Genomic DNA, 72,089 nt, shown 5'->3' on the forward strand with positions numbered 1-72,089 from the left:
AAATAATATACAGAAATTCTTTTATTGATTGTACCAGTTTTTTGCTAGCTTGAGTTAAACTTTGTGCACTATTTGAGAGATTTTGCCATATCAAATCAATGCACGGGTAACACGTTATATGTAAAAATGCTAAATTCTGGTGATTACCTCCCAACCCCAACCCCCAATCCCCCAACCCCCCAAATACTTGAAATTGGTTTGTAAAAAATGTACAACATGCTCATTATTTTCAACACAACAATAAAATTTTTTTTTATTATATTTAACTAAGCAAATAAACTAGAATGAAACTTATTCTTGAATAAATGGAAATTCCAGCATGATTGTAGTGTATTTCGTTGCCATGGCAACTGAAATGATATTTTTATGATCATTTTCAGAAATTACACAATACCTGCTTTCGTAATTGCAAAAATTACAAAAAATACTAAAAAAAAAATGCATCGAAATCTTAATATCAATTTGTCTAGAAATGCTTAAAATCTTTGTCAAGATTAAATACAATAAATTTCCATCCGTAGTTTAATAACAATACATGTATTTAGGTGATTATTCATAAATTATGGAAACCTAATTGGTTTTTGTATATAAGTTGCTTTGAATATTTCTGTGTTTCATTCTTTGGAAATTTTTTTTTAATTGACTTGTTTGTTAATACTGAAATGCTTTCTTGACATAAAGCACATACAACAATAAAAACAACACAATCAACGAAACTTACGACACAGCAAAGGACCTCCAAGTTAACCATTCCAAGTAGGTATATAGAGGATATTCTCTTGTAATTACAACGTAGCATCTGAAAAAAAATTTAAGTTCATTTTATTAATATTAAATCTTTCCTGTTATTCTAGTGTGGTTATATAAAAATAATTTATGATTCATTGTTTGTTATCGTTTGCATCTTTGCTTTTGGGGTTTCTACTTTTTTTTTTATAAAAGAAAGTTTTTGTTCTTAAAACATGTATGCAATCCACAAGTGTAATATCTTCTTTCTTAACTTACAGTTTATGCACGCACCATAGGTAAGTAGTTATGTTATCTTTGATTGAAGTTATGTTTGAATAGTTATATAGTTATCGTATATATATATATATATATATATATATATATATATATATATATATATATATATATATATATATATATATATATATATATATATATATATATATATATATATATATATGGCTGAGTCACAATATAATGATATGGATTTGCGGGGCTGATATCCGTATCAGCCCTGCAAATCCATATCAGCCCTGCAGGGCTATATATTTATCACACTCTTAGTAAATTAAACCACAATAACAGTACTTGTGATCATACACAATTTTTGGTGGGTTCATATAATTTTAACTTTTTGAAAATAAGGTTAATCATAATTTACAAATACATGTAATACTATAGAATATTTTCAAATTACGGATAGTGCGTTGAAATAGAAGTAGAAACAAACCCAAATCGTATGAGACATAAGACTATGTACATGTATGTAAGAATATATTATATACTTATTTTCTTCTCAACTGAATGTGTTCTGTATTTTATTACTAAGTATGTAATAAATATAATAAAACATACCCTTTTCCACATCACATCCTGTATATACCAATATCAGCCCTCGGGCCTTCGGCCCTCTGGCTGATATTATATATATCGGGCTGATACAGGATGTGATATGGAAAAGGGTATGTATTATTCTCTCTCTCTCTCTCTCTCTCTCTCTCTCTCTCTCTCTCTCTCTCTCTCTCTCTCTCTCTCTCTCTATATATATATATATATATATATATATATATATATATATATATATATATATATATATATATATATATATATATATATATATATATATATATATATATATATATATATATATATATATATATATATATATATATATATATATATATATATATATATATTATGCAGTATAATGTGCGTTATTTCTTTGTTAATATATTACTCATTGCTCTCTTAATAAAAAATGTTCTTTAAAGAAACGTATTTTTCCCCTGCAAAATGAGAAATATAATGTTGAGCCAGGTTATAAGTTTATTTTTCATTAACGGGCTACTTTAATAATTTCTTGCAGACATTTTCAATGATATATCTTATGATACCCACTACCCCTTTCAATAACTTTATTATTATAATATGAAATATAACCAAGCAGACTAAAGTTTATATAAATGTTGAATTGAATTAACAATATCTCCTGATGACATTTTCAACAACTTGAAGGCGTATCTGATGTTCAGTTTCCTTATCGACACCGAGGGCATGTAAAGCTCAATGGCCGGGAAATTTGTTACAGTTCCTTTACTAAAACGGCAGGAGAGGCCATGTGTAATTCCAAAGGTTTAAAGTTCAGCTCTTATTCAAGGTATGTAAATCGAATCAAGGTGCTTGAGGACAGGACCCCCCACCCCCATCGATATAGACCCTGGGTCTTTTCAACTTTTTTCTCATAAATTATCTTTCAATGACATATTTGTGATAAAATCTTTACCAACAATTCGAAAAATTACCTAAAACAAACGTATTATAAAATCTACTCTACTTTCTTATATATAAAAGTTAATTTATATATATATATGTGGGATAGAAATTTTTATAAAATGTTTGTTTAAGGAAATTATCTGATTTTATAGAATAGATTAGATTACAAATGTGTCATCCATATATAATTTGTGTGAAAAAAAGTCTACAAGGCCCGCGGGTCTATATCGGGGGTCCTATCCTCAAGCACCTGTGAATCGAATAAGGTTCTACTACGTGTATTTGTATTATAGTGTAGCCTTTGTTATAATTGTATTTTTGCTATATGCTATGTTGTTGCGAGGAATTGCTTATAGTCTAGTGAGGAGATTGCTTGCCCCTGCTTTCGGCCTCTGCAAATTGGCTTAAAAGAAAACAAGTTATACAGTTAGATGCTTTTACTTAGGAAGAAACCGCAACTGAGGTTGTCAGGGCATGTTCGGCCATTATATACCCCAGGACCAGTTTCTAATGACATTTTCACAACTTGTTAACTTTTTCAGTACCCAGGTGACTTGTAAATTTGTAATATCTGTTTCATAAATTTGGTTTACACATTGTCTTAAAGATAATAAACTTGACCAATTTCAACATCTTTATCTTTACTCAAACACTGATCACGTTATAAAATATTTGATGAATTGATGAGTAACATCTAACTTTGCACTGGATATATTTTGTTTGATAATTTAATGTTTGCACGAATAAAATAAGCAAATGTTAAAGGTTAACCTTACTGGATATATGAATAACAGTGAAAATCAATAGATATTAAAACCCTGTTGAAATTTAATCTAAAAGTTTTGACCTGTAAGTGAGTTATGAGTCGACATCACATAATTCAAAATTTAAAGACAAAAATTTTGTGGAAAATGTGTTTCGAAGGTTTTTGCCTACCTCTTTAACTGCTCTCTAGAAACTTTTTTGTTTTAAATACTGTGAAGTCACTTATTTTCGTGGGGGTTTATTGTTCGTCAGGAATGGAGAGACCCATGAATTTATGACCACCACAAAATGTAAAAAAAAAATTATATTTATTATTATTATTATACGAAATCAAATCCCCACAAATCAATAGTTCTTTCTCGAACCTCGAAAATTTGCCCCACGAAAATATGTGATTTTGAATTTTGAAAAAAATTGTCTTCAATAAACAAGCTTTTCTTTCACCAACTAATTCTTTCCGTGTTTCAGAACCTTTGCTTACGATCGCTATCGGTCACAACTAATGTATTGTTCATCTCCCGTGCTATCCTCCTGTTATATTTTCCAACGATTCTGCGATGACGTTGTCAATCTTCATTGCACAGGTTTGTGTTTTCTGCTGTGAAATATGAAAATAACGAACAGAAATCAAACTTAAATGGTCATTGAAACCATACGTATTGGTAGTAGAGCAAACAGGGACTTGTTAAAACACCACACTCAAATGATGAATGAGTTGAGGTTACAGGGCGTTAACATAACTTTTGTGAATGAACACAATTTCTTACATTTACTTAACGACACACAAGTTTACTCTTGGGTTGATCTTTCAGGCAATTTAGTTTATGATTTATTAAACTAAATTTGACTTTTAAAAAAGTTCATTTACCTGATAAACACCCAGTTCATTTACCTGATAAACACCCAGTTCATTTAACTTATAAACACCCTCTAGTCACCTGATTTCGCTTGAAGTGCTTTTGTCTCTTTTACTTTCCTATTTTGTTTATAAGATCAAAAGCACCTGTGGTGATATAAGTTGTTTGGGATGAACATATTTTAATACAATTAAAGCAATATTACTGAGAATTGTAAATTACACGTTACTTACGACATGAAAAATAACCCCAACTAGGATGAGAAGAAGCTATAGTGTTGGTGGAAATCCAGTTACTAATAGTTTGAATTCTTAAGAAGGAATTTCATGAATATATTAGGTTTGTGTATATTTCTTCCTCAGCAAATAAAGAGTGTGATAAAATTAACTTTATTTTGAAATAGGTTATTCAACTGAGCCGATAGGTAAGTGATGCAGAATATAATTGTATGATTATATATATTTCCTTACCACACTCGACAAAGTATTTTCAAACTTGCATTACTGTATAATTTTTTTTGAAAAATAATTGTTTTTTCATTCGTTTTGTACATGTATATTGAATTGCTTTCTTTGACAGTTACAACAACCAGTGCTCCCACACGTAAGAGTTTTATATTACATCTTTAAATAAAATTAAAGAAACAATTCAAATAAATAATAGTTTTATTATTTAAAAAACCCAATAGATTATGCCGTGTAAACCAAAAAAATGCAACAAGAACCACCTGTAAAGAAGCTTAAATCTTTATGAAACTGGGGTCAGTCGCCATAATCTATATAAAGATGAGTAAATTTCATTCACATTTATTTTTGAACTACATGTGTAATTTTCTGTTTTGAAGTTGTGCGACTTGTAAATGGAAGATTTGAAACTGAAGGCAGAGTAGAACTGCTGCATGATGGGAAATGGGGAACGGTCTGTGATGACGATTTTGACATTCCCGACGGCGACGTCATCTGTAAAATGCTGGGATATAAAGGGGCCAAGTACAAATTCTTTCTCTCTTTTTTTCAAGTAAAGTCGTTTTTTCTCGAACCTTCACCTTTTCCTGTTGGTTTTATAGTTATGAAATATTACTGTTCTCTGTGTTCTGTGCCCGGCAAAACATTCTTTTCACCATCAGAATCAGAATTGCTGCAAACCCAATATGCTGTTATGTCTGTCACTAGTGTATATATTTTTATATGGAGTAATTTCTCTTGCAGTCGTGTATTTAGGACCGCTTATTTCTCCAATGGGTATGGTCCTATCTGGCAGGATAATTTACACTGTCTAGGCAATGAGACAGATATAGGAGACTGCGCCTCCAATGGTTGGGGGAACACAGACTGTGGACATGGGGAGGACGCTGGAGTTTCTTGTGGTGAGTAGTTTTGTCACTGTTGTGAGTAGTTTTGTTACTGTGTAGGGAATTGTAGATGACTGCCTGTGGTATTGGATTCCAAAGGCATCGTAGTTTTGCTAATGGATGCAGTAATGAATGAGTGTCTTGTGATGAGTAGTTTTGTCAGAGTTGTAAGTAGTTATGTCACTGTGTAGAGAATTGTATTGGTGACTGCTCCAATGCTCGGGCTAATGGATGCTGGAGTGTCTTGTGGTGAGTAGTTTTGTCACTGTTGTGAGTAGTTTTGTCCCTGTGTACAGAATTGTATCAGTGACAGCTCCAGTGCTCGGGGTAATGGATGCCGGAGTTTCTTGTGGTGAGTACTTTTGTCTCTGTGTAAGGAATTAAATAGGTGACTGTGATTCCAAAGGCTCGAGGTATCACGGACATTAGAAACTGAATTGCTATATTGTGAGTAGTTTTTTCACTATCCCTGTATAGGTAAATTTTATATGAATGTGTCTCGAATGCTCTGGGTAACATGGACAGTGGACGCTGAATTAAAATTAAGTGAAAAGAGCGTTATCGAACTATGATACAGACATAATGTTTCTTGAGTGATGAGAGTTATTTCTAAAATTTAACATTATAAGAGATTTAAAGTCAAAACGAAGTTGCTAATTTGTGCAAAATTAATGTATCCATACCTTTATTTTTTTTTTTACAAATGTAACTTACATATTGTATTTTTCCATTTTCTCCTATGAACACCTTTTCTATATTCATATGGTGCTACATTAGTTTAAAATATATTTTATTCATTAAGAAATGGTGCTACATTAGCCTTTTATCTATTACATAGAACACTATTTAACTATTTCAATACTTTTTGCGATAATATCCACATCAGAGTGTTTTTTATTATAGATCCCATTGACTTTGGACAAGTTCCTTCCTTTCAAAGAACAACTAGGGGTAATCCTTGTGTTTTAACTTCTACTCCTTGCCTGAATGGCGGAACCTGCATTGTCAGCGCTAACTACGGATATACCTGTCAGTGTGCTCAGGGATTTGGGGGACCGTACTGTCGAAATGGTAAATTTTGTCCAATTCAAAAACAGTTCTTACATTATATTTGCTCTGTTCTATATGAACAGGGCTGTCTCCTTCTCATGGGTGATAAGGATTTTACATCTTATTTCAGTTTCCTGTGGAATTTTCGTTGAACATTAGATCAAGTTTTGTTTACAATGAAAGCATAATATATTCAGTTAGTGGTAAAATGTATAGACTAAACAAAATTTAAAAATGGTTAACTATATATAAAGTTTAGTCATTTTTCATTTCAGTACCTTTGAAACTTCATAATAGAGACATAATAATATATCCAACGAATGAATTATTTTAGAAAACTGTTGCAAACATGTTGTGGTCCTTCAAGATTCGCAAGGCATATATATTCATTATATTTTTTTTATCAAATATAATCTTAGGGGCCATACTGTTTTAGTCTTTCACTTTTTTGCAATATAGATTTTTTATTGAAAAAAAAATCTTTATATTAAATTCGTATTAAATTCTATTTTAAGGACTTGCACGAACAACACCAAAGGACGCTTGTCGTAGCAATCCTTGTCAAAATAACGGCACTTGTTATCAATCTAATCACCACAATGGGTATCATTGCTCGTGTTCGAGTGGCTTTACTGGGAACTCTTGTGAAACTATAGGTATGCAATGCAATACAAAAATAATCATCTATTTTTTTAAACTCTTATTGTAAACTTTTTGACTAACTCTATTTTATTTTTTTCTTAAAAGCATAATTGTGTTCCTCAGAAAATCTAAAATAAGTTGTAAAAATGTTGTTTCCAAAGACATATAGGTTTGTAATTACTTTTAGATTCTTAATCTCAGATTTGGGATTCGTATCAAAAACGCCAGACTGTTTTGATCAAATTAAGAGTTAATGGAATCATGCAGGCATCTGTTTTTGTTAAAAAAACAATAAATTATATAGTTTTGTTGCCAAAGATTGACTTGTTTCCATTAAAGAGCGAATTACTAGTAGTTGTTTTCATTTGTACATATTCAACAGAATTTAAGTTTATCTCAATATTATTATAGATATTGATGTAAACTCAATCGTATCAGTTGGATGTCTTGACAACGCATGGAACATTTCCGTATATCTTCCCTCTTTACAATCGAAATACCCGGATTTTAAGCCTAATGAATGTTATATAGGCATCGACAATATAAACTGCACAGGATATTTGAATGGAAGTTACTTATACTTCAGGCATGATTACTCGGAATGCAACACCAAAGAAAAGGTATTTTTGGTCTCAATTGTTTTAAAATATAAATGATATACAGATACTTTTAAATTTGTTATAATTAAATTCCTTTAAAATGCAAGTATCTGGTTTGATTTTAGTGCATCAAGTAATAATTCCTTACGATTTATTATTTCCGAAGACACATACAGAGAAAGTATTGAATCACACGAAATAAGTAAAATTTAAAATTTTGGTCGATCTAGTCATAAAATGATTTGTTTTCAAATTATAACCATCACTTTAGAATGGCCATTTCAATGATAGTTAAAATAATTAAATTTTGTCAATTAATACAAGTCTTCTTTTATTCCTTCTCTTCAGAATTTAACAGAAGGTTTGGAATACAGCAGTGAGCTGATGTGTCCCCGCCATGATCGACTTTACCACTTCATAATCCGAGAAGTGCGCCTCCGGAGAACTCTTCTCTGCAAATTCTTCTCTCTAAACAGTGCTTCCTCTACTTTAAGGGACCGACTTGTGCACCTTCAGTATTTTTCTGATCCTTCGCTTTCGCGCTCAAAGTCTTTTGATAATTCTCAAGTTGGAGATAAAGTATATGTAAGGGCATTTAGTGACGTCACAGATAGCCATCTCAAAATGAGGCTGTCCTATTGTTATACAACACCAGCAATCGTCACCGAATCAAAGATGCAATATTTCATAATTCGAAATGGGTAAAATATTTGATTCTTGCTTCTTCAGTCCAAGATTTCTATTGTCTATCATAAGATTGTAAGAAAAGTGCAAAACAGTATATCAGAAAATACAAATTTTAAGCTCTTGCTCATTACCTGCAACCTAATCGATCTTTTGGATTATGAATATACAACTTTCACAGAATAAAAAACGTTTTTCATGGTTCTGGCACACGTTTTGTACGAGAACTTACTGTATGAGTGGATGTATCATTTTGTAGGTGTGTAGTTGATCCAAATGCAGTGATCTTTTACCAGTCTACTCACGAAACAAGATTCTCTTTTGAGTATATTCAGTTCACCAACAGCCACGATTCTATCAGTCTATACTGTAACGCTACATTCTGTCATACAAACGATCATTCTCCCGCCTGTCAAACCACGTGTCATAGTCACGTGGTCAGAAGATTAAGGGGACATAAGAATGACATTGATTTATCAGATGAGGATGATACATTTAAAATGGATGTAGGCAAGTAAATACAATTGTTAATTTTGAAGGCAGTAACGAACCATAATAAAAATGACTTTGTACGTTTCCAATAAAGCATTTCTTAATGTAAAGGAGGAAAAAGTAGTCCCTCCATTGATAAGTTCAAACAGTAAGATGCATTTAATGTATGCTCAATCTTTATTACTTACAGATGACAAACAGGTGACAAATGTCAAGTCGAAGAAGGACTCAGCCTTGACGCCAGTGACTGTGATATCTGTGATTATTGGAGTCTGTGTTTTAGCGGTGTTAGCCATTGCAGTGATTGTGAAGACAAAACGAAACAGGACTACTCTGAAGTTGTGAAATTCTTATTTTTGTACCTCATTTAACTAAGAAAAGACACTTCCTTACGTGTCTCAATCTTCAAAGGGATGTCAGGAGATTTGATTTCTGTTTATATGTATTATGAGATATGACATTATTATCAACATCTTTTGCTGGTCGGGAATCGATAGAAATGTCTGTTTATTTATGTCAAAAAAGGTGTCAATCTTGACATTTCTCCTAATTGGAATATTTTACAGTGTATATGACATATTTGGTAATATTTGATTTTATTCTTTAAGTATTGTTTTGATAAATATAAAAATATTTTCCTCTTGTTTATAAAATATTTAAATTTACAGTTTCTGTACTAAACATAAAGTTACTAACCATTAAAAAACCGAGGTCACCGTATCGCAGAAGGTCAAAATTTTCGAGAGGAACGTTAAACAGCAATCAAACAATCCTCTTTCCTTCAAACTTATTTTAAATTATTTCATTATTCTTCGTTACTGGGTTGAAGCTTATTTTTCAAAACCCTCCATCTCTGCAAACAAGGTTTGGGGGTCTAAAAATATTCCTGCATGAATGTCTTCTTGTCAGAGCTTTCAATAATTCCAGGTTCTTGGCGATAAATTCCACACACGATAAATTAAAGTCCAGGCTTTTTTTATTATCATTGACAGCTTTTTTTCAATGAAAATGGAACCCGTAAATTTACTTACCTTGCCATTGGTCATTTGCAAAATTATTTTGTGAAAAAAACATTCTGATTTAAAACACAAGTATTCTGAAGTTGACATCAAAAAGATGCTAGAGTTTCTGATTAACAATATCTATGTTGTTTGGGGAGACCAGGTCTTCCAATCGTCCCGTTGTAAGAAGACCTATTTTTGTATTCATATGAAGCAGAATCTGTGGAAAATATGTGTGAAAAAAAGAAGAAAACACTTGCTGTGGCCTTCAACTTGACATTTAGATATATCGACGACGTATTGTCAATTAACAATGGTAATTTCCATTCTTATGTCGATACGATACATCCTGGTCAGGGGCGTAGCAACCGGGGGGGCAGGGGGGGGGGCGAAATAGGATTTTCGACTTTGGGCAACTTTTCCTTTTTTTTTTTATTTGCTAGTCAACTTTTTCAGGTAAGTAAAAAATTTTTTTTCTCTGGCTGCCCCCACCCACTTTCAAAAACGATGCTACGCCACTGCTGGTGAGCTTGAGATAAAAGATACCACAGAGTCTGACACATTTGTTTCCTATTTGGATATATTACTTGAATAAGACATTAATGGTAATCTAACAACCAAGGTCCTTTATAAACGGGATGACTTTAACTCTTCAATCGTCAACTTCCCTTAATTATGCAGCAATATGCCTTCATCACCTGCATACGGAGTTCATATATGTATATCTCAGTTGATTGGATACGCAAGAGTATGCTCTACGTATGAACATTTTTATAAAACGAGGTAAATTATTGACAAACAAGTTGATGTATCAAGAATGTAAGCAGACGCGTTTAAAGTCATCATTTCGTAAGTTCTATGGTCGATACAATGACCTTGTAAGCAAATAAAATTTATCATTGAGTCAAATGCTGACTGACGTTTTTCATACTAATTGTTAGTCCATTATTTATACACTGAATTGACGACGTATTTTCCCGTTATTTCCCGATCATGACAAGGAGCACACGGTGAGCGGTTGTGACCGGTCGGCAGAGGTTGCTCACTCCTCCATGGCACCTGATCCCACCTCTGATGTTTTGGAGGTCCTTGTTTGCTCTGCTCCTGTTTTGTATTGTTTTATCGACATTCAGTCTTGAATACTGTTCGTTATCTCCATATGTTTCATTGGCAAAAGTATTGATAATAACATTGGTATGTCATGAACTGAGATCAGGGTTACCACCAATTTGGTATAAATTTCTCAAAAATTTTCACAATCTTGTCACGTGACTCTAACACACATGAAGACATGAAAATACACATTACACACAAAATCTTGATGTAAGGATTGTTAACGTTATAATAAGTATATTTTTGATTGAATTCCTTAAATAGATTTTTCGTAAGTTTTCTGACAATTTGAAAAATAAAAAAGTCAGTTTAGCATGAGAGAATGTATTTGTAAACTTGTGGTCTTCTTGTTTAAATGAGATTAATATCGAGTTCGTTTCATCAACTTTTTTGTCAATAGTCGATAACTTGCCTTATTCCTCTACGTAAAGCATACTCTTGCGTAACGAAACAGCTGGGAGATGAGGGAAGTATTGACAAGGGAAAAGTTATCTTGTTTATCAAATATTTTTTTTTTTGTAATTTTACAATTACATGTAATGTATATTTCTAGTAAGATATTCAAATATAAAACAGATGTGTAAGACTCCTTGGAATCTTTTATTTTGAGTACATGGAGACATACATGTTTGGTATCAGTGTAGCAATTAAAAAAGGATATTGTTATTTGATAAAACGACTTCGATAATTCCTAAAGGTTGAATTGAAGGTCACAACAAGAAACATCTTTTTATATTAAGTTTCTTAATATATATCCTGCTTCATATGAATTCAGAAAGATTACTGGAAGATTTCTTCTCCAAAATCAAAAGATACTGCCAATTAGAAACTCAAGCATCTACAAACAATAAAATGCCTTTCTATGTCAATCTGATAAAATTCAGAATCATATAGCACATTTATTTGCTTCTTTCATAACAAACTTCTTATTACAAGAGACCCATATATGTCTATGGTTTTATGTACATATATTTTTCTGCCATGTTTAATACTGTAAGTAGAAATATATGGTGAGGATGTAAAGAATTGAAGAAATATTGTGTGTATCTAATTAATTATTTAATTTTGCACGAAGACCAGTTTTAACAATTCATGACTGACCAGTCCTATTGCAAAATAAAATTTTGAAAGGCCAAGTTCAACAGGTAGGTCAATTTGACCTTCTTTTTCGGTAATCGACACATTTTGGGATCCTAAATACTTTGTTTTTCTAATCCACTCTGTTACTAAAATATTTAAATTTAAACCAAAAAAATATATGTTTCTAATTTAACACCTCTGCTTCCCCAAAAAATAATAAATAAAACGTTCTGAAAATGATTCAGAGAGTAGCTCACGATGACTTATTCTTTGGTTGAGGCACTCCCGGGAACTCTAATGCATCAATTTTAAATTCTGATAATCGTAGGCTTCCAAATGTGCAAAATATGCATCAATATTATATGTTTCAGTGCATGATAAAAATACCTTTGAACGATGTCTTTGTAACTGAGCTCAAGTGTGGTGGAAGGATACAAAACGGACATAACAAATGCCACCTATATATAAGCAGAAATTTTAGTGAGGATTCAATTTTGGCATTTTAGTGAGGGCTAAATTTACTAGTAAATATCACTGAAAATTCCACATTTCTGGGTTATCATTATCTTTGTATAACGCTAAAATTACTTCCCTTTAAAACTAAATATCAATTTTATATCATGAGAACAGGAAATGAATCTTGCTAAAAATTTCACTTGTATGGGATATGCTTTATTCATGATCTTCCTTAAAATAACTTTGAAGAAATAAATTTCCCAAACTTGTTGTACTTGTCTCACTGGATTCTGATATAAACTGTTTGTCAACTTTTATTTGCGAAGACTTTATTTCGCCATTTACCAGGAGTAAACTAGTTCGCAAAAATTGATTTTCGCGTCCAAGGCTTTATTTTGCGATCTACCAGGGGTAACCTAGTTCGCAACGATTAATTTTCGCGACCAAGGCTTTTTGGATCTGTTGTTAATAGAAAGAGACGTGAAGGACTGGTTCACGGCAATAAATATGCGCAATGCTATCGCAAAAATTTCTCGCACGCAAATAAAAGTTGGTTTACAGTATACCAAGTTAGCATTTCTTTGAATTTCAATGCATTCAGATTGGCTAATTAAACAGGATTTTTTCACTTTCTGAAGTAATTTTATCCATTTTCTTAACATAGTGTACACTACAGTAATTACATTGTACTTGTATGCAATTTTATTTTGAAGGGAGAGTCTTGAATTGTCTACTATCCTGGAACCGAGAAAAAAATGTTTACTCTACATTGCATATCTGTAGTGCTGTTGCTCCTGAAAATTACATTCATGAAGAATGCTTTACTTAGCAATCTAAATACTCTGAAAGCAGCAAAATAGCATATTAATTAAAGACTATATATTTATGTTCTTAAAGTTGAAGAAACATTTAATTTTTTTTACTTTTATTTGAAAGAAAATGCTCCATTACAAAGAATTAATTTACATGAACTGAAAATTTACTTTGATTCTGAATAATGTATTTGAATTCAGCTATATATTTTTTTTTGAACTTCTTACACTCCCAAAATTTCATACCATATTAAAGTACATCTAGACGATGGTGATATAAGAATGAATTACAAATACAGTGGACCCTCATTTATCCGGACGCTTTGGTTCCCAGTTAATTTGTCCGGATATGTGAAGCATCCGGATATCTGAATCAACAGTTAAACAAGACAAAATAACATTTAAAAATTTCGTTCCGATGAAAAATCGTCCGGATACTGAAGCATCCGGATATCTGGCGTCCGGATATCTGAAGGTCCACTGTATGTGAAAACATGTCTCTTCAGAAATCCATGACGTGGAAAATTCAACATATTACTACAGTATCTTACACAATACCTAGTAAAAATTCACACAAAATTTAACATTTTACAATTACACAACTCACAGCCTTATCAGGCTTATTTTGAACAGATTCTTACAGTATAATAATTGTGATTTTTATTCATAGTAGCTTTAAAACATAATTATGACCTAAACAGATACAATGAATCACTTTTACAATGAAGCAAAACAATGCATTCCAGGCAATTCAATTTAAGCATATTTTATTGTGATGTAAAATATAATTTATATGAATAATAAAACCTCAGACAAATGATCCTGATTACCATGATTGTGAAACCGAAAATAATGAAACACAGCATACTGCATAAAAGCATCTATACCATTTCAAAAAATGTTCAAATTTTTATGCACATTCTTTTTTTTAATGTTTTAGCTATATAAATAACAGAGAAGACTCATTAATTTATAAAACTATAAAATTCATAGAATTCCTTCTGATTTTTTTTTTAATTTATATGTTCAATTCAGTGTAAATATGATGAAGTTGTTCTGTTGTTTATATTCAGTATCCATTGTTTATATCCAGTCCCTGTTGTTTATATCCACTTTTCATTGTTTATATCCCTCTCATTTCTATCCAGTCTCTATTTATATTCCTCCAGTGTTTACTTCTTTCTCCCTCCTCTCTCCTTTAGCTGTAGGGAGATGGTACCTCCTTGGACTACATTGTAGTAAGCCAGAGAGTTGGAATCTTTCACAAAGATACCCTAAAAAACAGCAGAACAAATGTCAAGCAACAGAAACAATGGTGCCTGACATGATACAGGACAGAAACAGCATACCCCCGTACATCTATGCTGCTGACCCTTGTTTGGTGTTTACAAGGAAGTCTATTGCTGTATACAGGGTTATTTTGGCCACACATTATTTTCGCCCTTTCACACTTGCAGACAATTTTGTCCCATTAAATTCGCACATCCATAGTTTTATTTAAGAAATTATACTGTATTCTTTTAATTCACCCGTTTTGAATTCGTTCAAATAAGGGAAGGGCGAAAGAAGCGAAAATAAAATGGGCGAAAATTTCCCTGTTGCCTTCTAGAAAATTTTAAAAAATTTCCCACTTGAAATAAGGATATGTATGAGTTAGGTATTAATCAAGAACAACTTTTTATACAAAACACTGTTTTTCATTAAATCTAAACTGATTATTCTGGAATGGATCTATCTCTAGTGAAAATGGTTTGCATTTCTTTGTACGAAATTAATATTTTTAAGTTTCCAAAGACCATGGTGTCACACCCATTCAACCACCATTAACAATGCTCATCAACCTGGATGGAACATTTGTAATATTACAAGTTTATACACATATATAAAGCTCAAGTCTCACCTCATATTGAAGTTTCTGTTTACCAGCTGGGATGCCAAGGCTTTCATTCAGTTTGGCTTTCATTACAGAAATCTGCAACAGAAAGAATTTCTGTGAAAAATGATAATTTAAGACTTGTTGAAATACTTTAATCACTGTCAGACATTTGGTCCGACAAAGTCAAATGTTCTGTCGGACCAGTCAAAGTTTTGTCAGACCAGATACATGTACCTTATCATCAGGGCTCGAGCTGTGATTCGCCATTGTCGCCAATTGCGAATTTTTTTCAAAAGTGGCGAAAAGAAATTCATAAGTGGCGAAAATGTAGTGATTTTTTAGATGTACCATGTACAAAATTTGTGTAGTCCTGGTTAGCTTCTTTGTTTATTCAATGTACACAGATAAGTCCCTTTGTTTACTTAATGCAGCAGAGGTGTGAAAACTGAAACCTACATACAGGAAATCACGTCTCGCTTGAACGAACAATGCTAATAATAATAATAATAATAATATCCTTTATTTATACAGGATTGCACAATTAGTTTACAACTAGTTTACATTGTGGTCCTGAAAACATATATACAGACAGATGATTATGTACAGAAACATAATACTCAGTAAATGTAAAGCAAGTAGCTACTAAAATCAATATATACACATGGTTTGTGTTACGTTACCACCAAAAACAATCATATTTACCATCTAAGTAATTATATTTTAATTTGACGACTGGTAATAATTTCTTATGTATGATGTTTTAAAACTTTGCAAAGATGGACAATTCTTTAAAAAATTCTGGTAAATTATTCCATAGCTGGGAACCATAAATTGTGAAAGATCTTCTATAATATTCTGTTTTAGCCCTCGGAATGTACAATGAATTACTTTGACTCAATCTTGTAGCTCTGTTGTTTATTTCATGTACAAACTTAAAAACATCTAAATAATCTGGAGTTAATCCGTGAAGAACTTTAAAAACAAGGATGACAGTTCTATACATAAAATAATCATTAATTGGCATCCATCTCAGTTGTAAAAACATTTCCGATGTAGGTGTATAAAAAGTTGTATTCAAAATCACTCTAGCAGCTCGCTTTTGGAGTTTACATAGTTTGCTAAGACTCTCTTTGTTTTGTTTGCTGACTAGGTAACTAGCCTGGAGCAATAAAGGTTTACAAAATTGCTTGAAATAATATGATTTGGATTAAACAAGGGGGGATAAAGTGTTATTCGGAGATGAAGTTTGTAAATAAAAGATTTTTATTAACAAAATCTGGATCTATGTAGATCGTTTTTTTTAAAACCGAAAGTAGGGAAACATGACGAAAATTGTCAAGAATGGCTTCAAATTTTGCCTAATGTAAATTTAAAAAAGTGTACATTAATACACCATTAACTGACAAAGAGTGAAAAAGAAATTGGTTTGGAAACAGAATTATCTTTAGTTAGTAAATTACAATAACATGAGCTTGCATATTAAACCCTAGAGTCTCCAAGCTGTTAAGTTTCAAACCTAATTTTCATTACTTTTTAATTTACTTCTTTTCACAATTAATTAATGAAATTATGAAAATTTCCATTTTTAAAAAAATGTCATATTTTAACTAGGTCTTTAGCCCCCCCCCCCCCCTCCTTCCCAGGCTAAAAAAAATATAAACAAGAGGACTTTTCTGTCAAGAGTTGGCTGATATCAATACAATATCAAATTAATTGTGTAATTCCAACATTATTATTCTTTTTTTAAATGGATACTACCACAAGCTTTAAACATTACAAATTTAAAACAATATCTGTGTCAGATAAACATAATAAAAAAATTGAATAACAAAAAGTGCATTGCATTGTCGATAAATCAGATGTAAGTATGCCTTTTCTTAAAGCTTGTGTCGCGAAAAGTGGCGAAAAATATTTTCGGTCCAGTGGGAGCCCTGCTTATCATGGTTATTTTCCTTTCTTGGGATAGAGAATCTTTAACAATAGACATAAATGACACCTTTTATGACTTTGCTATAACAAATATAATTGGCTATTGTCAATATACTGTGTATGTTGCCATTTTTTCTGTGTTTGTGACCTTTAACTACACATCCTGATCCCGACCTTTCTCAAATTTGCAATACGCTCAATTTTTTTTTCAAATGGTCACCCAGACCATTGTTCTCTTAAATGTTATCGGTTTAAACAAATTTTTACCGGCCATGCTGACAGGATCGATGGATTTCAACAAGTCTGAATTTCAATATTCTATTTTCATAGGACTATGTATAGGACCACACATCATTATTTAGATACTTCATCTTTTTTGTTCTAGTTTCAATTAAATTTTCAAACAGAAGAGAGATAAGAAAGATGGAATAGAAGATCACAACATGACCTGGAACTTACCGTGTCTGTAAGCGGCAAGGTGAAGGACACAGTCTGTCCTTTAAGATTCCATTCTGGTTTGTCATCCACCTTTGGGACTGATACTTTGAATGTGACAGGAGCCTTCAAAAGAAACAGAAACATCAATGCTTTAAAATAGTGTTCAAAATATTACCAAAAAGTATACGTTTCCAATCTTTATATATTTTGTATGTAAACAACTGTGAACATTTTGTGCAAGTCATTTCATTACTACAGAGATTAACGACTTATTAATATATCCTAACTCAATGTAAATATGACTTTTTAATATACAGTATGTGGTATACAATAAAAGATGTTTACAGTGTGCACACCAATATCACAATAATATCTAAACACTTTAATACAAAGAAGTGATTTTTCTTCCCCATGGCTATAAAATAATTATGAACTTAAACAGATAAAACAAATTAAATTTAAGTCAAAGCAAAAATGTCTGTCCCTTTTACTTCACTGTAGGTGTGTTACTGCATATGTACAGGTATACACTATAGCAATGGCCAACAGTCACTGATATTGTTGTTGCATTAACACTTTCATTGTTTCTGTACACTAAAACCCACTGACCTTGTTTCTGGACAAGAAGATTTCCTCTGGAATCAGCTGGTCCTCTGTCTTCTGTTTCTTTGTTGGGGGCTCGTCGTCCTGAGGGGGCGGGGGGATTCCTGGGGGTGGGGCTGCCCCTGCTGGCATCATGTGACGAGGAAAGCCCGGGGGTTGTGGGGGGCCAGGCATGAACTGATGTGAGGCCACCGGCATTGGAGGCTGCATACCTTTATAAAACAAAAAAATATTGGATTATCAGAATATTGAAACCACTTTTTGAATTGCAAGAACATTATTTTTGTGTAATTACACCAGACTGTGTGTTTGCAAATTTTGTACTCAGGAATAATTCTGTTGGTATAGCTTATACATACAGAAACTAGACTTTGTGAAATTCCTTCCGCTTATAAGTGTCAAGCATTCTATCTCATGAAAGCAAGGTCTCGGAAAAATTTACAGTTAATAAAAGACTATAAAGCAGCAGCAATTATTTGAGAACATTTATAAGACTTTATATACTGTATATCACTAAATTTTGGCGACACCTTATTTTCGCGAGATAGTCATTGACTCTTGATAAGCGAGACAAAATTTTCGCAAATTGTGGTTATTGCTCTATATATTCTTAAGGAATACTATTATACGCGAGAATTAAATTTTCGCGAGCACACTGTCTCGCGTAATTATGCAAAAATAAAGTTCTCACAAATAAAAAGTGATTTACAGTACATTTTACCTGAACAAAACAAAATAAGGCTCATTACTATTTTACTTACGCACTATTGGCATTGGGGGTCTGGGAGGCAGTACCATCAGTCCTGGTCTCTGGGGGACGGCCTGAGACATCAGGGGGGCTGGGTTGAGCTGTGCTGTAGCAGACTGGGGAGGGGGTGGGGGCGGCTTGGCCTGCTTAGATATCGGGGGTGGTGGTGGAGCCGCTTTAGGGGGTGGAGGGGGGTTCTTAGGAATATTAGGGCCAATCTTCTCTTTCTCTGCATCTTGCCTTTAAAATCAAGCCAAGAATTACATGTAGATGAATGACTTCATTGAACATCCATAAAAATTTTGTCATGATTACTTTTTTTTTTAATTTCCAGGTTTAAGTTTCACTTATTTATTTACCTATTTATTTATTTATTCTTTTGGTTGCTTTTCATTTCAAAAATCTCTATTATTAACAAGGTAATTTTTGCCATTCACAGCAAAAAATTATTTTCGACTCAGAAAAATATAGAACAATTTGGCAAGAAAAATATTTGCCTAACCACTTCAAACATTCTGGTAATGTGAGCCAATACTTACATGAATCCTTTGACTTTGTGGATAGTCTTGATCTGTTCCTCAATGGAGATGTTTTCTCTGGCTTTTTGAGTGACCTTTTCCATGGATGCTGTGTGTCCATCCCAGACCACTTTCTTCGGCTCTTTAGTTTCCTCCTCTCCAATCTATGAATAAATAAACCATAAAATTCTGCTTATTTTCTCAAAGCACACTGTGTTCAAACATAACTAGAACTGTCCAATCGGGACAAAATACCCCCCGCTGGGTTTTTCAGAAGTAAGTTTTTGTATAATAAAGATATGTATCAAACACGAATTATAAAATTTTTCTTCCAGTGACCTTGAACTTCCCCAAATGACCTTGGGTCAAGGTCATGACACACCCTTGGGTCATGGGCAATCTTTATGTGAAATGAAAACCTACCAAGTTTATCCATAAGAAAGATATAGACCGGACACGAATTATGAAATTTTTCTTCCAGTGACCTTGAACTTCCCCACATGACCTTGGGTCAAGGTCATGACACACCCTTGGGTCATGGGTAATCTTTGTATGAAATGAAAACCTACCAAGTTTATCCTTAAGAAAGATATGGACCGGACACGAATTATTAAATTTTTCTACCAGTGACCTTGAACTTCCACAAATGACCTTGGGTCAAGGTCATGACACACCCTTGGGTCATGGGCAATCTTTATGTGAAATGAAAACCTACCAAGTTTATCCATAAGAAAGATATAGACCGGACACGAATTATGAAATTTTTCTTCCAGTGACCTTGAACTTCCCCAAATGACCTTGGGTCAAGGTCATGACACACCCTTGGGTCATGGGCAATCTTTGTGTGAAATGAGAACCTACCAAGCTTATCCATAAAAGATATGTGTCAAACATGAATTTTGAAATTTTTCTCCCAGTGACCTTGAACTTCCCCAAATGACCTTGGGTCAAGGTCATGACACACCCTTGGGTCATGGGCAATCTTTGTGTGAAATGAGAACCTACCAAGCTTATCCATAAGAAAGATATGGACCGGACACGAATTATGAAATTTTTCTTCCAGTGACCTTGAACTTCCCCAAATGACCTTGGGTCAAGGTCATGACACACCCTTAGGTTATGAGCAATCTTAATGTGGAGTAGTAGATTCTAATGTCCCTCTGTAAGAAAGATATGGACCGGACACGATTGCACAGACAGACGGACAGACGGACAGACAGACAGACTGACAGACGGACGGACAGACAGACGGACAGACGGACAGACAGACAGACGGACAAGGTGATTCCTATATACCCGCCCAAACTTCGTTTGCGGGGGGTATAAAAATACAGTATGTCATGAAATATTATTGAAGGGTGCAGCTTGCAGTTCACACAATCTTGGGAGACTGCTCTATGCAAACAGATGTGGTCATACAAGCTACCCATCTAATCAATGTGCTTTTACACATGGTAAATTATTTTGAAATTATTTTACCAAAAGATAATTTTTAAAATATACAAATTAAAATCCTATAACTTGATTATACATTCTTCCAGAACGAAACCCTCAGGCAGGGATTGACATTAACGGTTGTCCGATTGCCCGGGACAAGTAAATTCTCAGTTCGGGCAAGTGAAACTATCAATGTACTTGTCCGATCGGGCAAGTGGATATTTCTGATAGAAACATTTTTTTAATCTCACATAAGTTTCTAAACAACACAATAAATTAAACACTTGATTTCCGCCAAAAACGGGACATTGTTATTGCATTCGGAATCCCTCGGTAGCGTTTCTGGATCTTACCTTTATTCAGAAATCGGGTTCGTTTTTCTGTTTTCTTTCGTAGTTTAAAAAATATGATTATATATATCTGTCTGACAACTTACGTTACAGTCTTATTATGAAATAGAGATTACAGAATACTTTCTCTACCCAGTTAAAGAATTATATGAAGAACGCCAATTATTCACGAGTGCACGATGTATCTTGATTCAAAACATAACACTCTTTTCCTTCTGGCTTCACCTCAGCTTTTTTAGAGGAAAAATTACAATTTCAAACAAAAATCGTAAGAAAATAATATTCCTGCAGTACTCTGTGTGTTTTCAGGATAGTTAAATGACAAGAAAGTGTTTTACATACATGTACATTTACAAATATAGCATCACCATCATATCAACATTTTTTTCCAACAGTTAACTTCAAAATAGAGATTAATTGGTCAACTTTTATATTTACAACTAATTAAGGTACAATAACTGGTTTTTTTCTTAAAAAATTTTGGGCAACCAAATTTTGCATTCGGGCAAGTCAAAATTGTAGTTCACTTGCCCGAAGGACAAGTGGAAATAAAAGTTAATGTCTACCCCTGTCAGGTCATGTCATAAATAATTCAGTCGCTCAATATCATATCAACAAGGCAATTTTTCTCCTATAAAAGCCATTGTTTTCTAAGAAATGACATAAGTACAAAATAGAAAATCTCCTATGTCAGTTACCAGCCATCTTAAATTCCATTATATCCAGTGTTTGAAATAACCATGCGGTGACAGCCACTACTAAGTCAAAAACGTACTGACATTCCCATTTTTTACTGACAAACTTAGAAAATTACTGACAATGTGCTGTCGTTACTGTAAAACTTAGACAATTACTGACCTTTTTACTGCCGGTGCTGATAAACTTAGAAAAGTGCTGACAATCTTAGTCGGTGCTGAAAAACTTAGACAATTACTGACCTGTTTACTGTCCCTGCTGAAAAACTTAGACAAGTGCTGACATTTACTGATAATTACTGTCCCTATTGTTCTCGCTCTCGGGGAGGCTGCAGTGGTGTGAAAATGACTGTGTGTTATACTTTGCGTTTAAAAACAGTCTTATTTTAATTTTTGATGAAAAAAAAAAAATATTTTATTATTTTTTTTAAATCTTATCTAAAATATTATCGATATCTGTAAAATAATTCAGAATACGAATTTAAATTAACTATGTGTAAATCAAGTTTAAATTTATATGTAGAATATATCTATCCCAGTTCAATTAAAGAATTAAAATTAATTATTCATCAAGTTAGTTTTCATCTATTAATTTCTTTGCACACAGATATCTGACTTTAGAGACCCCCCCCCCCTTTTCACGATTGGAAAGTTGTATTAATTTTCTTTTCACAAACAGGACAGATGTCTCTTGTTAAAATAGGGAATCTTCTAAATATTGAATAATTAATTACTCATAGGTAATTCAGTTTCCTAATGTTCTCGGACATCTGTACAAGTCAAATAATTTTTTACCCCTGTTAACGGATTTCCGGTTTCATTTGCTCATATGGGAGTTCCCCTATTGAACAGTACAGTATTCCACTTATAAACTTGTACTATGCCTTGTTAATTTTGTCACTTAAAACATTTTACCGGTATCTAACTGAATGGTTGGTTGGTCGCTTACACAGGGTTCATATGTACCCAATGTCGGAGACTAATAAATATTTATCAGACTAGCAATAAAAATCCATGTACTAGTAGCAATTATAGTAATCTTACAGAAAATATTCATATTTACTAGGTCAGCGGTAAGACTAATATTAGCAGTAGCACCATTTTCTCCAATATTTTTCTTCTCTCTCTCTCTCTCAAAGATACAAACAGTACTGACGCTTTAATTTACTTGAAGAGTACTCTGTTTATTCACATTGCCGGGGGGGGGGGATGTAGATCACGATTTAGTTTTTTAAGTATTAAGTATGTTTTAATCATGATTCAATTTGAACAAAAATTTTTCATTTTTCATACTTACCATTTCCCTCTGTAGCTATCGGTGAATTGGAATTAATTTAATTTTATGTGCCGAAGTTAAATTTCATCTCATAAAGTAAGTAGGCGTAGGGGATGTTATGCTGTTAACATACTAATAAGGCAGAATGCGGACTTGTCTAGTAAAATATTTTACGAAGTAGTGAAAATTGAAAGTCATAAGCCCGTCGAACCAGTGCTAACAAATATTTATTTCGAACCCTCTAGTATACATGTATAACCCCCCCCCCCCCTACACACATTACCTGAAAAAAATATCTAGTATACTTGAAAAGGATTTATAAAAATGTGTAATTTTTTTTTAATGATGCAAATTTCTTTGTCCATTTGATCAATTTATATCCGTCATGATATATTTTATTCAGGTTTTATGAACATCTTTCTTTTTCATAAGATTAAGATTATTCGCTAACCGTAGGTGCCCACAATCTTCGTGTCTAGTTGCCGTTCATCTCTCTCTCTCTCTCTCTCTCTCTCTCTCTCTCTCTCTCTCTCTCTCTCTCTCCAATAAATCAATTTCGACCCAGGCAAAGTTTAAAATATAGTTAAACTCCGGCTGATGTTTTTACTGTCATGATATTGCCGCATATAAATTGTTCTTTATTTTTAATTATTCTAAATTACTGATAAAAAGTTAAGAAAATATACTATGAACTATTTTTTTATTTGATTTGATAATCAAACAAATTCCTCACTTCACTGTCCCACACCCACACTAACACGACTTAACAAAAATATTAGGAACCAGTAATTTCTTTTTACAAAACTAGATGTAATGTACCCCTTCTTATATATATTTATCCTTGCTTAAATCTTTAAAAAGTGTGTGCCTTTCCCCGGTTGGTTTTCACATCATTCTTCTTTTTCATTAATCGTAAGTTTTACAGTAACGACAGCACATTGTCAGTAATTTTCTAAGTTTGTCAGTAAAAAATGGGAATGTCAGTACGTTTTTGACTTAGTAGTGAGCCTGAGACCCCCAAATTTTGTAACAGGCGTACAGATTTGCCCAGCTGGATGTGTAAAATCTCAAATCAACTAATATTGCTAGTAGCAAGCAAACGGGTAAAATTCATCAGCCTATAGGTCTGGGATCGAATATATATAGTGAGCTGTCCCCATTCATATTACTGAGTATTGCTTAAACAAACTCATAAATGACAATAATTTTGGGGGGGCTATTTATGCATTTTTGGCAGGACAAACAACTTTCAGTAGCAATCAGCCCTGCATGTCTAACTGATTTTACAGTGAGTTTCAACCACTGATTATATCAAATCTTTTTGTCAGTTTTACAATAAGAGCAGGCACTTACCTTTTTACCGATCTGAGTTTCCTCGATGCCGACACCAAAGATATCGGTACGTCTCTCGGCCAGGCCCTTCAGACTCATCTCGATGGAGGTCCCCGGGGCGTAGACCTCCTCCTGCTCCTGCTTCTCTTTGACCACCTTCTGTCTCTCCTTGATCCAGGCTGGATCCAACAGACCTACAATAGACTCACTGATTAGACTTCTACATGTCATGGGCAAGAGCCTCACTGATTACTCTAATGTTAAGCACAAGATTTGAAATTGGTGCTGTATACGCATATACTAAGTATCTTGATCTTATTCAAACTTTGCAGTGGTGTTAATAAATTACATTGACTTTGCTGGTTTCGAAACAGGGCTTGAGCTGTGATTCGCCATTGTCGCCAATTGCGAATTTTTTTCAAAAGTGGCGAAAAGAAATTCATAAGTGGCGAAAATGAATTTTTTAGATGTACCATGTACAAAATTTGTGTAGCCCTGGTTAGCTCTTTTGTTTATTCAATGTATACAGATAAGTCCCTTTGTTTATTTAATGCAGCAGAGGTGTGAAAACTGAAACCTACATGTAGGAAATCACGTCTCGCTTGAACGAACAGAGCTGACTAGGTAACTAGCCTGGAGCAATAAAGGGTTACAAAATTGCTTGAAATAATATAATTTGGATTAAACAAGGGGGATACAGTGTTATTAGGAGATGAAGTTAGTATATAAAAGATTTTTATCAACAAAATCTGGATCTATGTAGATCGTTTTTTAAAACCGAAAGTAGGGAAACATGACGAAAATTGTAAAGAATGGCTTCAAATTTTACCTACTTAAAATTAAAAAATGTGTACATTAATATATCATTAACTGACCAAGAGTGAAAAAGAAATTGGTTTGGAAACGGAATTATCTTTAGTTAGTAAATTACACTGAATTACTTACAATAACATGAGCTTGCATATTATACGCTGGAGTCTCCAAGTTGTTAAAATAAAGTCAAGTTTCAAACCTAATTTTCATTACTTTTTAATTTACTTCTTTTCACAATTAATTAATGAAATGATGAAAATTTCCACTTTTAAAAAATGTCATATTTTTACTAGGTCTGTCCCCCCCCCCTTACCAGGCGAACAAAAAATATAAACAAGAGAACATTTTCTGTCAAGAGTTGGCTGATATCAATACAATATCAAATTAATTGTGTAATTCCAACATTATTATTTTTTTCTTTTTTAAATGGATACTACCATAAGTTTTAAACATTACAATTTTAAAACAATGTCTCTGTCAGATAAACATAATAAAAAAAAATGAATAACAAAAAGTGCTTGCATTGTCGAGAAATCAGATGTAAGTATGCCTTTCCTTAAAGCTTGTGTCGCGAAAAGTGGCGAAAAATATTTTCGGTCCAGTGGGAGCCCTGTTTCGAAATCGAACATGCTAAATTTAAACTTCAGAAAAAGTTTTAACTCTTTCCAACTCTTTATTACTGTGTACATGCATTGCATCAGCAACTACCATTAATTTTTTCCACAAAATTTACATGTTTGAATTCTAATAAATATATGCATGTAAAAATAATACACGGGTGGCGACCTATGTTCGTGCTTGGTTATCTTGCATTGCCTTTGTTTACATTTTATTGCAGTTAGCTGTATCTGTGTTTGTTTGTATACTGCATTGACCTGTACAACTATAATTATAAGTCTCTTTGTATCTTACTTTCCTGCATTAAACGAAGTATTACATATTATTGCCACTACAGAATGCTGTATAACATACGTCCGTCTACATCGGTGTCGACTGATTACAATGAACAGTGTTTTGAAAGAGCAGCTTTAAAAGAGTACTGACCGATCCTCATGTGCTCCTGGACCTTGCTGGCGGGGATTTTCTCTCCTGTGATTGGTGACACCATATACTGCTCCACACCAGTCTCTGGCTGTATGGCACGCGCTGAAAAAGTCAAAACGTTTACATGACAATACTATGTGAAGCCTAAAATTTAAGAATAATGACTATTCACAGGATAGTCCTAAAGTAAAATACAATGTATATGCTAAAAGTCAAATTAAAAATCTTTTAAAAGACTGAAGGATTTGAAAATTTCTAGAAGAGAAGAAAAAGAGTGGGTTATGGAAATATTTCTCCCCAGTATTTTTCTGATTCTGAGTAAGCCTTGCCTTTTGGGTCGTAGTTTTTCCTGATGATGACTTGGTCTGGGGTGGGGGGTAGGGGTGGGAGATTATCCGTGGGAGGGGGAGGTCCTGGTGGGGGTGGGGGTTGCTGTGGGGGGTGGGGTGCCTTCCTGTGTACGGGCATTTCCTCCTCTTCCTCAGAAGCTTCCTCCATATCCTAAACAAATGTGGAAGATGTGATAAAATACTTCAATAAATTTATGATTATAATGGAAAGGCAACCAAGAACTTTCATTTGACACAGCTTTTTTTTTTATTTTTTTGAATATTTCTTCTTTAATTCATGAATGAAAATTCAGTACTTGTTTAAGAAAATGTTTCATTATTATCAATTTCAGTATTTTGGATTTACCTTACTCTGTAGCCTTCATTTCAGGATTCAAGCTGTTCCCCACTTAATGTTTCATATTTGCTTATTTGCCTCTTTCTATTTCATTTTACCTGTATCTGTGTATTGGCCTGCTCCATGGCTTTCACTGTCACTCTCTCTTCTTCGTCAGACTCGTCTTCTTCATCAGATTCCACTTCCATTTCATCAGCATCCAACTATAAATATAACAAAAACATTCAAAAATTCTTATTGCATCACACAGTCAGAGCCATAAATAACATATACAGGACTTTTTTGCTTCATTATAAAGATTATTCATTACCCCCCGTTCACACATAGACGCCACTTCTACTACGATCAAATCGTGTCCAAAAGCGTGGCCGATCGTGACAAATCGCAGGAGAAACGTCGTGGGGTCGTCATAAGCGTAGTATGATCGCAGTAGGGTCTTCATGCTCGCAGAGCTCTACGCTCTCACCACGCTTATTTTGAACATGTTCAAAACAAGCGTAGCGGGATCGTGGCCAACAAGAATCGGGGTGAAGTCGTAAAAAGAGCGTAGTAGAAGCACCATAATCGTACAAGCAGCGCGGAAGCATCGTAGAGAGATCTTCATGATCGTAGTAAAAGCACCGTAAGAGCGTAGGATCTTACCAAGCACGCTTATACAACGCTCCCTCTACGTTCGTACTACGTTCTCACTACGATCTCTCTACGTTCCTGACGATCCTATGAAGACCTACAATGACCTTACGCCGATCATACCACGACCTTTCAGACAGGAGTTTGTTTTATAGCTCTGATATTTGACCAATCATCATCTGTAAACTACATATACAGGGTGACACTATACTTGATGATCATTTACAATTGAGCATTTTCACATCTTGTTACAGTTATGATTGAAATTGCCCTTAAACCATGTGGTAAAGGCCCAAAACAAACTGCGGTCGCAAGATATCCATCATCGCTAAAATCGTACTACAAAAATCTCCGGTTGCAAGATATATTTACATCATAGCCAAAATCGTACTAGAAGCGTATTGCAAACGTAATATGATCGGCACCACCGTAGCGACATCGCAGTACAGTCATCTAAGTCTGTGTAGCGTCGTAGTATGGTCTTCAATGTCATAGTGGCAGCGTAGCGTAAACGCAGTAAACACGGCCGCTTGTCGGCAACGGTCTGCGTAACATCGTAGTAGAAGCGTGTTAGCAGCGCGTTTGACGTAGGGACATCGTAGTATGGTCCTAACGAAGACCATAATTTGCCAAATTGCTCTATTTAGACGCCGATCGGCTGCAATCTGCCCCGATCCAAAAAAATTTCAGATCGTGGCTTGATCGGGATGATCGCCGTAGAGTCGCAGCTCTGTGTGAACGGGGGGTTATATCCATTAAGATCACTAAATACTGTAAAGCACTGGAACATGAAAATCACTTCACTGTAAGCATCAATTTATTATAAGCGTGTTCGATATACACAATTTATGGACATTATGGTAATTAAATGACTCTTTTTTATGCCTACCTCTCCTCTGTGGATTCTTTCTTGTACCAACATCCTTGCTCCGACCTCAGCCGGTGTGGTGGGAGGGGGGAGGTTTCCTACAAAGTCACAATCAAATTTAAACTTCATATCTTATATTGTCTGGACTATAACAATTTCTGAAACATTTCTTTAATTTTTGTTCATTTTGTATGTATTTATGTTCAAAGCACATAATTCATTATCGTTAATCAATGCAAGTGTTTATGTGCAAATCAAAGGGTTCATTCTGTATGTGCTCATATTCAAAGCACTGGGTTCATTTTTGTATACGTTGATGTTCACAACACTGGCTTCATTTTGCATGTGTTTCATGTTCAAAACACATTCAAAAGAAATGATTATTAATCATTTTTATATAATAACTGAAATACTAGTACATGTATCTGTTTTTTGGGGTCGTTGTTAAAAATACTTAATACCCACCGCTCTCATTTGGCTGGAAGTCTACTGTCTCCACGACCACAAAATCATGCCAGTCAATCTGGGCATAGGCAACTGTAAACAAATAAAATCTTAAGTTCAGTTAACATACACACACAAAAATATAAATTCTGAAGTATCTTTTTACAAAAGAATTTAAAAGCAGTTTTTTGTAAAGCTATATCTGATTTCACTTTTCAAATATACTTCGTTCATATGCTTTTACAAGACAAAATTTTCTTCAATGAATGACAGAAATGTATTAGCCCTGCTTGATGCCATTACTATATGTATAATGAACAGGACAAACCTCTCTCCCTTTCTATGGCCTCCTCTTCCTTCCTCTTCTCCCTGTCTTGGTGCCTCTGCCATTCCACTCGGTACTTAGACTGATTCAGCACCTGTAAACAACATAAATATGTTTACAGTAACTGTCAACAACGTTCTTACTTTGACAGATTAAATGCAACAAAAAATCTATTATTTTACAATTCTGGTGCACAAGAATTTGATTAGGCTATCTAAATTTAATTCCCTGGTTCTCAGGCCTATTTTCTCCAAAACAGAAGCGGGAGGGCGGCATTTTATTTTTCATTTTATTGGCAATAAAGTAGATGAGGGAGGTATTTTTTTAAATTTTAATTTCCGAATTTTCTTTAACATAAAGATATTTTTTTAATCACAGATATACTTTCCATTTCTGGTCAAAATTTCTGCTTTATCCACTGCTTAACAGCGTGTAAACATCGTAGGTAATGTCCTCGAATGTATTTTCAAACGAAGTAGCCAAAATCTCATTGTAAATGGGCTACCGGAAGTGATATTTGAATACTAAACTACGAAACAAATGAGGTCGGAATTTTTTTCCCAGATTGGTCTCTGCAATACCAACTATTTATTTTAGCAAAAATTCAATAAAATCTGCAATGCAGCTACCTCAAAACGGATGCGCGCGGGCCTGAGAACCAAGATTTCAATTTTATATGGCCTTAATAAGCTAAACCTTTTCAGAATACTTAAAAGGTTTTTCACTTTATGTTTTTTTAAATTGAATCATTAACAATTTTCCATGAAAATTAATTTGATGTAAATGGTTAGAGTCTCATTTCAGTTTGATTGTTTTTCCCCCAACTGATTTTCAAAATACAAAATTCATTTCAGCATATAATTTCAACCAAACTATGCAAAAGTTTATGACTGCATTATACCAATAAATGTTTATCTCACAAAGTACATAAAGAATGAAGTAACAACTTACATCTTTGTAATCAAATGACTCCTTCTGTAATTTATCCAGCAAGTCTTTGGGTGGAATAAGAATCTGAAATTTACAATGTTTATCTTTATACAGCCTTTTGACAATCATTACACTTGTACACATAAACCTGAAAATTATAGAAATGCAAAACTTTACATGAGAATTCAAGAAAATGCAATTTTGACAATTATTACACTTGTACACATAAACCTGACAATGACAGAAATGCAAAACTTTAAATGAGAATTCAACAAAATGCAGTCGGTTTTCACTAACCTTTGTATATTGCTCCACCAGTTTAGTGAAATAGTTGAACAAGCTGTGTTGAGGCCGCAAGAAATCAAACTGATAATTACGCTGCTCTCGATTCATCAAGTTGGTCAGAAATTGACGTCCATTCCTGGCCACAAACTGAGCTGTCAATTTCACCACATCCCTACAATGTGTCCAGAAAATCAAAATTTATGAAACAAGAGAAATAAATTGGTTCTTTTTTTGTGGTCAAAGTTTTTCAATCATTCCTCTTACTCATATTCTCAAGTTTTTATCATTTTGATTCAATGGAAGAAACTAGAAAATAATGATGTCCATAGGAAATGAATGCTAAAAAAAAGCTTTTACAAAAGCCTGATTTAAAATGCTCCAGCGCAATTTGTTAAACGTACACACGATGGGGCTTTAATACATTGAACACATCCTCAAATATAGAGATAATGAATAGTTCTCAAGCGCATAAGTGCACAGCAACAGTGTGCTCTTTTTCATGATCAAGTGAATGGAAAAATCCAGAGACAATTCAGTGTTTAAACACTGGTCTAACATTTGTATGGAACCAAATGATTCCATTATGCATTACAGAGGAGGAGAACTTACAAATCAAATGCAGAAATGGATGGAGGGTCGGCAATAAACTCAAACTCTGGCGGGGGCTCCTTGGGGACAATTATTTCCTGCATAATCTTGGCCTGCTCCGCTGGCTTCTGTGAGAATGGGGCTCCCTGGGTCGGCTAAAACAATCAAGTGAATAGCTGTTAACTTAAAATCCACATTTTTAAGATTTTTGTAACATATTTTTTGATTTTTTAATATTGGAGAGAAACGCAGCATGGGCAGCAATGTTTTTGATGCAGTGTTAGAATAATTGTACAAGATGAGAATCAAAAGAGTACAAATATTATGTGTAAAACAAATAATTTATTAACATTCATAAAAAAATTATTTAAATTTCATACCTTTGGTGCCACTGGTTCTTGTCCTGAAATAAAAAAGAAAAATTTCATTTTATCATGCTATTTTATGTTAAATTTTTTTTTTGCACTGAGTACTTCAACAATTTGAAATCTGACTGCAATATAGAATATATTTACCCCTTCCCTCTTTGAACTCTCGCACTTTATGTTGATAGTAGGCATGATAAGGGTCCGAGGGGTTCAAAAAGTTGAACTTGGCATTGTTCATCTCATTTTTACGAATACGGCTCTCAAACTCGGGTCCATTCCTGGCCACGAAACTAGCAGTCTTGTCTACAATGTCTATTTGTATGCTAAAGAAAAATCATGTTGCTCTTAAAAAACTATAAAAATAATGTTCTCTAAATGAAATGGCTGATTTTTCACTGGGAAGGTTTTCTGAACTCGTTTTGCACATGGACAAACTTGCAGCATTACATTTTTACCTCTCAAGTTCTGCAGGTCCAGTTAAAAGACTATTTCTACCTACATAGCTATTAATAGGTATTTAAACCTACCTAAAGTAGCTATTTTTACCTACTTCCTGCTTAACTTGCATTTTGTGGCCAAAAAGAAAACGTTGCATTTTGGTGATTACCAAATTTCTTAATACAGTCACAATGATGATGGATATGACAAAATTTGGCCAAAAAATGATTACTTTGTAGATAATCATTTCGCATAGAAACCAATGTAAGATCTCAGACTCAGGAAATAATAATTTTTTGGCCAAAGTTTAGTCATATTCATCATTAGTGTGACTGTATCAAAAATATGGTGTTCATCATGTTGCGCTGTTTGGTCTTTTGGCTACAAAATGCGGTTAATATAAAAAGCTGGTAAAAATGGCTACTTCCGGTAAAATACCTATGCAGGTATTAATAGCTATGTAGGTAGAAATAGTCTTGGACTGGACCTGTCTTGTCCTAAAATAAGGGTGTTTCAGACATAAGGTGTAAACCTGACCTGTTTTTAATCATATTTGGGAACAGGTATTTTTTTTTGAGCTAGTATGAGTATTTTTATAGACTTAGAAGAGAGAGAAAAAAAAACCTAAAAATTATATTACATGTGGATCTTATGGAATCAGGATAGGGCATTGCAGTTCACTATCGCACCATCGACTAATTGGTCGATGGCGCTATAACGATTGAGTGATGGAGCTATGGTGCGATAGTACTTTCATGGAGCTATGGTGCGATAGTAGCAACGCATGTGACAACGGGTAACACAACGGTAATGCCACATGCGTGGATATTAGACGGTTCACCGACAGAAATGTAAATGTGAATATCGAAAACCTTTAATGTGACACGTTGGTTGACAATGGTTTTCCTTGGGGTGTCAATTTCGACTGTTACCCTCGAAAACAGGCACCATTTATATAATGGCAATGATACCATTGCTCGCATCGTCCGTCATCACACCATCGTGTCATCGTCATCACACCATCGTCATCGCATTATCATGCAATCACTTCATTTTTATTGCATCATTGCTTCATCATCATCACATTATCGTGTCATCGCATTATCAACACACACCTGGACGGCGTGATGATGCGATAGTGAACTGCATGGCCCTATCCGGATTCCATAGGATTTGGCTTTTTTTCTTACGTGTTTAATGTTGTTTACACAAATATTAGTGATATTACATATGTTCTTTAAGTCTTATATCATTTGAAACCATAAGCACAAAAGACCGAAAAGGTGTTGTTTTTTTTTCAATAAAGACACTAGTGCAAAGAAATAGGGCTGTATCAATATATCGATATATCGATACGTATCGATATTCAAGAATCATATCGTATAAAAAAATAACTTCCAATACGTATCGGGCAGACATTTTTTCTTCAAATTCTGTTTAAAAGATGGGAATTTCAATCACCAAAGATTATATTTTACTTTTTTTAATTTAAACCTTCAATAATTATATAATTTCTAAGGAAATAACACAGTTTTAATAATTATTACAAAATACAAAAAGACATTTTTTCGAACATGTTGATTTTAATGTCATCAAAAGTTTTAACTGAAGTGTTATCTTTAAAGACAATGAGACAAGAACTGTAAAATGGGTAATAAAACACCTATTTGTTATGAAATGTATGCATTAAAATGATTTAGAAGCCTTTTCTGATGGAATTGTTTCAGAATCCAATATATTGCATATCGCTTTAAAAAATATTGTATCGTATCGTATCGAAATTTTTGGCTCAATACACAGCCCTACAAAGAAATAACTTTCTGAGACCGCAGACAACGTTTGGACTGCGCAACAGACACAGCTAGAGGATACTCCTGACTTCCGGAGGGGGGTAGATGATCCCAATCACAGGTTTTGCCACAGCAAGCTCCTCCTCCGTCTTGCCTTGATTCTCCGCGGGTAAATTCATCGTTACTGGAGGCATTTTTGCAGGATTCGTTTGGCTTTCGCCGCTTTGAATCGCATAAAATGGCTGCCAAGGGCACACAACTCCGGACCAAAAATTATTTGCTAACTCGTATACACTGAATGATTCGTATTCACGAGTAATATTGAAACTACGTTTATTTTCCTTATATAAATAATAAAATAAACAAATTTAATTTATTTTTCTCCTTTTAAATTTTCACCAGTCCCAATTGATTCCTACATACCATGTTTCTGACTTTTGCTGTTTAGAATACAGTTGACAAATCCCAATATTGTTTTCTTACTATTCAAAACTATTCTGCAGAAATGATGATGCATACAGCAAAATTTATTTGATTGATGTGTAGGACATCCCTTTTAAACTATGTAGTGGGAGAGGACACATAGTCACATATGTAGAGGACTACAATGTAGACCAGGTTTTGATCCGAGCCCCCTGAATCACGTCCAGATGTGCTCTACCGACTGAACTACTGTATCCGGCCACCAGCGAGCGAATCCCACTGGCCATTACATGTGATTTCATCATTAATTACAAATATAAGCTCTTAATTTAAAATGGAATTGCATGTACAGAAATACACAATCATGGGAAATATTAGCCATTGTAAATTAAAGAGTCTTTCTGACCTGGAAGACTGTGCAGTGTGATAATGATTTATTGGGGTAAATATGAAAAAAAAAAATCAGTTTAATACAGTAAAACTCAATTGTCCTGGACACTTCCTCATAAATCCTTAGTTTTACTTTTTCTAATCCATTGGTTGTGTAATGACTGCTTCCTCAGCTAAAGTCAAAAGTATCGCACTGTGAGCCTCTAGCATGCTGGAGAAGTGTAGTAATGACATAAATAGAAACTGAATTTTTGTCTAGGCCATCATTAAAAAATTGTTTGTTTGGAAAAGGGTTTCTAGAAATTAATTTTTTTTTTTTAAATTGAAGATAAATTTTAAATTTTTGATTAAAATCTTAGTAAACAGTAAATAAACTTTTTAAAAAAGTATCTACCATTAACAGAAAAACCTTAAATTTTACATAGAGTTGTATTTCAACATATATAACTGGAAACAATTTATTAAATAAAAAAAAAACAATAAAATTTTTTGAATTTCTGAGGCGGGAGGCAATTCCAAACAAACAATGACCAGTTTAAACATATATTGGCATTTTTTAAATTTTAATTCTAGTTCTCCCTATACATGTTAAAAAAAAATTATACAAAAAATGGCTGTCAAATACAGGAAAATATGTGTATCAAATGATGAAAAATAAAATCCTCAACAAAATTATCATGCAAGTCTGATCCATCACTTTGCACTGGATCATAGTGAAAAATATTGCTTTGTCCAAATGGACATGAACTCAAAACACAATTATTTGCAACATAAGTACAAGTATAATTTACAATCTTCATCATCGGGGTCATTGCAATACTTTCTCCATTGACATTTGGTAACTTTCTTGAGTCTGAAAACAACTGTCAGTGAATACTTTTTCGGTCTAAACAGCTAAAACAATAATTGTCCATAGTCAAACTATCTTCATTAATTGTCAAAGTCACCCAGATCAACACTGGAATTTTTTGTAACCAAAAAATATGACACTATTGTTCAACGCAACACTTTGTCCATGTACATTCTGTGTCATTCCAGAGTCTGCTATTAACACCAGTGTTAAATTATTTTTCAATCTAACACAATAACCTTGCTGGTTGTCAAATCTTCATGATCGTCTAAATCACACAGATCAATCACAATGTCTGTTCCCAAAAATGTGGCCTCTTTCTTCACTTTCACATTCTCAACTGAAGAACCACTGCTCTGAGACATCACTTCCACATCTTCCTTAACCCTATCTGAAATTCCCGGATCATTATTCCCATCCAGTGTCACAATGTTTGAATCCACAATTATTTTTTCTTCACCGGTCTCTTTTCCGTTACTTCCTTGTGAGTCGTAAGCTGTTCCGGCAAGTCCTTGAGATAAATCAACACTCTGTCCTCCCAGATCCCTCCCTTGACTGTGGCGGAGATGTGAGGGGTAGGGAATAGGGACCACCGCTATACCCATGTCCCTCAGGTCCTGAGCAGTGACGTATTTGATGGAGAGTTTACTTCGGAGGGAATGAAGATCCCAGTAGTCTGTGGAACGATATGCGTTCTTGAGCTGCAAGACACGGCCTGCCTTTGTAGTGGTCATCAGGTACTTGCCTAAAAGAAGAACAAGGAATTGGATAAAACAACCTTAAAAATATTTCTTTTCTAATATCCAAGTTAATGGTTTAAACTTTGCTTTCTTAAATTAGAACATATATCTTTAATCACATGTAATAATGGTAATACATGTAACTAGGAATCCCATCTCTGTAAATTACAATTGATTATCTGAATCAGCAGATCAAATGTAATCATGGTAATAGAAAAATTTCTATTTCAGTTGCAATATCTATCTAGACACAACTGATATCCTCTCAATAATGTTACATGTAATACATGTAAAACACATACAAATGGGATCAACTGTTAGTTTACCAGCCATCATAAATGTGTGATCTGTGTGTTCTTTTGCATCTTTGCAGTGAGTATTCTATAAAACAAATTTTTTTCTCTAACCTTGTGTGATTCTCATGCTGTCCTTTTTGGAGCCGGAGGTAAAGTCCAGTTTGCGATTTCTGACTGATGTCTTTGTTGTCTTTAAGGTGGCATCCCAACACTCCACATCGATCCACCCCACACGATCTGGTGATGGAGCCTCAGACTAATTAAGGCAAAAGTATTAATTAAAAGTAATGAATTAAGATATTATAAATCATATAAATATATAACCAATTACCTGTAAATAAACACTTAAATCATATTAAAATATTTAGAAAATATTAAAAACTTTTCTTAAATAAATCAATCATTGTCATTGGGCCATTTTAAACAAGTTGTTAATTTTCCCTCGCCCAACCAAGTGCCTAAAAAATTGCTTTTTCGACCTCCTAGAAACGATTTTTTTTCTTTTTATTCCTGGATTTTCTCATCCAGTCAATAAGTTTGTTTCAATTTTTTTTAGAAAAAAAATTCCCCCACCTACAAAGCAACCCTATCTTTTTTTTAGCCTTAGTTAGGAGAGGGCACACAAACTTTATTTTACAGATGGCCTTACCAGTAATTGCCTATCTAACAAACCTGTGATTGCTTTAGACTGGGCATTGAGAATAAAAATTCTTTCACCATAATTCCATCTCGAAAGCCTTTAATAAGCCTGCATGGAATAAAAAGTTAATCATCATTCTTGAAACCTTGAATGTTTATAACATGTATAAAAAGATGTAGAATGTGAAATATTCATTTCATCTTTGCCTTTCTATGCTTCCTATATAGCGTCCTCTTTACACAAAATCTCAATGAATTCAGAACCAAAATTTTAGACGAAGAGTATTTCAGTGAAATTGAATCCAAATAGTGATAAGGATTTTGAAGAACAAAAAAATCGGGCTCTGTTTCTTAAAGAAGCTTACTTATTCTCTCCCTGTTGAATGCTCCGTGACGTAACTTTCTGTCCGTCAATGAACACCCTGTAGTAGAAATGATGGTAAGATCTGTGTCCTGGTTTTGCTGATATACAAATGGAAAATGGTGTCACTGGCTGTTCCTGAAGTATAGAAAAATTCCTCTTGTTAAATGCAGTGCACAGGTCTGAGGCATGCATGTTTACTTTACATCAGTTCTTTTTTTCATCCAACAAATACCCATTTTCTAATAATTTAGGTGGGCAGCCCGGCACAGAATCTGGCAAAAACTATTTTATACTATAATTTCGAGCGCAGCGAGCGTCGCGAGCGTCGTGAAGCGACACTTTTTAACGACATCAAAAAGTTGCTGCACATTTTATACAACAGTAATTTTGACCCACAATGCATCACTTCGTACACAAACGCTAAAGCCACGTTCTTGCGAGAATAATGACAAAAGTAAAATGAAAAATAAACTTGCCTTGATTTAATGAATTTATCTGTTTTTGCAAAAAAATAGTCATAAACTGATTGAAATCAGATTGAAATCAGCCCTGTTCAGGCTTTAGTTTGGTAAAGCAACACGCAAACGACGCCGTGTGACGTCAGAGTCTTATACGCACCGAATGTCACATGCGATTTGACGAGTCAGATCTAAATAAAAACTGGATAAGTATCTGCGCTCGCCCTAACCGATGCACCGTCAACATGTACATGTAGTACACTAATGCAGAATAATAATTTGTTGGTGTCGGGAAGCAATGTTGATAGATTTCATGGGTCACACATACCCACAAATTTACATCCCCAGAAACATTTGTTAACTGTGATTCATTGAAACTACGATAAAAACAAGTAAAGGCAAACCCATGAAATTACGAATCCATGAACAAATAAAATTTTGCTTGACTATGAACATTGATCCCCGAGAATTAAAATTATTCCATAGTATATGAATACTTATGGCATGACGCTGTGTATGTGGATTTTTCACAGATTCATCATTGTCACAAAGATCATGTATCACATAGATTATTTTTAAGTTTAATTTTAAGCAAAGAAGAAAAATTCAAATGCAGCAAGTGTCTATATTTTTTCTCAGTTATAAATTTAACCCTTTTCTCACCTGAGTTTCTATTTCATCTCCAACCCTTTCCTCTGTTTTCTGTTTAAAGCTGAAGGGGGAGAAGAAATCACACTCTACATAACACACCCCACCACGGACGTATTCCGGTAGGACTGTGTCACCCACCAAAATACTCACAGAGAAATCCTCATTGGATGGCATGCTGATAAATCATAAAAAGTGATTTCACATCTTATGATCTTTTTTAGGAATTTACCTAAAAAATAAAAGGAAAAAAATCACGAGGAGAAATCTCTCTTTCACCCCTCCAGGTATGAATAACTTAAACAGTCTCGTTAAATACAGATTCTTAAAGTAACTAAAATTAAAAACCATACTCACATTCTCCAACAAATACCGTCCGAATTTCCTACAATTTTTTTCATTTGTTGTAGTCAATTCGGTCTTGAAAGTATTCGAGATAGTTGCAAGTTCATGTATTATCAAAGGCGTACTTTAATAATAATAATAATAATATCGATTTGAACATTAAACATAAGTAATTTATTGATTATTCCACTTAATTATATAGTTGCTCTTGTTAAAAATCTTTTTTATACAGGGAGTGGGATGAGGTAAAAATTTTACCCACTGAATCACAAGTTTAAAATTATACTTATGAATATATCAAGATAACAATTATAAATAAAGTATAATATTGTAGATGTTTTCTCATTTCAAACTGGTGATAAAATGAAATTTCCGTTTTGTCATATTATTGTATGCACCCCCCTCCCCCGAATCCACAAGCACTAATTGTTTAACCCATAGTATAACATGTATATAACTTTAAAAAAAAAAAAGGTTTGTGTAATATTTGCAACACAGGGGAGATTGATGATGGATTTCATTTCCTATTCAGTAGGTTAACATTTAAAATTTAACTTTGAATTTGATGAATTTTTTTCCAGGAAAATTTTCAAATATGTCCTATAAATACTAAAAAAAATTAAATAAACGTACTTTGCTTTAAATAGTTTTATATTAACCTGTGCCCTGAAATTCTAATTGCATATGCATTGCACAATTATTGTCCAAATGATTGTATAATTTTTGTATAACCTCACATTCTTTTCTAAAATATTGTTTAAATGCATGAACAATTGATGCTTCTTACAGCGGCGGATCCAGAATTTCAAAACGGGAGGGCGCAGTAGAAGGTAAGGCTGCATGGAAGCCCTTGTGGGTCCTGTGGGTCCTGTGGGTCCTGTGGGTCCAGGGCAAAGTCTTAGTGGAGGTCTGGAGGCAAAGCTCTTGGAAAATGAGGAAATTCTAATGAATTATAGGTGTTTCTTCCTTCGATTTTAGGATAGTACAAATAAAATTTCAAAAAAGAAATTCAAACGGAAAGGGGGGGGGGCGCACGCGCCGGCCCTGGATCCGCCTTTGTCTTATATATATGTTACATATGCCTTTGACAATACTAGTAATATTGTATTTTGTTTGTGCAAATATAAAAAATTCATATTTGAATTAATTATAATACTATGGGTTTATAATAATTTATAACTGAAAGTGCATGTGTCCCGACCCCGTGAAACAACAAAAACTTTATAAGAATTCAAATCAAACATGTACCATTTTTCATGTACACGGTAAGGTGTTGAAAATAGAATTTATTTTCCGTTTTTCATTAGTTTAAAGTGTTTTACCAACATTAAAGAGTTATCCCTCTTTGCTTTCTCATAAGATTTTGTCTTGGATTAGTCGTCAGAAAAAAATTTAGCAGTTTTTCAAAGGTGTTATATTTCATGATATCACGAAATATCTAAGTGCGTAAACTACATTAATTAATCAGATGCCGCGAAAATTTGAACTCCCCCTGTCCCCCCGGCTGTGTAAAATAAAAAAAAAACGCCCTCCGAGAAAAGATGGTGTGAGCCATAAATTCCTTGATAACCTTAACACAATGTTCATCATAAGCTCACGAAACAAACACACGAACCTTTCCTAATATTGAAAGAGTCAGTTTCATGTATATGAAGCAAATTGCCCCCCCCCCCCCCTTCTCTCTAACGATGACTTATATAACTTCAATTCAATCCAATTCATTTACTGACAACACCATTGTTGTGGAAAGAATAGAAATGCGTCTTGATCGTATAGTGGTTTATTTAGACTCTGTTATTAGAGAGGTTTAGTTACAAGTGACGTAACAACGTGTACGCGTAACATTGACGTACACGTTCTATTTGACGTCAACGTCAATATATGATTTAGTTATACGTACACTTGTACGTATGCAAATTTCGTGATTGAACAATAAATTAATTGAACGCATTGTATTTATTATATTTAATTTAGACAAATCAATGGTGAAATGGAATTTATACTTACTTTAGTCATAGATATCATAAACAATGATCAATTATTATATGTTTTGTCATCTCAATGCAGTGAATCGCTCTAAATATTGTTACGTTTCACGAAGTGTACCTGTGAAATTCGGGTTAACTCTTGTTTACAAGTTCGGAATAAATGGACCCTGAACCCGATGTTTATAAACTACGTACATATTTGTCAATGAACAGTTAACGAAGGAAATGAACACTAATTGATTTAATATGACTTTATTAACTTAACTTGTATAATTTAAAGACAAAGTGATGTATTTTGTATGTTTTATATGGGTACAACGTTATTATTTTATGAGGTATTTTTGATAGTCAAAACCCGCTAACTTATTGATTGTATTGATTGTGACGTAATATAGGTATCTGATTGTCTCTTACGTCATCATAACAACTTTTGTCTATAATATGTTTTACGGTGTGACCGTTGGGGCGAGCGCAGTTGTACCATCAAAAACACTTGAGATCAGCCACTTCGAACGTCAAGCCGCACGAGATATCTCGACTAGCTGTGACGTCATACGACGTCACAAAGCTCGTCGGAGCTTACGGAGACAGCCGAGCGTCTGTTTGAAACTATAGAACAAGTGCATTTTTTGTCGAAAAACATTGCAGAGTTATTTCTTGTTTCTTTGAAAGATTTCTACAAACTGAAAGTCTGATATATGCTTTACGTCATTATTTATTTATTTATTCGGCAATATTCGCGCAAAGGACATTGGGTAGTGCAGGAATTCTGGGAATGTTGCACAGAGAAATTTGGCTGACGTATGTACAGATTTCAATCCGAATTTCCTCTGTTCTTACACGTTAGTCTATTGAGCTCGCTTCGCGAGCGTCGCTTCGCGACGCTCGCTGCGCTCGCTATAAACCAGCTGTTTTGGGTTTAGACTTCAGTCGGCTGTGGGGAGCGACTCGGAGCACACAGCCTTCCCTGGTAAGGGAAAAGTGACCTAAGTCACTTTGGGGAACGACTCCGTATACTTCGGTTATAAGTCGGTACCAAGTCTATGTATACGAAACCATTAAGGGGACCAAGATAGTAGGAACGTCCTGTATTGACCATCGGTTGGTCACCTTTTTCTTAACCAAATAACGTTGTACCAACCAAGTTACAGTGTACCATTTTGTGTGTTTATAAATGAACCATTTGATCGTCTTAATAAATGTTATAAACTTTAAACAAATGTTATTCCTAACAAACATTATTTAAAGTGACCAAAAATTGGTCATTACGTCAACCAAAGAAGTGACCAAAAATTGGTCATTACGTCAACCAAAGAAGTGACCAAAAATTGGTCATTACGTCAACCAAACAAGTGACCAAAAATTGGTCATAACGTCAACCAAACAAGTGACCAAAAGTTGGTAATTCTGTTAACCAATTATAAGTGACCAAAAATTGGTAATTCCATTAAACAATTTAGTGACCAAAATTGCTCATTAACCATTACATAAATTGTGACCAACGGAACCATCAAATCTCGACCAAGTGACCAGAAAACTAATAGCGGCCCACGAGTTTATTACACGATACCCTCGGTCTCGTTACATTGGTGGCAGCGGTGGGATCCGCTATTCTGTGAATTGTGAACATAAACCATTACAAAGATGTCAAGGAACGAAAAATTGGTGGAGGAAAGTGACCATAATACAGAACCAAAAGAACCACAGTTTATCGACGGTACTCCAAGCAAAGAAGTTCTTTTGCGGGTTAATAACAACGACCAGATAGGAGACGGCAGCGCAGTCAACACATGTACCAACGACAGTCTACACATAATTCTACAAGAATTAAAAACTTTGAAGTCCCAAATGAACCAATTACAATCTCAAGTGAGACCAACGAGTGCTAATAACCAATATGTAGACCAAAATTGCGTGCAATCCGGTACCAATACTACGTCTAAAGATGACCAAATACACAGTGAATATCGCCCATATAGAAATACGTACCTACAAAATTCATGTGACGAATTTTGTGATTATGAACATTCAAAGACAAGTTCGTCCAACCCGACAGTATCACGCAGTTATACTACCAATGCTAGGACCAACGAATTTCGGCCGACCATGCACAGATTAGATTACGATGTACCAAATTATGGTCATACAAGACAAGTTTATGACCACGGATTCAGGCGTTCCCCGGAACCTAAAGGGAGAAAACCAGCAACGTTCGATGGTACCATGAACTGGAACGACTATATAGTGCATTTCGACATGATCGCCCAATTGAACCACTGGCATGAGGAAACAAAGGCATTAGAGTTAGCTACCAGTCTACGCGGCCCGGCACTAAGCGTTTTGAGTGACCTACAACCAGAATTTCGGTATAATTTTCGTCACCTTGTTTCCGCACTAGCAGCACGATTTGACCCAGAAAACCAAACAGAAATCTACAAGACGCAACTAAAGAGCAGAATACGGAAGAAAAACGAAACGATCACAGAGTTAATGCAAGACATAAAGCGACTTACGAGGATGTCATACCCGAACGCACCCCTAAGTTTCCGTGACCAGATAACGAAAGATTCTTTCATCGGAAGTTTAAATGACCAAGAAATGGAATGGGCAGTGTTTCAAGGAAAACCTACAGACCTAGAAGATGCAGTGCGTCTGGCATTGGAATATGAGGCCTTTCAACAAGCACGAGGGAGACGAAATAAAGTTGCAGTGCGTATGCAGAGAGAGGAACCAACGTACATAACCGAAAACGATGATAACTCATATCAAATAGCTATGATCAGTCAAAACACAGAAAAGAAGTTTTACAAGAAAGGTCCCTGTTTCTACTGTAAGAAAGATGGTCACATCAAAAGAGAATGCAGGTTACTACAACGGCACCTAAATAATGAAAAATACAGAAACCAAAGAAAACCGGAATACGTAAAATACGTGACGACCAGAGAACCTGAGAACCAGGGAAACGCACAGTAGTTGACGTCGGCGGCCTAACGTCAACTACAAAACAGAAAAGGCCACATGTTTTTGGAATAAAGAACTCAAATACTCGCAGTACCAACTTATTAACAATTGACGTGCTTGTTAACAATGTGAAAATTAATTGTGTCATTGACACGGGTTCAGTTATAACAGTTATCCACCCAAAGAAATATTATGAGATAGAAAGATGTGTGAGACCTAAATTATTTCCGAACCATAGTAACTTACAAATGGCAAACGGCGATTTAGTTGTACCAGAAGGTCAGACTGAACTTCAAATTGATATTAATGGTGAAGTTACGGAACATAAAGTGGCCGTCGCTGACGTTGAGTCAAATATGATTCTAGGCCTTGATTTTCTTAAACAGCATAACTGTCAATTAAATTTGGGTGAAGGAACTCTTACTTTGGGAAACAAGAAGTTACCAGGTGACCTGAATAGTGAACAAAATCCTGTATTCAACATTTCCGTACAAGAAGCTGTACAACCTGATAATAGGGACCGACGACCATGTGAACCTCGTGACGAGAAGGAGACAAACGACGCTGAGAAACATATCAGAGACTGTACCGTTGGTGACTCAAAGAAGAATCAACCAGGGGAAGTCAGAGGAAAACCGGGTCAATGTTTAGTTAGGGAACCACTGGAACAAGTGGATATTGATATCCTTGGTCATTTACCACGGACCAAGAAGGGTAACAAGTACAATGTTACCAGTTCAGATTATTGCACCCGATGGATACAATTAACCGAGAACCAGAAACGAAAGTATGGCACCAAGTCAAACCAGATTAAGTACATCCCAGGACAATGTGTGTGGATTGCGTCAAAGTCATGGACCAAAGGAAGATGTCCTAAATTTAAGGTTCATTGGAATGGACCTTACAAAGTGTTACGTGCCGTGTCCGATTCGGTATTCAAAGTGAGAAAGTGTTCAGCCGAGAAACCAAAATATGTGCATCAGGACGAGATGAAGCTGTTTCGTGGTGAAGCAATAACATTATATCCGTGTAACGCGTATCTCGAAAGACATTACCAGTGGACATGTATAAGTCATTGATAAAATACCCCGAAACGAGGACGTTTCGACTAAAGAAGGGGGTAATGTTACGTTTCACGAAGTGTACCTGTGAAATTCGGGTTAACTCTTGTTTACAAGTTCGGAATAAATGGACCCTGAACCCGATGTTTATAAACTACGTACATATTTGTCAATGAACAGTTAACGAAGGATATGAACACTAATTGATTTAATATGACTTTATTAACTTAACTTGTATAATTTAAAGACAAAGTGATGTATTTTGTATGTTTTATATGGGTACAACGTTATTATTTTATGAGGTATTTTTGATAGTCAAAACCCGCTAACTTATTGATTGTATTGATTGTGACGTAATATAGGTATCTGATTGTCTCTTACGTCATCATAACAACTTTTGTCTATATAAACCAGCTGTTTTGGGTTTAGACTTCAGTCGGCTGTGGGGAGCGACTCGGAGCACACAGCCTTCCCTGGTAAGGGAAAAGTGACCTAAGTCACTTTGGGGAACGACTCCGTATACTTCGGTTATAAGTCGGTACCAAGTCTATGTATACGAAACCATTAAGGGGACCAAGATAGTAGGAACGTCCTGTATTGACCATCGGTTGGTCACCTTTTTCTTAACCAAATAACGTTGTACCAACCAAGTTACAGTGTACCATTTTGTGTGTTTATAAATGAACCATTTGATCGTCTTAATAAATGTTATAAACTTTAAACAAATGTTATTCCTAACAAACATTATTTAAAGTGACCAAAAATTGGTCATTACGTCAACCAAAGAAGTGACCAAAAATTGGTCATTACGTCAACCAAAGAAGTGACCAAAAATTGGTCATTACGTCAACCAAACAAGTGACCAAAAATTGGTCATTACGTCAACCAAACAAGTGACCAAAAGTTGGTCATAACGTCAACCAAACAAGTGACCAAAAGTTGGTAATTCTGTTAACCAATTATAAGTGACCAAAAATTGGTAATTCCATTAAACAATTTAGTGACCAAAATTGCTCATTAACCATTACATAAACTGTGACCAACGGAACCATCAAATCTCGACCAAGTGACCAGAAAACTAATAGCGGCCCACGAGTTTATTACACGATACCCTCGGTCTCGTTACAATATTTTGTCACCTAGAATCTCTACAGGACAATTAAGTTTTTAATTCTGCATCACTTTAAAAATGGAAGCAATCATGAAAATTATTTATTTGACAATATAAAAAAAAACGATCACATTTTGCACTTTGTGGAGGATGAGGGGTTGGGGGGGGGGGGGTCCAAAAGAAAACCTTTTGAAAACGATAAATTGTGAAGGCTCAATCATATAACGTCTAGAAAGGAGGCATGGAATAACATTTAATACATTAAATCATTAATACATTGTTAAAACCAAAATCAGACACCGACCCCCTTTTTTTAAATACGCGTCTGCTCTAGATCTTTACAAGTGATAGTACAAAAAAAAATAGTTAATGAAATACAATTTCAACAAGCACTTGACGTTACACATAGTCCTACTACCTATAACTTTTTAGGCGAGGGTTGTATTTTTTGTTATGTCACTAGTGCCTGTGGATGTTATATAATAGTTCTAGAATATTTTATTATAAAAAAAATAAATAAAGAATATAGAGGTGTTAAAATACACGGCGGGGAATCTACGTCATCGTAAGGGATTAGGACACACAAAAATGGAGGACAAATGCTCCGCTTCGATGTAAGAAATTGATATTTTTGCACTTATAAAGAATGGATATTAAATCCGTATCCTGCCTAAAGTATGCCAAAGAACGTCAACTACAATATATATTGTACGTTTGTTCGTGATAGAATCTTATTGCTCCAAACACTTCAACACAGTTTGAAAACAGGTGAGAAAAACCCGGGATGTGGGGCACACATTTTTAAAATTCGACCTATTATTCGCATGTCCAGATGTATTAGACAATTTATTCTTCCGCATTTACACTAGAACTAATATTTTAAAAAGTCCAGATTTGTTTAATAGTTTATTATGCTTTAATTATCCAAGAAAAAAGTATAAATCATTTTGTTTTCAGAAATGATGTAGGGCACACCAACACTAAAACGGATATGGGACACACAACAAGTTACTTTCAAATTGAAACATCGAGCATTCATATCTTAATGTTTCCATTTAAATGACTGCTGTTTGGTAGTATATGAATAATGACTCTTCCACTGTATCATTCAGTTATTAAAGCTATGCTAAGTTACTGGTTTCGACTAAAAACATTACATCCATCTTTTGTCCTACTCAAAGAAGCATACTCCGTCTGAAAAAGCCTCTTTTTAGAAAATAAACCATCTTGGTTTGCATCCATTGAGACAATTTTGGGTCATTTAACTGCTTTCAAAAATACTGACTTATCAAAATATAGTACTTGTTCATTTAAAAAGAAGTCATCATGTATTATATTATAGGATCTCACGTGATTTGTAGTTGGATATGATTTTTATCCAACGAGTTGTGTGGATTTTATCCCCGAGCCTTGGCGAGGGGATAAAAACACACAACGAGTTGGATAAAAATCATATCCAACTATAAATCATGTGAGATTCTTTTTATCCCATGTTTTTTACACCAAGAACAATGTTTGACATTGTTTTTATATAGGACTCCATTTCATTTTACTTCATCACTCTAACGCAAAATCCATTGCGACGTCACAACTGTGTGATATGAAAACGATATCACATGAGCTGTATCAACGGGATAAAGGGTTAAACTTGTGTCAAAATTCTAATAGTTTATTTTCGACTCCATATTTGAGAAAAAAAAGACAAAGTTGAATATTGTACTTCGAAGGTGGCTAAATTGAAAAAAAAACAACAATTATTGTTTTATTATACATGTATGAATCAGTGATTAAATATTACGTACCCATAAAGCAGTTCATTCCATCTTCTTTACATTTGCTGGAATATTGGCCAAAAGCAATGATAGGAGCAGGGATAAATAAATAATACTATAGCAGTATAAATTGGGATTTTTTGTAAAAAGTACTTTAGTAGCTGTACCAAAAAAAAAAGAAATAATGTCAAGCTCTTTTATAGGATAAATTTTGGAGGGGGGGGCATTATCAGAGAAAAATGACAGCTAAAAGCCTTTGATTGGCAACAACGAAAAGACAATTTTTAACTTCCATTTTTGTTTTGGCCCTCCCCATCACTAGCAACCACTTTCATATATTCGATTACTAATTTTATGTTCACCTGAGTGCAAGTTAGGAGCAAATAAAATTGCTTTCCGAAACTATGTGTTTCAATTTGGAATTTCCCGATGTATTTATAGACCATTGTAGCATGTGTAGGGAAAAAAAATTCTTATATTCACTGGAGGGTCAGTTGTTGCAAATATTTGAGCATAAGAAAAGTTTTTGATCTCTTTCCCATATCAAAAGACATGCTAGTGCCCAAGATCTTATTATTAATACCAATATGCAGATTTAGGAACTTTTTCGGGATGGAAAGGGGGGGGGTCCACACAAACTCCAAAGAATTTTCTGACTCCAAACTATTTTGACAAGCAATAGAGTAAACAACCAACCTAAAAAGAACTTATTTCGTGAGTGTGTGTGTGTATTTTTATTTTGTTTTTTTGTTTTGTTTTTTTTTGGGGGGGTGGGGTGGGGTGGGGGTGGATGTCGTGTAACTTAAAATAGAAATATCATAAAATAAACACAATCTCCGGACTTCGGCCCCCCTCTTTCTATAATATAAATATGCACAAGTGAACACCGGTAAATTTCTACATGAAATTTAATAAAAGTCAAAATTTAAAATTCTTGTTGGAAGCTTTTGTTGAGGAATAGACCAGCATTTTCAACTTATATTTTTTGTTTGGATACAAGCAAACCAAGGGAATCAAGTATATGGATGAGTATTATAAAGATGAATTTTACAGGTTATTGTTTATATACTATCTAACTGCAGTCATTTAAATGGAAACATTAAGATATGAATGCTCGATGTTTCAATTTGAAAGTAGCTTATTGTGTGTCCCATATCCGTTTTAGTGTTGGTGTGCCCTACATCATTTCTGAAAACAAAATGATTTATACTTTTTTCTTGGATAATTCAAGCATAATAAACTATTAAACAAATCTGGACTTTTTAAAATATTAGTTCTAGTGTAAACGCGGAAGAATAAAATGTCTAGTACATCTGGACATGCGAATAATAGGTCGAATTTTAAAAATGTGTGCCCCACATCCCGGGTTTTTCTCACCTGTTTTCAAACTGTGTCAGTGTTTGGAGCAATAAGATTCCATCACGAACAAACGTACAATATATATTGTAGTTGACGTTCTTTGACATACTTTAGGCAGGATACGGATTTAATATCCATTCTTTATAAGTGCAAAAATATCAATTTCTTACATCGAAGCGGAGCATTTGTCCTCCATTTTTGTGTGTCCTAATCCCTTACGATGACGTAGATTCCCCGCCGTAGGTTTCAATAAAAATAACGGAAAATAACAGAAATGGAAAAATTACCAAGAAACCTTAAATTTTTATTTGGTGCATTGGCGGGCGGGGGTCTTCTTCAAATGAATCCTGCGTACAAAATAAACATGCTGTTTGGTACCAGTTTGAGTTTAACTTTTCATTGATAAAAATACTAATACTTTGATGGAATCATCGAATCATCATTCATTATTTTTTTAGATAGACTAGTGTTCTTGTTTTATTGCACAAAAATCAATCAACTGCATAAAAAAATAAAGAATTTAATCCGTAACTTTTACCCGTTTACGTCGTACGTGTAGACAGTGTATTACACGTTCTAAACTTGTAGCTACACCTCGGAGTTGACGTCATGATGTCGAAGAACACAACAATTGATGACGTCACCCGTACAAGTTCGTCACAAAACGTGTAACTAAACCTCTCTATTAACTATAGAAACATAACGTACAGTATTGTGACGTAACAATAACGTTAACGTACATCACATAAACCCGTCGGATAATCCGTGACAATTAACGTACATAAAACAAACTTAAGATTGTTTGATGGAGGATGACATTTTTTCCCTAAAGTTTTGTTGATGGACGGTGATGGAGGGAATTAAAATGTGGACCTCTGCAAATTCTAGAGGTGGGATCAGGTGCCTTGGAAGAGTAAGCATCCCCTGTTGACCTGTCACATCCGCCATTAGCCTTATGTGTTGACAAAGTAGACGGAACATTTTGCAGACAAATCCAGAAAAAAAGGTCTAACAATTGATATCACAGGAGTCTGAAGTTTTTATCGTCAAAAAAAAAATTTCCCACCCTCAACTAAGAAAAGGAAAAAAAAGAGGAATTTTTTTTTCCGGATTTTTTTTAACTTCAGACTCCTGTGATTGATATGGAACAAGTCAGGAAAAAATACGAAGCAATGGTAGGTTATATTTGCTAATATGGTAATTGTAACGACCACGACCAAAGAATTTACAAAATGCTGACTTAAACAAATCAAATCCTTGGAATTTTTTAATGGATGATTTTACTTATGATTCTGTGACGGACGATGGCTATACTTCTGTTGTTAAACAGATATTAAAGGAAACTACTTGAACGGAAGCCCAATAAACAACACTTAAAGGACGAATGACATGAAACACAGAGAGATAACGAACATTATTCAAGATCAAAACTCCATCAAACAATACAAAATAGGAGCAGAGCAAACACGGACCTCCAAAACATCGGAGGTGGGATCAGGTGCCATGGAGGAGTGAGCATCCCCTGCTGACAGGTCACACCCGCCATGTGCTCCTTCTCGTGATCGGAAAATAACGGGAAAATCCGTCGTCAATTCGGTGTATAAATAATGGACTAACAATTAGTATGAAAATAGTCAGTCAGCATTTGACTCAATGATAAATTGTATTTGCTGACAAGGTCATTGTATCGACAATAGAACTTACGAAATGATGACTTTAAATGAGAGTGCTGATATCTTGTTTCATTAACTTGTTTGTCAATAATTTACCTCGTTTTAGAAATTGTTCATACATGTACGCAGAGCATGTTATTGCGTATCGAATCAACTGAGATATATAAACTCCGTATGCAGGTGATGAAGGTATATTGCTGCATAAGTAAAGGAAGTTGACGATAGAAAAGTTCGAATGTGCCCTCTCCCCTTCTCCTTTTTATATCGACATAATTTCAGTAAAAACATCAATATTGTAAGATATATATTTTTATTAACAAATTCAAATGTGATACACAAGATAATAATACATGATTTAATATTATAAAAATACGATGGCAATCGATGGCATGATTTCAGCAGAACCTCCACCCAGGATAAGTGGTGGATCTCAGAATTTCAGCAGAGCATGCAACCAACAAAGGTGGTGGATCTTAGAATTTCAACAGAACCACCCAACATATTTTCAATTAGATCTCAACATGTACTATCATATTAAACATTTTTACAAAGTAACAGAATATTGACTGAACAGTAATTATTTCAATATTAGAGAACACGATTTTTTTTCATGACGTAAGGTTCATAAACACTCTGCTCACTCATCTAAAATTTTGCCTTAGCAATTTTCTTAATATATTTTATAAATTATAAGTAATATACAGTGTAAAACAATATACATGTAGCAAGGTTGCGGGGAGAAATTAGACAATAAAGACAGTTCAACTTGACAAAAGTATTAAAAGATATAGCTATGTCATTAAGAGTTATCTTTCTTATCAGAGTATCAGTGAACTTTAACAGTGATACTCATTAATAAAAAAAAATTTAAAAAAAACTATATATGAATTTTCTTTTGAAACTGAGAGGGTATATACATGATCGTAACCCACTTCATTCACATTTTATGAATTGATATTATTGAAAGTAATTTTTAAAAAAAAAGACAAATAACTAACTCATAAGTTTCATTATTGCTTTTTATGCGAACTTAATTCATAGTATTTAATGAAATTTAATGAACTAGATTATGTACAATGAGCTACCGTGAATATTTATGGAATTATGCCGGAGTATAATGAAGAGTAACTTGTAAAAAATTATAGCCGTTACGTGTTTGTGGGAAAAAAACCAAAAGTGCATTTTTGCTTTTTTCAAAATATACATGTACACCATTTGTTTAATTAAAAGCCTAAAATAACAATTGAAGATAAAAAAGGTTTTGTCTCAGATATCATTATATTTATCTTCTCTTTTTTGAAAGCGATAAAGAAATCTTATACATACTTTACATCATGGGTCGAGTTGTCTATACTTTAACAAAAAAGTGTGTGCTTGTGGGTCAACTGGCCATTCTCATTAAAATAACAGTTAAAACTAATATTTGTGAATAAGTGCCCCCCCCATCATATGCCTGAACGATATGCATATCAACTATAAAAAAAATTATGCTTAAAAACCTGCCGCTGATAGTATAAATAAAATAAACATATAAGTGCCATTTCTTAACAATCACTGAACAATACTTTTTTTGGTCCCAAACCTTCCATAAAGTTCAAACAAAAGAAATGATTTTCAAAGAGGTAATAATAAAAGCTATAGAGATGGAATGCATATTAAGATACAATGGAAGGAATGTAAATGCACGTTCACTGTATAAACAATTGAACTTTGGGATATGGTTGTAATCAACGCTTCCTCTCAACTTAAACAGAGCTAACTCATCGATCAGAGTCAACCTAAGAAATAGAAAAAAAAAGCCTTAAAAATATCCAAGACAGTCAATAAAATGCGTAGCATTTTGGTAACACTACGTTTGGAAACATTAAAAACAAAAACAAAAAAATAAGCACGTGTCTTACATAAAACCAGATGTTTCCAGGGAGCACGTGTTTGTGTCCTTGATATAAACATTAAATATAATAAAAACTGCAGTGTGGTTTTTCTTCTGAAGAGGTTTCGTTTTCATATACAAATCCTACAATAGAACAGTACAAAATAAAATATTCTTACAGATAAAATATAATAATCTTGCAGACATCGAATTTCTTTTTTATAGGATAATAAAACACAAGATGTAACAGATGGACAGGCAAGTTAATATTGATGACAATGTTATCCGTGTTTGTTGGTTTGCTTTAACAGCCGACAAATATCTGAACATCTACGAGTTTTTTTACCACATCATTTGGCAAACCTCGGATGTCATTTCGTCGCCCTCATTGCCGATGAGGCACGAATCGGCCGAGGTGTGCCGATTGTTTCAACATAAGAAAAATAATAAATGTTGATGATCAAACTCCCTGAATGTTAAAATATAAACATGATGATTTACAATAGACTGTGATGTCTACAACTCTTAAAAAATAATCGAACACATTTTCTGAACTGTCATACGGAATTCAAGAAGCCTCACTTAGGAAAGCCATTATGTGGAATATTTCTTGTATCATTGGATCCGGGCACCCCACTGCGCTTCTCCATCATTAAAAAATATTGAAAATGGACAATGGTCTGCAGATCCTGACGCACTTTCCTTAAAGTGTTAAGGTCGATCGTCGAATGCAAGCATTTGGCATTATAGCGTTAGTTTCGTATTAAATGATTGATTCCCTGTTGACTGGTTCGAATCGCTCGTCATGACTCGACGTACTCGCCTGACTCGAGCTCTGACACATGTGAAGTTCGAGTTCCGAGAGTCTGTGTTCGACGTCCCATTGCTGTCTGTGCAATTTGGCCGTCATGGAGGCGTTTTCTGTTTCCAAGGAAACCAAACGTTCTCGGAGCGTGTTGATTTCTTTGAGTAAAACGTCATTGGGTGTATCGTATGAAAAACTTTGTGGGCTCACGGAGCCATAGTTCGATATGTTATACCCAGGGGATACTGGAACTAGAGCAGGCTGGGGGTGATTTTGTGGGGACAGGTTGATGTGAGACGATGAAAGGTTATCCGAGCGACTTGTGGCAAGACTGGGCGAAGACAAAGGATTCATTGTATTTGACACACAATATGGAGACAAAAAATTCATTTGTTGAGGATGGTTTTGAAACGGATATGTATGAGTGTAGGTAAAGCTCAGGGGCGATAACTGAGCGGGACTTCCGCCGGCGTTACTAAGAATAGGCGTTGCCGCACTGATGGTCGGTATGTTTGGAGTTTGGCACAGACTTCTGGGTGAGATCGGGGGACTATAGCCTGGGTGTCCAATGGACCGGGTAGGGGTGGTGCCTCCCGTATATGACGTCATCGTCCCCACGTTGGTGATGTCACAATTTTCAATCTGTATTGAGTTTTGTTCAGCAGTAATTTCAGCGTGAGCATTTTCACCCGTTTCTGAAGAATTTTCATCTTGAGTCCCTTCGTCACCGCTTGAGGGTGACTGTTTTGGAAGACCAGCCGGAAGAGTATGGTGACGAGTTATCATCATGGCTTCTAAGGGAATTTTCCCGGATGATTCTACAAGCCCCGGTGTGCTCTTGCTTCTTGCCAGCGCTACAAAGTATTGGAAGCCAAGTTAATGATAGAATAAAACACAGAGTCAATAGGCTGTTTATGCTTGTTTTATGTTTGACTGCAGAAGAATGTGCGAAGATTAATTATTTTCCCCTATAAACACAAACATTCTATGGAAATTATCTTGTCATTTAGCATTATAGCTTTAGTTAGTAACTCGGTAATTTGACTTTTATACATATATACATGCAAGACAATTTAAAGCGTAGTGCTAAAATGATATATGATAATCGGTGCTTATGGAATACTCATCGCTACTTATGATATATAGGCTATTTTCATATACATTTTTTCATTTTGATCGAAATATTTTTGAAAGGGAGCTAAACACACCTTTTTCAATAGGGATCTTTTTAGTTTTCTCTAGCCTTTTAACAGCTATAGCTTCAAGTTTCACCCTGGCTGCAGGATATTCTTTCAAAACATCCCAGAGATCCTGTTTAGAGAGTCGGAATAGGTCCGAATATCCTACAGAACGAACTGACGCTGTCCGTCGGTTACCGGAAGTCCCCATGTTAAGAATGCTGATTTCCCCAAAATAACTTCCGGGTTTAAGAGTAGCAAGCACCGTTTTCCCGTTGTCGGCGACCACGTGCAACCTGCCTCTGTTGACAATGTACATTTCCTTGCCGACCTCACCTGCAAATTAAATTTACAAAATGTAAAAAATGATAACTACTCCAAGTTAGTAGTTCTTGCAGATTTCAATAAAAGTACAGAAAGGAACACAGTTTGATTAAATTTTGCATTTTGGGAGGAGCAAGGTTGAGAATAATGGTTGAAAATCATAGTCGTCCAGTTACTCATCTTCGCTAATGGTTTCCGATCCGAAAGAGTAGATTTCGGATCTAGCTGCGAAGATGCCAGCTACTGAGCTTTTTCGGGTTTGCCGAAAAGATACGAATATATGTAGCGAGACTGTAACTGCAGAGGACAATTTAGCGAATCAAAACGTGGTGGAAAAACCTTCTTGAATTGAATGATTATACATGCAGGTTTATCTTGCAAGGGAATGATTTCAACTTTCAATTAACGAATTTCCAACTTATTGTGGACATTTTAGAAAATTGTAAAAAGATTAATCATATTTTGATCCAGAAAAATATTATGATAGAAACTCCTAGGTCATCACTTTTATGCATGTGGAATCGTAGCTAGTTCAAGAAAATCAAAATAAGCCAATAAGATTATATTGGACTCAATGGAATACTAGTATATAACCAAACCTGTATTTTTCTTCATCATTTTTATGAAATACAAGAGATTTATGAAATCAATTATAAGCAAGCATTGTAGAAGGTTGGTTTCATTCAATATTAATTTTCAGGGCTACTTATAATCTTTGATGTTCCATTTATCTCGAGATTCAATCCACGTATATTGTCGTAATTACAACGTACAACAGAATACACGCTCTTAAAATTAATTAAGTTCAACCAAAAATCTCGATGATTTATTAAATATTGATGTTCATGTTTTGAAATAGCCCAAAGCAGACTTTAATTGTTGGGGGAGTGTCTTATCAATAATTGAACAATGGGTTTTAATGGTTTATACATAGTCCCTCGAACTACCGTCAACTAATGAAAGAAAAAGTTTATCTGTAAATAAGAAACTCTTTTCATAGAGACACGTACAATATTATTAAGGTAAATTGGATATTTTTTTCTTGTGCAGCATTAAGTATGGGCAACAGAAAATGGGCTACCGTGCTCATCTGGTCCTACTTCGCAAAACATCATACGACTGTCATGTTGTAAATTTTGAATTTACCGGGTGGCAGTAAATACAAAATTTACAACATGACAACAGTTGTCATGTTGTAAATTTTGTATTTACTGCCACCCGGTAAATTCAAAATTTACAACATGACACGACCAAGACAAAGAATGGGCAACCATGTAATTTTTTGTTTTAAGAAGTATGATTTGTATCTCTTCCCCCCCCCCTGAACACTACTTATTAACAATATAAACTAATGTTCTAAAATTATTAATTTGTCTTTCGTTCTACTGTAGTTTAGATATTTGTTGAGGAATGGGACATTTTTTGTACTAGTCGTAAGATTTTTTTTTGGGAAAGGGTCGACCACAGTATATATGATAGTTTCCTAGTGTAGCATGGATGTAATATTTGTTCATTTTATTTTTCGGAGATTTTATTATTCATACATGTGTGCATGTGTAAAATTTAAAGCTTCTTTTAGCCAAATCATAATTCTAGATCAAAATTAAGTAAACTTTCTACGATGTTCCAAATCCTTAGGCTACTTTTTTTCACATGTCACCCTTTTAAACCTATTCAACTTTTCATCAGTTTATACGTCTAGGCATTATTTTGAAAATGTTGAATGAAAAGTTGAAATCTAATTAAACATACTTAAATCAATGATAATGACTGAATATTTATTTGAAGTTATTGGCACTTTCGAAAAAAAATCATTTTCATTTCAATCCTTGAAAATTCTTCATCTAAATCTTTCACCCGCCTAGAAAAAAAAAATGTGAGAGAATCGCTGACCCTGGTATAAAGAAAACATCATCGATCTCTTCGTCCTAATTTAATTCCGCTAACACCAATCTGAAAACGAGATTCCACCGCGGGGCAAGTACGTTCGCCGCTCAACCTTTTCTAGATATATTTTCAAATATAGCGAATAGATTATCCCCGTACAAAACTGACATTTTTCTTTTGTCCATCGAAGAAACCAATTAGGGGTGATATTGTAATGCAAATGGAGAAAGGAAATATTTGCCACTACGAGTCACGCCATTGCTTTAAACATCGACAAATTGAAACAGCGGCCATAAAGCGAGACATTTGTGACTTTGTCTTTTGTTCTTTTTTACTGTTTCATTAGATACAAAGCAATCAATAAGATTCTCTGCATTGACCAGAGGCACTGGTTCGCAGTAGAAGGCCACGTTTTTGTCTCTCTCTATCGCTCTCATAAATATGTATGGCAATTAACCCTTTCGACTTTGAAATCTTTCATTGCCGCCTTTTCCGATTATGGGGTTTCTGTGGCCAAAGAATTCTTTATCATTAATTATTTTCCCTTCTGTATAATTCTCTAAATTTTTAACTCAACAAAACCATGTGTTGTTTGTAATTTCAATACAGCCTTGCCTTAAAGACAAATCATTACAAAATCTTTTTTTTTTTTTTTGGTTAATTTTCTTTTTTTTTATGATGGTTTTAAAGTCTAATCACTTTTCTACAAATGGCGCCCATAAAGGGAAGTCCTTAGGGAACGTCTACTAATTATCGTTCCTAGTTCTTTTGTCGGCGGTCGAACGGTAAGACTGCAATCTACATTTAAAGGAACATATAACACAAGGAACATCCGCACAATTGCAACCATCCAGGATGTGAAATATACAATTGTCAACGTCACTAACTGTTGATGCTAACCCTGGCCAAAGGCATTGAACCATTATGATAATAATCTATAATTTAAGCAAATTAGAATGTATACATGAATATTTTTCAAGAAATTTCAATTTTGAATGAACTACGACACTTTACACCGGTATATTTCATGAAACACTGTGCAGATGTGAAACATTGTATAAACTGTGTAGTTCAAGTAATTAATATGTTATTAATATTAACTTTACAATATCTTGTAACAAATTTATATCCTTCAATTATCATTTTCGAAGCAAAACCGTTAACATTATTTTGACGACCTCAACATAAAGATAATTGTGCTAGTTGAGTTCATGAGAAAATGGACATATATAGTTTTCGAATTTACAGAGAATCTTATGGGAAAGTATTTTGACTTGTACGTAAATTTTATATAAGCTTCAAAATGTAAAAGCTACATAAAGGTCTTTCCCTTAACATCTTACATTTTCTCAGATTTTTAGAACATTTTAAATTGTATACCAAAACAGCTGAAATGTATCATTAAAGAATTTTCATTTTTTTCGTCACCCAAGACTTAATAGAATTCTACTTTTCTAATTCCAAATGATATTTCAAGGGACCTTGTGAGATTTCATGGATTTACATAAAGTGAACCTGCAGACGGTACTTTAACCAATATGATATATGATAATGTCTGTAAAATACTTGTAAGCATGTCAGTTGTATATAAGCGCATTTCCTTTTACAAGCATTTTGTCTTCATTACTGTGCACTCTCTGACTTAACAAGGAACCTAATTGCATGTCAATACATGTGCAACGGCAGCGTTCAAAGTCAAAACGAGGTTAATCTTGCCTGCAGAAAAGGACTTCATTGAATTAGCAATTCAAAAATCCAGTTGTAAATTCAATAGCAGTACCTTACAAAGCGCTCTAGTTATGGTAAAGAAGGTTCAGAAACATCTTTAAGTACAGATAACGTTCTTATCAATTTTATTGACTATTTTCTGTACTGAATAGTAAGAGGCTCGCGGGTCGTGACAGTCACCTTAGGAAACTGAATATTCTTACAGGTTTTCCGATACATCGTTTTGTCTCTGTCTTTTAGTATACTTAAATGTTGTTCCTGTAGCTATGTTACAGAAAAATTGGAGGGAAATGAATGGAAGTATTCATATTCTCCTCCGATTGACATAGCTCTTGGATTTTTAATTACGACAACAATTGAAGTCATTACCTTTCCTACAAATATAATCCCCAGGCGAGAAGAGGACGGGTTTAAGGCGCAGCACCAGTTCACACAAAAAACCGGCGTCCGTGTTTTGGAAGATTTCCACCCGTTTTAGAGTGTCTAGGTGCACGTGTATGGCAATTTCCGCCTTAAGTTTGTCTGGTAGAAGGGCCAGAGTTTTTTCCTCGTCGGTTGATTTGTTGCAGTACCACAGGTAGTCGAACCACTTGATGACCCGGTCTTGCAGCCGGATAGGTACCCGTCGTAAGGACATATACGTCTTCACCCCATCCAACTTTCCTAAAAATTTCAAAATAAAATGCTTTAGTCCAACTTGTATTCGCAGGAGAGAAGTATCCGTAAATTTGCTCTTCACTTGCAAAAATTTCTTCTCGTGAATCAATTCCATGCATTTTTCTTATACTTTTAAGTCGCAAAAAAATAATTTTCGTAAATTTATTCCAAAAAAGATATATAGCAAATAATTAAGTTATTAGTTTACAGTAATTGATAGATTGATAGTCAAATAATTAATTGAGAAATAAAAATGTGGTGCCATGTGACTATGGTTATCTAAATAAATGACTGATTAATGAGATTTTTTTAGCAAGACACCAGCTGCATGGATCTATTTGAACAAAAAAATCTTATTTTTGGTATAGGTCATTGAAATATTAATCATCTAGTAGTACGAGGGTTGTTAGAAAAGTTCGCGGACACATTTAATTACAGAAAATCTATTGTGTACTGTAAAGTATGACCTATGTCTGAATGAATTTACACATTTTGTTTATTGGTATGTAAAAAATCAGGTCCATATAATAAAATCTTAAAATTTTACAACTATTTTTACTATAGGGTTATGGGATTTTTGACGTGAGGCGACGTGACAACCAGATTTCAACCCTTTAAGCTTTGCCGCAGTTCTATAAATCTTTCATTTTTTCATATTTTTCTTATCTATTTTCTACTTTAAAATTGAATATCTATAAGACAAATTTTTCAACTTATTTTTGAGATGTTATAGCAGTCAATTGATCAAATATTGCAAAACCATAAAGGCGCAACGCAACGTCCTGCGATATGTGGGTCTTAGTATATTCAAAAATTCCATTCTTAAAAAAAAGAACTTTTCTTTGTATGTGTAGGATACATTGAACATTTTAATCTCATTTTAGACATTTTCCTGTCTGCACACATAATTTTTAAACATCAGTTCATAAATCAATGACGTTCCGATTCTTAGCTGTGTTTTTACGCGTTGATCATTTATAAACGGCTATACAACAGCCATATACCCTCCAATTTAGTTCAAAATTTCTCCCAATGACGTTTCCTGCATACTTTAGCGGCAGGTAAAATATCATAAATCTCTTGGATACAATTGTGCAATTTTTTTATTTTAATAAATAGTCTTTGTGATGTAAACGTGCCAAAATGTAGCATGCTCCGTGAAGCAAGATTTATCGAAATAAAAATGCCGTATATTTTTCATTAATCACCGGAGAGCACCAAATTCTTGTATATTTATTGGAAAAAAGTTCAAGATTATATCTGGAAAGTTTGACCGGTTTCGAGGAAATAGCGCGCTCACAATAGAACTTGTCCGCGAACTTTTCTAACACCCCTCGTATATTAAAATTCCATTAAAAAAAGGCTTTCTACATTGACAAACCACGACAAAAAACATCAGTTCATAAATCATATAGTCTTGCGAAATCGGGTACTCACTTGCTTTTCCGATCGAGTAATTGGATACTCGGATGGGTTTTCTTTCAACCTCAAAACACCCCTTTTTGCAGTATATAAACTTAATAGTTAATACGTAGTGTTTCTTTAACATGTTTAAATTTGTTCTTAAAATCTTAAATTTACTAACTTAAAAAACGCTGCATGTTTTTAATACATAATGAATAAATAAATTAAAATATAAGACGTTCTCGCGTGAGAAAGAAAATGGTTTTTAGTAAACATGAACTTAGTGATTTTATGGCAATCAACTTTAGTGCTTTTGAGAAATGATGATAAAAATGATAAAAATGTAGATGATAATGATTGAGCTAAAAAAGGAAACGATCATAATTTCTTTTTGCACAAAGATCACAAGTTCAAAGCTTATGATATAATTATATATCTGACTTTTCTGCACTGGTGGTGTGTGACTTGATGCTATTTTATTCACTGAGCAAACGATAAGACACAATGAGAACAATTCACGCATCTTATGGCGACAACAATAATGAACCTCATGTTGGTTTATTATACACAACGGTATTTTATTGCTCTCGTAATACAGTACTATTTGAATATTGGTCTATCTCTAAAAGACTGATCCTATGAATACATTGTAGCTGCAAATTATTGCATGTATGAAAAATTGCACTCGAAAATAAGCAATGGCGTTTTACTCATATAAATTGTTAAATTCAGTTAAACTGTCAAGAATTAAAGAGAACAAATCTCTGTTATCCTTGGACTTTCAGTAAGGCGCGGCCTTCTCGACGTTACATCATTGGCGTCTGAAATTTGCACAGCATTTCATTCGATGTTGAAATATACATGAGATAGAAATTCGGGCGAATGTCAAGAGGGTAGCAATTATCTCATTAATTTCAGAGTCTCCTACGGCAACGAGGTGGGGCTAGTTATCTCATCTTTGTCAACAACAATTAAAATTTGCTGATGTTATTAATTTTTTAACCAATGAGATTGAGAGACGCTAACTATGTAGCTCCAAGAATGCCACGCCTCACTGAAAGTCCAAGGATGACAGAGAATTGTACTAACTGATGCCAGACCTCAGGCACCGCCCCCCTCCCGTTTGTGTTAAAAATAAGTAGGGGTGTCTTGTGTACGAGGTAAGTACCGATGTGATAAATAATTTAAACATCGAGACTTCCTGTATCTTTAATAAAAATTCTTATTTCTCCTTTTGACAATTACTTCATTAAAGTATATTTACTTCATTCAAATATATTCAGATAAATAACTACAAGTGAACGAAATCTGGAAAGAAAACACTTGGTGCCTATAGCTTTGAGCTGTAAAGAACTTAATGCTTCTTGCAAGTTGATTTCTCTTCATAATGTCGACAAAAACATCTAAATCTGTCTAAATCTTTGTATTGTCTAAAATATTTCATTTTGCCTCATTGATCATTATTTGCTTAACGCTCAGCAGTTAAAGCCTTATTCCTTCGAATGGAGTCCGCCGCAGATTTACCCATGATTAGTCTCACCGAATCGCCACCTTAATTAAGCCGCATAAGGAAGCAAATCAAACATGGCTTCCCTTGAATTATAGCGATAGAGGGAGAGGGAAAAAAGGTTCTTAATCACTGCTCGCTCTTATTTTGAGCAACTGTGATTCTTCATTGCTATAATAAAGTAGGAAAAGACGCCCTTTGGTGCTAATATAGATGACTGATTACAAAAAAGGTCGAGATTACGAAACTGTCTGAGGGATTCCGAATGTAAAACTCGTGTTGTGCCATGGATGCTGGAAACATTCATTGGATTTTTATGGAGATGCACATTGGTTTTGCATGTGACTTTCATATGCCAGTAACGGTTTCATTTATTTGTTTGTGAAGGTCAGAATCGAAATGCTTCAGTCTGCAACTATAGCTTTTATTGGGGACGATAAAGCAAACGGCTTTTTTTCCTTACAGGAGAGAAATGTCTTGCAAGATAAACGTTTTAGTTGCATTTTAATTTCACTTTTTTCTTCTTTTGCAAATCGTTTTTTCAGTCTTACTTTTAACAATAAGAATATATATTTAAAAACTAAAAATATAACTACCAGTACGTTAATTAGGAATTTACTTAGTATGCCATGTCGCCTTTTAATTGACAAGTTTATGACCTTGACCACTAACCCTTTCATCTAAAAATAGATAGGAATTCCTCTTCAATGACGTTAAGAGTCTTATTATAAATTTCGTTGCAAAAGCTCAAAGACATCATCTGGAGCCATTCTATGCATTGCATAAATTTCTGACTCTGGACCTTTTGACCTTGATATCAATGCGTATGCTAAATTTTCAATGCAAGTTGAAGTGTTCCAAAAACTAAAACGTATACATATAAACATGTTAAGTTATACTCAGAAAGTATAACTGGTGAAAATCTATCACAACAGACAATTAATTGGAAATCATGTTTTGTTAACTGTCACAACCGATAAGTCCAGGCCATGTTAAGTTGTAAGATGTATGTGCCTGTCGATATATATTTTTTCACTTCGTTTTTTTCCCCTAGCAGACAGTATTTACACTTGAGATTTGATTATCTGATGCCTTAAATCAATTTAAAGCCCATTGTAGAAGCTATAATTAATCAATGCTTTCTTTTAATGGCAAATCGCACGGATTACTTTCAATCAAGTTCAAGCACGGTGTTTCAATATTTACAGAAAACATAAAGAATTTACCCATCCTTACAATTTTGTCCATATATATGTTTTTTTTTTCCTTTTGATTCGTGATATGAAATAAATATAAATTTCTATTAATGTACATTAAGTGAATCCTATATGACGCTCGAAACGAATACAAAGTTAGATCACCACTTGTCATATAGTATCATGGGATGAAAAGCTCATAATCAAGCTATGTAACTGTAATTATCGAAAAAATAATCTTGAAAACAACTTTTTAGATTGCCCCTTGCTCTTGTTTAATATATTTATTCTCGTATTTATATATATATGCTCTATTAAATTTAATGCGAACTTTTTTTGACGAATGTTCCATTCTAACATTAATTAAATCAATACTGGCACAAATGTTGCGTCAAGATTATACGACTGATGAAAAAAAAATACTGTAGGACACTTGCACTCAATTTCAATACATAAAACTTAATATTGAAAAAAATCACATGTCTAGTTGAGTAATTTGAGAGGGAGGAAGAAAGAAAAAGGGAGAGGGAGAGGGAGGGGGAGGGGAAAGATCAGGGATAGATTGCGTCAGCTGTATGTCGATTTTTGACTTAGGCTCTCATTCTTCTTTGGAATTACACACCTACATGTCGTTAATTTAATACATTAAATGGGCAGATCGATCGTCCAAGGACAAATGAGGAAATCAGACAGAGGCCTGAAGTTGATTTATTCAAGTATTCACCATTCAACTCAAGGTTATGCTGTGAACAATGGAATGAACTCAATATACTGTGTAGGCATCGTCAGAGCCCGGTGCCTTTTATCTATGTGCACTTATATGTATGTTTATCTGACATTTGTTGGGTGTCGGGTTGCATAATACTTATACTATAAAATTATATGCCTACATTTTCCAGTATTTTCCGACTTCTTTTTTTTTTTGCACAATTTTAAAATTCGTCCTTCTATGATTAAATGATGTTTTTTTAAATTCAACATTGTGTTACTGGTTAAACTGTCTTGATAATTAACAAGCCTTGTCAACTTAGCAATGCATTTCACAGACCAATCGGCGTTTAATGTGCAATGGGTATATCAGTAACCATTTTCACGAATGATGACCTTTGACTAAGTGATTCCAATATCTAAAATGGACCAAAACGCTTTATATATAGAAGTGTCCTTATAACATTTTGGAGCTTACAACTTAAACATATTCAATTTAATATCGCGAGTGTACGATGACAACAACGACCTTGAACTTTAACCTTGAACTTATATCAAGAAAGTCCAAACACTTTGGTTGTCATGTACCTCTAACCATCTACCGTGTTTCGTAAAAATTAAACAGAACAAATTTAAGCGAACAAATTGTCAAGACCCACATAAAATTGAATGTACATATATTCTACTCTAAGCCTTAGTCTATTTGTCCGTTTGTCTGTCAGGCAACGTAAGGTGACTCGATACTGTTTGTTGTTGTTGTTGTTGTTGTTGTTGAAAGGATTTCAGTGTCGCGTCAGTCTAATGTTGTCCGACAGACAGACGGACGAATAGAACTTATTACCTTCATTTTTATGTGGGTATTAACAATTCGTTTAATTTACATTAACAATTCGTTTAATTTACTTCTGGATAAAGAAGTATGTGGGTATTAACAATTCGTTTAATTTACTTCTGGATAAGGAAGCTTGATTTTGTGATAATTACGTGTCTTTATACGTTTTCCTATAGAATGCTTCACTGTAATAAACTGGTAATAATACTGATATGGTTTCAAATCTTGGAATGCTAGCATTTTATTAGTCATATTAATCAGGGGCTAGTTTGATTGCCTCTGTGTGTTAATGTAGAGATTTCGTTTAAAGCAAAGATGATTACAAATTAAAGTTCCCAACAGTAGCTACAAATACAATTTTTTTAATATGATGTACTTGTATAGTTGCATCGTGCTCTACGAGAGAACAAAATTCTAACTAGATCCCAAAAAGGCTTTAAACGTTTACCTAACTTAGGGGCCATGAATTTCATAACTTAAGAAAAGCACTTTTATTATAACCGTGTACTTAGTTTGTTTGTCTTTAAGTTAGTGTCTAATAACCAGGAGGTGAGAAGATTTTTCTCCCCAAAAAATCAAGCATTTCACTTTATGACCAATAGAATTCAGACCCAACATCAAAACCTTTTACTGACCATGACTTTGAATAGAGGATCAGCATGACCCAGATGACCTAAAAAGCTGGTGATTCCATTTCGTCTTAATCGAGAAATTCTTTGCAAGCCCAGTAACCAAATTTGGCAGAATGTAACCGAAGAAACATTCTCATTGAAAGACTCTCAGTATTTATTTAGATTTTCTATTTTTGTGAATACATTTAAAGACACCGTCATACAACTTGTAGTGTTTGTTCTAAATGTATCCGGAGTCATCACTCTCGCATTTCAACTGCATTGTGTATAGTAGTTCGTTTTGATGATAATATCAATTATTATTAATTTACATTATTTCTATCAAAAGATCATATTTCATTCGCCGACCACTATCCATTACGAAAGGATTTAACACTTTCACGTGGGACCAAGAGACCCGAGGAGTCGATTCGTCTGGGGGTCGGTTTCCGCTTGGTATCGCTGTTACACTCCATCTCTGAACAGGGGAAGTAATTAAGATTTTTAACGGCTTTCAGCAATAAACCCTTCGGATATAATATCTATAGAGACCCAACAGTTCTTCTACGATGACAATAGTTAATGAGGCGTATTGTTTTATTCAATATTAAACAGTCGGGATGATATAATGGTAGGATTTACTGCCCTATCATGTAACATTAGTTATTTCCCCTTGTAAATTTCTGATCCAAGTTGCCGTATGCTTGCAATAAAATACAGCATATATATCTCTGTATTAAGATTTTTTGAAATTTGATTGATTTTTGAGAAGCAGAATGAATCGTTGCTAACTACAATCTGGAAAAAAAGATATATACGCATATGTATAAAAATTATGCTTGGGTGAGTATATTATGGTCTTGTGTCTGTCACGTGATCAGATGATATAAATAGTAAGTGCTTGCTGCTATTCTACAACTTGTTTAAAGGAGTTGTTACTATGCTAAATTATTTGTTCAATGATATGAGTACCGAGTAGCAAGTCACATAAATATCATGTTGATATATATAGGCCTTGTATATTTTGCCTGTTTGAAAGCGATGATGCATATGTTGATATATTTTGTCTGATGAGTACTATGATATATATATAAAATGTGTTATACTAGACTGTATGTTGTTTGAACGAGTGCTATAATGCACATGTTGATATATGTTGTCCAAATAAGTGCTATGAAAAAAAAACATGATAAAAAAAAAACAGTGCTTAGAAAGAGTCAGGCAGAGATTCATATCAACCCGACCCCCTCCGGCAGAATTTTTGACATAAGATGTAAAGGTATATAATTAAAACAAAGTTTTAAGCGCCCCTTCTAACCCAAGCCGAGAAAAATCGAACCCGAGACTGCAATACGTTTTATGCGGAAGCCACAGGGCCTTCAAATAAGATAATATAACGACGTTCGCCAAAGATGAAGATTAGAAAATAACACAAAGAAACATTTTAGCCTGCGTTGCAAAAAAGAAAAAAAAATCAAAATCATTAAATTATTATTGAATATGACAAAAGGGCTTTGAAACCAAGGGCATTAGCCCTACACAAACAATGCAGGGACCGATCAAGTATCATGATATGGTCGTTTACAACTGTAGAAGACATTGTTATATAGAGAGAAAGAGACTCGGATGACGAGTAATCGGTTTACAAGATGTTCAACAAGTACAGTCTACAGCAGAGACCATCGGCGTGGAGCCACGGGATTCTAGACACTGCAGAGTGTTTGGACCAGTAAGATTAAATCCAAATGTTTGCAAAAATATCGATCGGTAATGGTTGAAGAGAAAATTTGAAAAAATAATATGACGTAATCGGAAGATGGAAAAAAGGGTGACACCAAAAAGTCAGCATTGGCTTCAGAAAGGTTGCGAAAATATAGGGATCACTTTCGTTGAAGTAACCTAAATTTTGGATATTCTTATCTTTTCAGTGTTATTTTTATACCTAATTTAAAAAAAAAACTATACCGATATAGCATGTACCCATGTGATAAAATTGACAATTGTGTTCTCAGCAGTTTAAGAAAAATTTGGGTTTATAATGAACAAACCAAATCAACATTTTCTCAAATTGATATCATTTATGAATTTCTTTTAAATTAAAGATTTTAGGAGCTTTATAAAAATGGTTAAACCACAAATAGGCATTGAGGCCTAATACAGTTAAACAACAATGCGATACTACTCGTCACTTCCGGCTTTTTTTCGGTTTTCTCAGAATAACCACATGTTAACAAGGTCCATTCTAGAGAACGGCTTATGGCGATAAGATATTAACGAACAATGACAGTCAATGACGCGTATTAATTCCTGGTATTAGTTTTGTTTATGTCTGTAAGGTTTTACCAAGGGATTTATAACTGAGTGCTTTGCCCGCGTACGTATGTGTACATCATTTACCGCTTCAAATGGTAATACGGACATTTTCGTTAACCTAAATAGAAAACCGAAGTCTCAATAACAGCTACTGCGAGAAATAACATGTCTTTCATTAAAGATTTTATAGGTGATTCTAATTGATAAATCTGCAAAATCTATCTATATTAAATCTCATAAAAAATGAACATTTTCTTGTCTTAATCAAACTGTATATTCATAAAACCTTAGACGTTCCGTTCGTTGTTTTAAAAAATTGTATCACTTCTTTCTATTAAGGCTGTTGCTGAACACTGCAGTCCATTTTTTCATACAAAAGACACAAGGATCACAAAATGAAAAAAAATAACACGTTCGCTTCTGGCAATTGAAAACTTTTAAACCTAAATACTTTATTTATTGAAGTCAAGTCATTGAATGGACATCTGGCAAGTGCTACAATTATGAGTTGGTTCCTTTTCAATAAAGTTGATGTCTGTATTTTTTAATTCATCTCTTAAGTAAAAAAGTCTCGTTGAAGTCTCGTCATGGCAGAAAAAAGAAAAGAAAATGGATGTCTTTATTTATAAGAGTAAAAATATCAGTTCGGAAAATTCTTATTGATCTTATGATCCTATCAGATTCGATTTTTAGTGCTACACGAGCGCATCTATTCGTTAACCGAGAAAAATCCCCCCAAATGTAATTTCCATTTTCAGAATTCTCAACAGCATTTGGTTGAAGTGATATTATAAGGTAATAAAGTTAAAATATGTATCATCTGGGAATAAATCCTTAGGAGTAAAACAGCCAAATCGATCTCAGCTAGTTGTCTGTATAAGACAAAAATCAAATTTTTCATTTTGTTCTTTAGTTAAAGTACAATTGCATAATGTATTTTAAAAATGGAAAAGATAGAGATAACAAACAGGTGATCGATTTAAAATTACAAAAAATACAAATCTGTAACAGTGCATAAAACAAGAACCCCCTGGAACTTCCAGAGGTGAAATAAGATGCATGTGAGAAAGCCTTCCCTGCCAATCGGTCACTACCAGAATGGACGCTATGTATTGAGCAGGTAGAAAGAGTATTCCGGAATCACATTTCGCAAAAAATAAATATTAAATAAATAAATAAAACAAGTTCACAACAATTGATATGAAATACGTCAGTCAAAAATATTACACATTGATATGATAAATTTCCTGACAAAATTATTACAAGGACAAAAGAATTTACGAAATCCTGATTTTAAATGAGGATGTTGGAATCACTGTGACGTCAACTTATCTGACAGTAGCCTGCCTCGAAAAAAGATGTTTTTGGCGTCTTTTATTCAAATTTTAACATGATTTCAAAGTTGGTTTAAATAGGGCCGGACGCAAGATGTAGAGAAAATATCAGTGTGTCTGCCAATAAAAAACTAATAAGTGAGCCAGGCAAATAAAAGTGTGCTTATCCTTCTTTTAGTGATAATACTAGGCTACTTTTTATAGATTTATTCAAAATAAATTTCATCTTTTTATTTGAAGACAGATTTGCAATTAGGAAGATTGAACGAGTTCATAGTATTAAAGGACTTTTTCGAAAAGAGTCACGATTTATGCAAGCTGGGTAAAGGGTAAATAGAAATATGGATTTTTAAAAAAAAAAAAGTTATTCATACTTAAAGTTTCTAATCATCGATAATAATTGACAAAAATGTGACTTATTGTGTATTAAGAAACACAATGTATTTACTCCGATAATTTGATAACAAAATGCATAAACATTGTCATTTTTCACTTAATTTCAATTGACTCTGATTAAAGATTACTTTGCACTAATTTTTTTTTCTCGAAAATCTTCTTTATGGAACTGTGATTCTTCCCTTTCTTAATTGATAAGTCTTCATAAATACATTGTTTTCCTGAAAACCCGTCAGACCTAAACTAAAAACACCGCAGTTAATGGCCCGTTTGAACCCTGGTTGTCGTTGTGCTAGAATGGCCTTTTATAGACTGTAAGTGACTTGGCTGTATTTAAATCTTTGAAATAGAGTTCCTGATTGGATTCAGGCCGATCTAATTTCATTGAACTGAATAGCAAACATGCAATATATTTCATACCACGAGATAAGCGATAGCGATTAACCTTCCGCTTGGAATTAAAACGCATATTCTTCCGCGGGCGACCGCGCTGCGAAAAAATAGAAATCGACCAGGAATTCGATCGATCGGATAAAAAACGGATTACGGAGTCGAAAATTCCGCAAGGACCCAAGCATTGCAAATGGTTGTCCAAATAAATTGCTGTCTGAAGCGTCACCAGAATGATATATACGTGATTGTAAACAAGTCGTTATTTCAGGAAACAGATTTATTACGGCACGTGGAGCATCTTAGAGATTCGTACGTTTACTATGTCGCTTTGTTCATCTATTTCTAAATGGCGAAGGGGTTAAAAAGTATTTGTACGAGAAATATATCACTTCTACAAATCTTTAGAAAAAGAGAAAAATATCACCACCACAAATCCTTGAAGAAAAATAAAAATGTTCCAAAAATGTTCCAAGTGATTGATTTTTGTTTCAGGGATGTGCAGTACATGTGCTTAGCTGTAATTAACATGTGGTATACCTAGTACTTTTTTTTAAAAAAATATTACTTAATTGGGTACCCGACACCATGCATTAAAGAAAATATTCATCTATATCTTATCCAATATTCCCCTCTTTCAGAAATAATTAACACAGACCTTGATTCTATTCACATATTTACCCAAGTGAATATTTAATTTCAAGTAAGAAAGAAAAACGCTTTATTTGTCGTAAACTCGCATCCAGGCAAACTGTGATTCACCTACAACCCTACACATGAAACAGTCAACTCAGATGAGTCTTAAGTTGCAAAGGAATTTTATCGTATAAAACGATCTTTCGGAATTCCCATGGGTACCAATGGCGCCCCCTTATAAGCAGACCTATTTTTGTATTCTTATGAAGCAGAATTTATTCAAAAATATTTACATGAGAAGAGAAACCTCTTGCTAACTTAATATTTAAATATATCGAGACGTTTCATCCATTTACAATGTTCATTCTCATTCGTACGTTCATTCGATACATCCGTTTGAAAAAAAGATACCTCCGAGTGTGACACATCTGTTTCATATTTGGATACTTTACCCTCGTTTAAAGTCAATATTTCGCATTTATGGTCGATACCTTGACTTTGTCAACGAAGAACAATCTATCATTAAGTCGAATGCTGACTGCCTTTTTTCATAAGAATTATCAGGCCAGGGTAAGGGTTAGTTATTTAGTGGGTATGACAGGCCGACAGGGGATTCTTACTCCTTAATGGCACCCGATCCTAACTTAGGAGCATTACAGGTCCGTGTTTGCTCCGCTCCCAATTGGTTTCAATTGACTTTTGCGCTTAATTACTGTTCTTTACCTCCATATTTCATACTAGTAACCCGTTTCCGACATAGAATTGAACGGTTTTCACATAACCAATGGTTTGGAGTTGAAGTTATATTCAAACTCTAAAATTATGATCTTCTTCAACAGAAACCATGAGGAAATAGAAGATACCCTAAAAAGTAATCAACCTCAAAGTTCATTGAAATAATACAGATTGGAAGAAGAGCATCTAAAAACATTGAAGATGGGATCAGGTGCCATGGCGGAATAAGAGTCCCCTGCCGTGTGCTCCTTGTGTTGTATGATTTCAGGACTGTATGTACACTTTCTCAGAAATTACAGTTACTATATTACTAACGTTTATGCAACCACAGAAATTGAACATCACATACCCTAGCGCTTTCATTTGCAGGAAAAATATTTATATGTAAAACATAAAATACATCTATTACACGTATATAAATTCTAAAGAAAAATGCTGTTTTCTGCAGTTTTCGTATTAATACTGTTAAAACATTATACAACCGTGATTTAATCTTATCCATTATTACTTCTAGATGAATAGCTTTATTGCTGAACATGCATTTTCTTCAAAACATGTTTTTTAACCTATAAAAACACAGTATATGAAGTAAATACATATACTACATCAATAAACTAATTAATTTAGCTTTGTTTGTGATACGATACATTTTAAATTGATGTGAACTGTGAAAAAATACAA

General features: G+C 34.2%; 4 protein-coding genes across 4 annotated transcripts in view; 1 reads left to right on the plus strand and 3 right to left on the minus strand.

Moving 5' to 3' along the window:
* The first annotated feature begins 4,382 nt into the window (after nt 1-4,382).
* Nucleotides 4,383-9,287, plus strand: LOC134268417 (deleted in malignant brain tumors 1 protein-like). Its single transcript, XM_062750706.1, has 11 exons — nt 4,383-4,425; nt 4,528-4,548; nt 4,704-4,727; nt 4,969-5,113; nt 5,333-5,490; nt 6,379-6,546; nt 7,041-7,181; nt 7,579-7,787; nt 8,115-8,467; nt 8,710-8,960; nt 9,133-9,287. Exons 1-11 carry the CDS (start codon nt 4,383-4,385, stop codon nt 9,285-9,287), a joined length of 1,668 nt encoding a protein of 555 aa, XP_062606690.1.
* Nucleotides 9,288-13,500: 4,213 nt separating this feature from the next.
* LOC134268717 (splicing factor 3A subunit 1-like) lies at nt 13,501-34,089 on the minus strand. Its single transcript, XM_062750982.1, has 20 exons — nt 33,899-34,089; nt 31,736-31,900; nt 31,601-31,623; nt 31,242-31,375; nt 30,645-30,804; nt 30,369-30,431; nt 29,421-29,511; nt 29,114-29,185; nt 28,670-28,746; nt 27,249-27,353; nt 26,793-26,964; nt 26,464-26,565; nt 24,628-24,800; nt 19,538-19,680; nt 19,012-19,238; nt 18,257-18,462; nt 17,669-17,770; nt 15,305-15,376; nt 13,899-14,678; nt 13,501-13,709 (listed from the first exon to the last, which is right to left on the minus strand). The coding sequence occupies exons 1-19, from the start codon at nt 34,008-34,010 to the stop codon at nt 14,577-14,579; spliced, it is 2,301 nt and encodes a 766-aa protein (XP_062606966.1). The 5' UTR covers nt 34,011-34,089; the 3' UTR covers nt 13,501-13,709; nt 13,899-14,576.
* Nucleotides 34,090-35,226: 1,137 nt separating this feature from the next.
* LOC134268328 (uncharacterized) lies at nt 35,227-38,850 on the minus strand. The gene is made up of 5 exons (XM_062750604.1): nt 38,640-38,850; nt 37,520-37,653; nt 37,188-37,263; nt 36,627-36,771; nt 35,227-36,224 (listed from the first exon to the last, which is right to left on the minus strand). The coding sequence occupies exons 1-5, from the start codon at nt 38,799-38,801 to the stop codon at nt 35,701-35,703; spliced, it is 1,041 nt and encodes a 346-aa protein (XP_062606588.1). The 5' UTR covers nt 38,802-38,850; the 3' UTR covers nt 35,227-35,700.
* Nucleotides 38,851-51,187: 12,337 nt separating this feature from the next.
* Nucleotides 51,188-72,089, minus strand: part of LOC134268805 (cyclic nucleotide-gated channel rod photoreceptor subunit alpha-like) — a 29,154-nt gene continuing 8,252 nt past the window's right edge. Inside the window, exons 2-4 of the mRNA XM_062751081.1 lie at nt 59,059-59,352; nt 54,781-55,086; nt 51,188-54,426 (exon numbers count right to left, since the gene is read on the minus strand). Of these exons, the coding sequence (XP_062607065.1) occupies nt 53,531-54,426; nt 54,781-55,086; nt 59,059-59,352 (1,496 nt within the window). The 3' untranslated portion in view covers nt 51,188-53,530. The remainder of the gene's footprint in view (nt 54,427-54,780; nt 55,087-59,058; nt 59,353-72,089) is intronic.

This window comes from Saccostrea cucullata, unplaced genomic scaffold (assembly GCF_032062105.1).
Source record: "Saccostrea cucullata isolate Sc308-1 unplaced genomic scaffold, CSIRO_AGI_Scuc_v1 ctg762, whole genome shotgun sequence".
NCBI lineage: Eukaryota > Metazoa > Mollusca > Bivalvia > Ostreida > Ostreidae > Saccostrea > Saccostrea cuccullata.

What these genes read in the sequence shown, in the direction of transcription:
- LOC134268717 (XM_062750982.1), bottom strand. Translation starts at nt 34,010, where the DNA reads ATGCCTCCAGTAACGATGAATTTACCCGCGGAGAATCAAGGCAAGACG. An exon ending in AGTCATTTGATTACAAAGAT is followed by an intron (nt 29,512 to 30,368) that starts GTAAGTTGTTAC and finishes TGTTGTTTACAG; the next exon opens with GTGCTGAATCAGTCTAAGTA. An exon ending in AGGCCAATACACAGATACAG is followed by an intron (nt 26,965 to 27,248) that starts GTAAAATGAAAT and finishes ACATTTGTTTAG; the next exon opens with GATATGGAGGAAGCTTCTGA.
- LOC134268417 (XM_062750706.1), top strand. Translation starts at nt 4,383, where the DNA reads ATGAGAAGAAGCTATAGTGTTGGTGGAAATCCAGTTACTAATA. An exon ending in TGGAAATCCAGTTACTAATA is followed by an intron (nt 4,426 to 4,527) that starts GTTTGAATTCTT and finishes ATTTTGAAATAG; the next exon opens with GTTATTCAACTGAGCCGATA. An exon ending in TATTTCATAATTCGAAATGG is followed by an intron (nt 8,468 to 8,709) that starts GTAAAATATTTG and finishes ATCATTTTGTAG; the next exon opens with GTGTGTAGTTGATCCAAATG.
- LOC134268328 (XM_062750604.1), bottom strand. Translation starts at nt 38,801, where the DNA reads ATGCCATCCAATGAGGATTTCTCTGTGAGTATTTTGGTGGGTGACACA. An exon ending in ATTCAACAGGGAGAGAATAA is followed by an intron (nt 37,264 to 37,519) that starts GTAAGCTTCTTT and finishes TATTCCATGCAG; the next exon opens with GCTTATTAAAGGCTTTCGAG. An exon ending in CAGCATGAGAATCACACAAG is followed by an intron (nt 36,225 to 36,626) that starts GTTAGAGAAAAA and finishes TTCTTCTTTTAG; the next exon opens with GCAAGTACCTGATGACCACT.